General features: G+C 41.1%; 1 long non-coding RNA gene across 1 annotated transcript; it reads left to right on the top strand.

Annotated features, from left to right (window-relative positions):
- Positions 1–31,414: 31,414 nt before the first annotated feature.
- LOC123333079 lies at positions 31,415–70,925 on the top strand. The gene is made up of 2 exons (XR_006550251.1): positions 31,415–31,484; positions 70,675–70,925. It is a non-coding gene; the product is annotated as an uncharacterized LOC123333079 (long non-coding RNA).
- Positions 70,926–72,089: the final 1,164 nt, after the last annotated feature.

The following is a 72,089-nucleotide window of genomic DNA, read 5'->3' as shown; positions in this document are numbered from 1 at the left end:
TTATAAATAACAGCTAAAATGGAAAGGTACGTGAATGGATAAGGTTATCATCATTGGATTTCTTCTCTCAATAAATCTGAGAATCTCCTTTTGCCGGGTGAGAGGGCACCAGTAAAATATATATCAGCTATGAAATTGTTCCTAATAACCACCTTAGGTAAAGTGGCTGTTGCCATGCAGACTCAGACATTTCACCCTCGATCCTCTAGCCTCCTCTCTTCCTTATGTTTCTCCCTGGTTGTCCTGGCTATCATGTCCTTATTAGGTGTGAGTTTCCTCTATTTTTGTCCCCTTTCTAGTTTAGTATTATATCTATACTTATGTGTTCCTCTCAGTAAATCCTCCCTCCATACATTTTTTGTTTTGTAAAGAAGATTCCAATACCTGTGATGGAAGAGGTTATAAATGCAGGCACGTACGTGTGCACAATAAAATAAAGTCCTAGATCTAGGTGTCCCCTCATTAGCTTTCTGGACAGTGTTTCTGCAGAGAATTACATTTTATGTTGAATCTGAGAGCGAGTGCACTTGTGTTCCGAAGCTCATGTCACTGTAGATTTGTAGGACAAACCATTCAAAATTCTAGTTTTGTTTCAAAGGCACATTGCCTTCACGTGGGATTATTATCTTTTCTTTCGTGGCTGGTTAAAGTAAAATTCAGATTGTAGTTGAAGAAATATTATGATTGTGTTAGCTGATTAGTTATATATTTAGATGACTGAAATTAGAAATTATATGACAACAATCCTGATTCTCATTAATTGGGCAGACCTGTTCCCAGGATACATTTGAAGGGATGGCAGGTGACAACTCATTCTGTGTTACTCAGTCTTTATTACTCATGTTTTGATCTTTATTAACAAAAAGTTGGTTCCACATTTTCATGCTAAAATGATTGGCTTATTCACCACCCCACCCCCAAACCTCGAGCCTTTGCATTTTTGAGTTTTGTTCTTTCAAAAAAAAACCAAAAAACTTTCCATTTTAATTCCATGAGACTGATGAAATAGAATTGCTGGCAGCATGCAATGGAGGCTCTCCCCGCAGTGCTCTCCAAAGAAGCTATCTCTGTTGTTGGTGTTTAACTCGCTCTTCCTGAGCTCAGAAGTTCCTCTTCTCTCACAATGGAGGAAAAGCACCATGCTCATGGACTAGGTCAGAAAGAGGAGATCTAAACATTAGATTCTAGGAAAGCTCAGATGAGCGTTTGCAATGTGATTTTAAAGACAGCAACCCTCTTCTTTTAAGTTAGGTCTTAGAGGAAAATAGAATACACTGCACTGCATCCAGATATGGCTGGCAAAGGGCCCTGGAAGCAGGTGAATATAGGAAGCCTGGGGCTGTGAAACGGGATCTGGAATTGTGTTGGAGCTTATGCTGTTTCAGGTGAGGAGAGAGGCAGGCTGACCTGAGTGTGAGATGGAACGCAGGTTCTCATATATTACGTTCCAAACCTCTCCTCTTAGCGGGACCAGCCCTGTTTCCAGCAGTTATGGGGAAGTGGGAGAGTTACTTGGGCTGTGTGCTTTATTGACTGGAGACCAAATGGGGCCACAGATGTCATAATCTCCCTATTATCACTTTGTTGAGCACTTCTTGGCCTCCCTTCATTATTTTGCTCCCCATTAGCAGTTAGAAGTAGCTGCTTTATAGGAGCTGAATGTCGTTGAGGCCCTTTGGCAGTGCTTCTGCATGTGGGGAGCCAGTGGGAGGACGAGCAGGAACACAGCCCCTGTGTTTCCAAAGTCACGTGGATGCTCTCTTCACCTCTCCCTTCCATGCTCCAGGGACATTTCTTTCCCATAAGAGAAAAACAGCTATCTCAGTCCTTTTTTATTCCCCAGACCAGAGGGAAAGGCATTAACACTGGAGGGTGGAAGGCAGGTGAGGGCTGTATGTCCCGACAGGGGAGGTTATCACAGATCACGTATAGCCCTTCAGGGAACAAATGCCACCCAGGATGGCTCCCCGCCAGGTGCCTGTGCATTGCAGCTCCAGCTGACCCCGCCAAGTCGGGCAGGCCATCGATTTTATACTCTGAACATTCATACTCTGAGCCCAGCTTCAGAGGAGTCTCTTCTCTGAGACTTACCTAACCTGGGCTTAGAAAGTTACCTTTTTTTTTTTTTTAATCTTTCAATTGAATTTTATTTTATTTTATTTTATTTTACTTTACAATATTGTATTGGTTTTGCCATACATCAACATGCATCCGCCACGGGTGTACACAAGGAAGGCATACCTGGTACATAAGGCACAATATTCAAAATAGGTATTTCTGACAGATCGCTGTGGTACCTTTGATAATTGTGGTACATGATCCCTTCTACTCTTTTATGATGTTACAGATTTGGGTTCTTTGGGCATGAATGAGAGTGAATTTAGTTTTGTTTCCTATACTCATTGCTAATAATGTAGGTTGTATGTATTTATATGGAGGCACTAGTGGTAAAGAATCCACCTACAATGAAGGAGAAGTGGCTTCAATCCCTGGGTTGAGAAGATCCCCTGGAGGAGGGCATGGTAACACATTCCATTGTTCTTGCCGGGAGAATACCATGGACAGAGGAGCCTGGAGGGTTATACAGTCCACGGCCACAGAGAGTCAGACACGATTGAGTGACTAAGTGGTAGTAGCCGTAGCAAACAGACTCCATGGAATGCAGGGCCTAATACATTGCCTGGCTCACAGCCAAGGCTCAAAATAACTCACTGTTGAATAGCTAAGTGTATGAGCTTCACTATGCCATGTACTGCTGGACAAGCCTCAGTTTCTTTTGTGTTATGGGCCTGGATCATCATAGTAACTCTGTATGACTTCCCTGAATAGTTAAATGAGATTATGAATATAAACCTCCTAATTGTAATAGTTAGTTATTTAAAGTGTTGTTTGTTTTTTCCCTTTAATCCTTCTCTTCCTTCCTCCTGGCTATAAGCTGCTCAGGGAATAATGGGTGCAAGTGTTCCAAAGCATCTACACACATACACCCCGGTTTTATTGTTGTCTGGTGGGTCCTGGTGGACAAGTGTAGAAGCGCACTGGTTACACATAAGGCCCATTTGAAAGACTTCCTGTTATCCCACCAGGCAAATGAGCCTGGAAAGCTTCGTGAAGTCTGCCTAATGGTGCTTTTGTCGGAGTCCTGGGAGAAAGACAGGGAAAACTCAGCAGGCATGCACGATGTTCAGGAATTTCACCGGAGAGCCTTAGCTGCCTGTGCCACCTGTGCTGCTAGCGATATTGTCTTTTCAAATGATTGACCAGCCACCCTGAGCATGTGGAGAGAGATGCGGAGATGTGCCTTTTATCCTCTCTAGACATCATGCTCTGCTGGAGACAAGCCCACATACACATGCAGGACAAGCAAGTTTGAACAGTTTCATTTTCAAAAGCTCTTTGAAAAAGAGTATGCCTTTTGGTCTCTTTTCCACCAGCACGTTTATAGACTGTTGAGGGTGAGGAAGTATTTGTGTGTGTCTGTGTGGGTTTGTGGAGAATAAAGAGAGAAGGAAGGAGAAAGCTTCATTCCAGGGAGAAAGAAGGAGAAAATTCCAATCAGAGGCTGGAGATGGTAGGACAAGAAAGAAGAGGGATGGGAAAGCTAGCTGAGAGCCTGAGGTGCCTGGAGACTGAAAAATGAAAATGGCCCTACTTCTATAAAAGGAGGTTCTTTCCTGGTAGCTCAGATGGTAAAGAATCTGCCTGCAATGCAGGAGACCGGGGTTCAGTCCCTGGATTGGGAAGATCCCCTGGAGGAGGGCATGGCAACCCACTCCAGCATTCTTGCCTGGAGAATTCCATGGACAGAGGAGCCTGGCAGGCTACAGTTCACCGGGTTGCAAAGGGTCAGACAGGACAGAGCAACCAACACTTTCACTTTCTATAAAAGGAGCCAATAATAGGACTCAGAGAAGGAGAAAGTGATGGTAGACCCAGGAACAGCAGGAGAGGAGAGCAAAAGGCATGGTGACTGCACACAGCAGGGGCACATCGCAGCCTCCTGGGGGAGACGAGCGGGTGTCAGTAACAGAGAACGTCCTCTGCAGGGGGAGGGGGTGAGTGTGAGACAGACGGCAGATGCACACAGCGGGGAGCAGAGAGGCATCACAGAGCCGGGCAAGCAGAGAAATTAGGGATGGAAAAGACCTGTTAGGTCACTCCTGCTCACTACCGCTGCTGGTGCTTCTTGAGTTCCTTTGTCTAACAGCTATTTTCAAATGTCTTCCGGATTACTACACCTACTCCTTCCCCTCCAACGCTTTGCCAGAGGATAAGATTTTTTTCCCTAACACTGAGTTTCTGAATATACATAGAGAATACATAAAGAAGGATGGGGAGGAAGATGAAAGAGAGCGAGGCCCTGAATGCAGAAGCACACACCTGTTTGGTGCTCATTAGGCTGCCGCCTCTCCCACGGGGGCCGTCTACAAAGATAAGGATGCACAGAGTTCCAAATGTTATTTAGATAACTGTTTGGGTCTTGATTTGGGGGGGCAAGAGAAGGTGAGTTTTAAGGGATAAGTGGTAGAGAGCATGAAGTGGGATGGGGAGCCTGGGCCAAGAGGGAAGGACAGGAAGGGCAGGAGGAGAGGAAGCCTTCTTCCTTCTGGAGGTGAGAAAGTTGTGGGTGTACATGGGGAGGAGGAAGGGTGGCAAGGGGCAAGAGAGAATATAAAGATTTATTCTGTCATCTGCTTTGAGAATATAGAGACCACGAGCCATGGTCAGGAACATTTTACAGCTAGTACAGTGGTCCCCAGGCTTCCCTGGTGGCTCAGTCAGTAAAGAATCGCTTGCAATACAGGAGACCCAGGTTTGGTCCCTGGGTTGGGAAGATCCCCTGCAAGAAGCCATGGCAGCCCACTCCAGTATTCTAGCCCGGAGAATCCCAAGGACAGAGGAGTCTGTCTATTCAATGGGGCTATTCAATGGGGTCGCCAAGAGTTGGACATGACTGAAGCAACTGAGCGTGCAGGCACACCGTGATAGTAGGTGCTCAGTAAAGTCCTCAGGACCTATGCGATCTGGAGCCTGCCTGCCTTTTCTGTCTCTTCCAATTCTCCCTCCTGCTCCCTCAGCCTGCTTCAGGCACACTGTCTTTGGTTCCTTCCTGCTTCTGGCTTTGGCTCTCTGTCTGAACATGCGTCTCCTGGCTCTGGGCATTGCTGGCTGTGTCTCAGCATTTAGATTTTACTTATACATATTATATCTCTCCCAACTAGAGTGAAGCTTCTGGAGGATAAGGATTTTGTCTATCTTGCTTTCCATTTTATCCCACAGTGTGTGTGTGTGTGTGTGTTCAGTACAGTGTCTTGAGCATATAACAGTCCCTCAACAAATTTCTGGAGCTTTTGAATGAGTGATGACTGAATAACTTTTCAGACAGTGTAGAAATGAAACTGCCATGCAGTATTTGGGAGACTTTTTTTAAGCAACTTTTTTTGCCTGCACGGCAAGGCTTATGGGATCTTAGTTCCTGACCAGGGATCAAATCCAGGTCCTTAGCAGTGAAAGTGCAGAGTCCTGACCAGTGGTTGTTGTTCAGTCACTCAGTTGTGTACAACTCTTTGAGACCCTATGGACCACAGCACGCCAGATCTCCCTGTCCTTCACTGTCTCCTGGAGTTTGCTCAAAGTCATGTCCAATGAGTTGGTGATGCCATCCAACCATCTCATCCTCTGTCACCCCCTTCTCCTCCTGCCTTCAATCTTTCCCAGCATCAGGGTCTTTTCCAGTGAGTTGGCTCCTTGCACTAAGTGGTTAAAGTATTGGACTTTCAGCATCAATCCCTCCAATGAATATTCAAGGTTGATTTCCTTTAGGATTGACTGGTTTGATCTGGACTGCAAGGGAATTCCCTCTTCGGGAGATTTTTTGGTTCAGACTATTTCTGCTTAAATATAATATGACTAGAGTGAATCCAAGGGGTGTGGTAATGTCGCTTACCTTTTTCTTTTCCCCAACATCATCTCTCTCTAAAGTACATGTGTTGTTCCAGCACTGCTCTTTTAAAGGAATTGCTAAGCCCTTCCTATTCTAGAAGCATTCTGGGGGGGTTGGCATTTGCACTGTTTTTCACCCTACATAGTAGTGATGTGAACATAATTCATGGATTCATCCTACCCCTTTCCAATTAGTGAGATGGGAAATCCTTTCCTCCTCTGGGTGGATTTAGACATTTGACATGGCTGGTGCCTCTTTTTGAATAGACAATGGTAGGCGATCCATCACATTACTGAGGAGGGCATTGTCACAAGTCTTTATTTTTTCATTCTACTTTTATCATTGGGTTATTGAGTCTAATGTAGGTATAGGTGCAGATGATATGAATAGACTTCCTCATTTTACAGAGCAAGTGAGAAAGGGCCAGGCACAGTAGCTGTCATAGGTTTCACCACCACCATATCAGTGAGATTTTATTGTTATATGTACTCTTAAATGGCAACCCACTCGTGTTCTTGCCTGGAGAATCCCAGGGATGGGGGAACTTGGTGGGCTGCCGTCTATGGGGTCGCACAGAATCAGATATGACTGAAGCGACTTAGCAGCAGCAGTACTCTTAAAATGAGAGTAGGGGGATGCTCAGAGTTGGCAATGGTTCAAGCCAGTGAGCTTATACATGGCATAATGAGAATTCAACCCAGGTCTTTCTTCTGACTCAAAAAGCAAGGCCCAGAGACACAGGTTGTGAAGACATCAACATTCATGTAGTGCTGGAAGTCATGGGAGTGGAAGAATTGATCAGGTAAATTATGTAGCATGGGGGAGAGAAGGGGACCTGGGAAGAAATCCAGTACATGTTAGCATTTAACATTCCTCTGTCCAGGCAGAGGAAGGTGAGCCTGAGAAAAGGTAGCTAAGAAGAAGCAAGAGACAGCCTGGGGAGGGAAAAGAGCATGGTGTCAGAAGCCCAGGGAAGAGAGTTTCAAAAGGATAAGCATGATCCAGAAGGCCTAATACTGTGAGAAATAGGATCAAAGGCATCCTGGTGGACAATGTCCTAAGGGTTTGACAACATGAGAGTAAGGATATGTGTGATGACCTTGTAGGTAATTAGTTGAGTAGCCAGATTTCAGTGAGTTGACATGAGAACGTGAGGTGTGAAATGAAACAGAGTGAATGCAGTTTAATGTTTGGCTGAAGAGGAAAAGGGGGAGATCAACATAGGCTTGAGATCAACATAGGCTGTGTTTGTTTGTTTTTAAGATATGAGAGAATGACTTTAAGTTTGAATTGACATGGCTGGTGCCTCTTTTTGAATAGACTATGGCAGGGGATCCTTCACATTACTGAGGAGGGCATTGTCACAAGTCTTTATTTTTTCATTCTACTTTTATCATTGGGTTATTGAGTCTAATGTATTGAGTCTAATGACTTTAAGTTTGACTTTAAGTTAGGAAGCTTCCAGCAGATGAGAAGGTGAGGGTATGAGAAAGAGAAGATCATCAAGGGCTCAGACCCCTGAGTTCAAGAGGGAATGAGTTTGCATTCCTCCAAGTTAATAGGAATAGGGAGAGATTTAGAACCTAGGAAATAAAAATGCAAGCCTGATATTAAAAATCACCCATCTGTTTCCCAGAAAGTCAAATAATTCACATACAGATAAATCTCTCCTGTAGAGAGATAACCTCTCCATCTTATTTTTTTTTTCCTTTGTAGCATTTATAACTTTTATTTGCTTACCTTTGTTTGATTATTTTTGTTTCTGTTCTTTAGTGGAAATGCAGGATCCAGGGGCAGGGCCCCACGTCAGAATAATGGCCTGAATATTTAGGAAACTTTCCCCTTGAAACAATCCTATTTGAAAACTAGGGTGATAGTAAGACATACCTAACATTAAGAGGTTTTAAATTCATGTTGATAACTAAGAAAAAATAGGCAATATATTTTAAAAAAGTATGTGTGTGTGGACTTGAATTGCATTGAACAAGTAATAAACCTAAGGGCATATAAACAACAAAAAAGAATTCTCTCTTGAGCATGTGGAGCTCTTGAATCAAGCTCTTGACCCCTGCCTCTCAGCTTGAAAATTTTCAAATTGGAAACTGTTAATACTAATTTGAAATAGGTAGAAGGTCCCGGATGAGATTCTTGAAGTGGAAACTTTGCATGTTCTTCTCTCTCTCCTTTCTCTGTTTTCTCATCTCTCACTAGCTTACCCCCACTCAGAGGCTGAACTTGGCACTGCCTGGTAGAAGCCTGGAGCACGCACCTGCTCTTGACGTGGTTGTTGGTGTGATTCAGAGGGCTGACATCTGCCCCTCAGCTACCGGAGCATGTCCAGGAAGCCGGATCTTTCCCTTGAGAGAAACTTTTTGTTTTACTGATCACCAACTGATCCTTGAAACCAAATAAGATGAAATGTTGGGTTGTTTTTTTTTTTTTTCCCCCAGCCTCACAAAGAGATGGGTGCCTTGGGACCGTGTGAGGAGTGTAGTGAGGGAGAGGGCTGCTTGCATGTAGCAGAGCACCAGTTTCCAGTTTATAATCAGGGAACACTATCAGACAGTGGCATATTCACAGCCTTGAAGGGAGTCAAGGCTTGATTGAAATTCTGTTCTGCTACATGTAGGCTGGTGACCTTGGCCTGAACCCGAGCATTGGCTTCCTCTATGGAAAGTAGAGGTTTTTAGGCTTTCATAGCGCTGTGAGGATTAAATGGGATCACCCACGCACATTACCTAGAAGAGCTTCAACAAAGGTGAGGATTCTCCATAGGCTCATTGTATTTTGTACTCTAGATTACTCTGCTCCCCCAGTTCTGTTTTGAGTGAACAACACTATTAAATAGGTATTTTTTCAAGTACAGTTATCCCTCCATAACCACAGTTTCTTCATCCATTCATTCAACCAATTGCAGATCAAAAATATTCAGAAAAAAATTCCAGAATATTTCAAAAAGCAAAACTTGAATCTGCTACAGATTGACAACTATTTACACAGCCCTTTTATTGTATTTTCAATATTTGTATAGCATTTACCTGATTTATTGAATTTACCTTGTTGTTTTAGTTGTTTAGTCATGTCCAGTTCTTTTGCAACCTCATGGACTGTAGCCCACCAGGCTCCTCTGTCCATGGGATTTCCCAGGCAAGAATGCTAGGCTGGGTTGCCATTTCTTCCTCCAGGGGATCTTCCATGTACTAAGTATGATAAGAGATGATTTAAAGTATACAGGAGGTATACATATATCCCCCCCCTTTTATGGTTGATTCATGTTGAGGTTTGACAGAAAACAACAAAATTCTATAAAGCAATTATTCTTCAATTAAAAAATAAAATTTAAAAAAAGTTTATGGGTTGATGTGCATAGTTTTATACATGATACTATGCTGTTTTGTATAAGGGACTTGAGTACCTGTGAATTTTGGTATCTGTGGGGCATCCTGGAACCATTCCCCCATAGATACCAAGATATGACTGTAATGAGGAACTGAGGTGAGGAAAATCAAAGGAGAATTAGGAGGTGGGGGCAGAAGATGGATTCAGTTTGGAGCGTGTTAATTTTAAAATGCCTTTTTGACTTTCAAGAAAGGAGCTATCAATCAAAACTTCTGGAGAGATGTCAGTCTGGAAGTTATTAACATGCCAGTGGCAGTCTATATAATATACATACATATATGTATATTATATGTGCACTATATATTATATAGTGCATATAGTTGGCGGGAGTGAAAGAAACTCCTTGAACCCAAATGGTACCATCAGGCCAGCCAATCTGAGAATGAGGTGCTCTAGGAGGCTAAGATAAGTGGTGCAGGGAACCACAAATACCAAAGGAAGAAGAAATTTTAAATAGCAGTGTCGTCCCATGCCAGATGCAGCAGAGTAGTTCAGTAAGATGGTAGAAAGTGTCCCTTAAAGATGTTAAAATATGGAGCTCATGGGTGAACGTACTGGCAGCATTTCCAGTGAAGCAGTGAGGACAGAAGCCAAAGGGCTGTGGGTGAAATGGAAAGTGAGGAAGTGGAGACAGGGCATGTCAACTACTTTCCCAACAAAGAGGATCGCACCTGGAGGAGGAGGCAGGGTCATGGTGAATGTCATATGGCGGAAGGCAGAGGCCTGAATGTGTTCGTAATCAGAGAGGAAGGAGATTTGAAGATGCTTAAGACCTAAAAAAAGGAGAGGAATTTTTAAAGAAACTGAGGGAGTTGAGAGGGTGTTGGATAAGGAGCATAGGAGATGGCGTTGGTCTTACACATGGCGTAGGGGTACCTTGTGCTCTGGGATTGGAGGAAAGGGGATAAGGCAGGGTGTGAAGGCAGGGGGATTTGATATGGGAAAGGATGGTGATGATGAAGCTCACTGCTAAGAGTACTGCTGGATTTATTTATCCATCTGGAAGTGGTTGGGGGTTCTCAGGTAGCTCAGTGGTAAAGAATCCATCTGCCAAGTAGGAGACACACTTTGATCTCTGGGTTGGGAAGATCCCCTGGACAAGGCAATGGCACCCACTCCAGTATTCTTGCCTGGGAAATCCCATGGACAGAGGAGACTGGTGGGCTACAGTCCGTGGGGTCCCAAAGAGTCAGACACAACTTAGCAACTGAGCATGCACACAAGATGTGGTGACATTTTGGAATGATTATTGAAAAGTTTTAAGCTTTTTAGGGATTTTGAAATTAATAAGGAATTTGCTTAGCTCTAGACTACTTGCTCCCTGGTGGCTTCCCTGGTGGTTTAGACAGTAAAGCATCTGCCTGCAATGCAGGAGACCTGGGTTCGACCCCTGGGTCAGGAAGATCGCCTGGAGAAGGGAATGGCAACCCACTCCAGTACTCTTGCCTAGAAAATCCCATGGAGGGAGGAACCTGGTGGGCTACAGTCCATGGGGTCGCAAAGAGTCGGACGTGACTGAGAGACTTCATTTTCACTTTCAGACCATTCGTTCACATAGCATTTGTTCTCCAAGTATGTGAAAGGCATCCACATGCCTAGGTCCCATCCATGCTATGGCTCAGGCTTCTGAGCTATGGCCTATACATTCTTTACCTTTTTTTTTTTTTTTTTTTTTTTGTGGCCAACCTTAAGCACTTAGGAATGTCAAGAACAGCGACTTTGTGAGATCCTTCTAGAGATTGAGTCAGTGATGGAAATCACATAGTCCCATTCCTCATGGAGCTTTCAGTCTGGTGAGGGTAAAAACAAGCTGAATATAAATTACAAGTGACGGTTAGACCTGTGAAAGTAAAACACAGGGCGTGATGACAGGGGATCATAGGAGTCCCAGACAGGGCTGCACAGTCAGGAAGAGTTCCTCTACAAGGAAGAGACATTTAACTGGAGAACTGAAGGGGGGTATCTAGAAAGTCACTTGATGGAGGGGGAACTGCTTGGTGGAGATAAGGGTAAAGTGTTCCAGGCAGAGAGAGCAAGGTGAACAGTTGTGCAAAGGGAATGGAGAGCATGATGCTCTTTTTCAAAGAAGGACGATCATTTGAGTAAAAGACGTGAAGAGAAACAGGCAGACAACTGATGGAGAGAGAGAAACATGGCCAGGCCGCACAGAGCCCAGTTAGCCATATTAATATTTCTGGACCTTACAAAGAGCATCGTGAGACATTATCAAAGAGGTTTAAGCTGTGCGGTGGGATAGAAGAAGGGAAACGTGATCAGATTTTCTATTTAAATAAGCTACTTCTTATAGCTTTGTGGAGAACCGTGGAAGGGAACCAAGAGTGGAAGGAGAAGCAGGTGACGCTGTAATTGTCCCAGGGAGAGAGGATGGAAGTTTGGATGAGGGTGGTGACAAGGGCTGGGGAGAAAAGAGGACTGATTCAGATCCCTTTCTGGAGGTGGGATTAGCTGACTTAGACATGTAAGAGACAGAGTGCTTTCCCATGGTTCTTGTCCACTGCATTCAGGTGACTTAAGTCCCCGGTTCTCTGTTTTTCCACAGCATTCTCTGTCAATCTTTGGGAAAGTGCCCATTTTAACTAAGATTGATTTAAACAAGCCAAGTCCCGAGTCACATTATTCTGATTATTTGTGATCTCCAGTTATTTCATTGTTGTGTGGCTAGTCATTTAGTCACCCAAGCCTTAAAATCTTATCTGTAAAGGCAGAAATTCCTGGATGGAAATTTTGGAGTTCTATTGAGGGTGAATTAAGAGGACATGGTAAAGTTGCGTTTGAGGAGGTTAAATCCCAAAGTCGGTACTTAAGGTCACCTATGAAGCATATACAGCCAATCTTCTGGTTAAAAGAAAGTCACGGGACAGTAGAACAAATTAATTAGTGTTCAGTAACAATCATATAAATTCAGCACATGGGATCTCCTATCAGACATTGAGCCTCGACTCTTAAACAGTTGGTATCATTGAAAAAAAAAAAAAGTGAAGAGATGTATCAGTTAAATGTGGTGTATCAAACTTGATTAGACCATAATCTGAAAAAAAAAAAACTAGCTCTAAAAATTGTAGTAAGGACAGTTGAGGAAATATAATACAGATCATGTGGATTGTATTTAAGGAGTTATTGTTACTTTCATCAGGTGTGGGGTTTCCCTGGTAACTCAGCTGGTAAAGAATCTACCTTCAATGCAGAAGACCCTGATTCAATTCCTGGGTCGGGAAGATCTGCTGGAGAAGGGATAGGCTACCCACTCCATTATTCTTGGGCTTCCCTGGTGGTTCAGCTGGTAAAGAATCTACTTGCAATGTGGGAGACCTGGGTTTGATCCCTGGGTAGGGAAGATCCCCTGGAGAAGGGAAAGGCTATGCACTCCAGTATTCTGGCCTGGAGAATTCCATGGACTCTATAGTCCATGGGGTCACAAAGAGTCAGACAGGACTGAGCGACTTTCACTTTCATCAGGTGTGAGAGTTGGATCATGGTTCACGTCTTGTTTCAGGAGCTGTATTTCAAAGGGGTGAAGTGGTATGATGTCTGTAACTTTTAATGGTTATATAAAAATAAGGATGTAGAAATGGACAAGAGATTGAGAGATGAAGCTTCGAATATGGCAAAATAAGAACACTTGCTGTAGAAATTGGACAGATGTATTTTTATTGTCCTATTATTTCAACTTTTTATTTGAAGTTAAATTCTTTATTTTTAGTTGTACAGCATGCATGGCTTGTGGCATCTTAGTTCTCTGACCAGGTATTGAACCTGGGCCCATGGAAGTGGAAGCGCAGTCTTAACTACTAGACTGCCAGGGAATTCCTCCAACTTCTTTACATCCTTGGAAACTTCAGGTTGAAAAATAAGCACAAAAGGCAAAAATTGAGTATGAACAGCATTGCCAGATGAGTAAGTTGGTTTCTGTTTAGGGTTCGTATTGTATGAAAACACATGTATCTGAAAATACTGGATTCATCCTCGGCTAGGAAGGGGCTGACGCTTGACAAGGTCCTAAGGGACCTGAACATTAAGGCCCAGCACCCCTGGGCGTCCCACATGACCCGTGTAGGCTGACGTCCACCCACCACGGTGGCGGGCAGAAGTGCTTGTACGAGGCAAACTGCTAATTTCTCTCTTTGTATAATAATTTGTTTTGCCCAGCTGGTATAGTTGACCCTACTATGAATTCAATACTTACACAATGCAACTACAGTGTGATTTATTTTTGGAAACTGCTTAGCACTGTGTATACATAACGTGGCAATGGCAAACACTATTTTAATATTGTAACCCTTCATCATTCCAGATCAAAGAGCCCCTGTCTTTGTATTCTGTTTCCACTGACCTTCTACCCTCTGCCTTCAGCATCTACTTCACGTTCTAGCTCTTCTTTTCCTTAGAAACCATGAAGGAAGGTGAAATCTTAACCATGTGTTTGATTTCTAGGTCAGGTTGTTACAGGTTAATAGTTGTGAGTTTCCTGAGGAGGGTTGGATTGGGGGATAGGGGTTAGGGGAGCTGAAATTTTGAGAGGTTGTCTTTGAGAAAAATAATTCAAAATTACAAATACAAAAATGTATATGAAAGTGAATATCTATTTAGAATTAAAAAAAGGAAACTGCAACAAACTAAAGTTTTTTTAAAAAATCTAAGTTCATAGACATCATAAGCTCCATAAAGTTAATAACTTAAAAAACCCTAACTTCCTCACACATACCTATAATACTTTTCCCCCAACATTTTTTGCTTTTAATAAGACCACAACTTTACAAAATCATTTTCTATGGAAAAAATAAAAAGACAATCCTATTCTTCCTCTAGCACTCATTATTGAAAGGTATGAAAAGTTTCTTTCATCTTAAAAGTTTGTTATTGGTAATGTCAGATATGTTATTGAATTATTGTTGAATGCAGAAAAGCCTCTATGAAGTTTCTTGCAGAGATGGACTGTAAGACTTCAGGCCATTTCAAGTTTTTCATGTGCAGTGACCAATCACAAATTCTCTTCGAACTGACAGCATTCATTAACCAGTTTTTCATCAATGGTACAATGAGTGTTTTGTCAGCACTGAAATTTCATGTCACCTGGGTGAGTCAGTGTGTAAGCACTAGGAATAGTTCTGCAAGCCATTCCTATACTAGCACAGCTGGTAATAACTAAAATATACACAGGCAGGACACATAAATACATGCTACTAAACCAGAACTACATGTATCCTCAACTCCACTTCCCCTTCCTGCAAAAGTCACTAACCACTCTGATACCACCAAGCACAGGGAGAAGTGTGATGGGAAAGTTAGAAGGAAAGAGATAACAGTGATAAAACTATATGATTTTTGCAGATTTTATAAAAAATATATGAAGTTGTCAACACATTGCTATTAGAAAGGATCTGTGAACACGGTGACTGAGTGGTAAAGTTGGTTGTGACTTAGCAACTGAGCATGCATTCGCGCGCATGAACGTGAAGGCCCTGAAATTTCACTCATTAGCTTTCTGGTACGTCTTACTATGCTTAAGACAAGTTTTTCTCCATTTCACATAAACTTATACTATCAAGTAAAGTTTTCTGCTTACAATGGGCTCCTAATAGTTGTTAAAGATGATTTTAGAGAGAATGGTTTATGTAGTATTGGATGTGTCATTTAAAAACTTCAATAACATAGGTCATGAAGAAAATATTTTTCAAATATGATTATTCCAACTTCTCTCTATATAACGTATATCTCCAAGAATCCTTTGGTGCTGTAGTTTTCAAGCTTGGCTTCACACTAGATTCTCTTGAGATATTTTTAGAAAAATATCAATGGGAGTAACACGGACAATGGTACTTTTTAAAAAAAGCTCTCCAGGTGATTCTACTGTTCACCTAGAAATTGCTGTCTAGCTGATTCTAATGGTTGAAATCCCTTTTTTACATTTTTCTTTTATTTTTTGCTTAAATGTCAAAATATTATTCTAGTTCTCCCAGGATTCTTTTGAATGAAATATAAGGGTATGATATTTGGGAAATGAGTTAACCCATGCTTAGTAGTATAGGCATTATGTAAAATATATCTTTGCTAGAAAGGAACTCTTCTGGTAAAAATTCCTGTTTATATAGAATGCAGTACCACAGTGGTGTGCTGACAGGATGAGATATGAACCAGATGATGTGAACAGCTCCTAATTAAAAATAAAATTAATTTTCTACTGAGCATCCTCTGTTGTACTTGAAGGCAAATGCAATTTTTTTGCTATAATAAAAGGTGCCTTGAAGGGGTCAGCTGCAAGGATATTTCAAACAGAAAAGTGTCCGGCATAATAAATCCATTCCAGCTCATCAGACACCCACGCTTTCTCACCCTGGCTCAGGTCACCTATGGAGCCGGGCAGAGCAGCCAGCTGGCCGCAGCTCTCTCATCTCCTATCAGAGAGGATTGTGCATTACAAATGATTAATATCTGCTTGTTCACTCTGTCCACCTTGAATATATTGCTCTTATTTCTCCTAAGATGGCTAATTTGAATAATAAATAGAATAACATTTATGATGAAAGAAAATTAGAATTAAGAACATTTTTATAAGCGAGATATTTAATGCTTTCAAGTTATTTAACTGTGCATGAATACAAGCTTAATCTCCATCTTTTCTTAAAGTTGTTTTTTTAACAAATTGAGAAAGTTCTACATGCCCAACTTTCCTAGTTATTTCACTCCAACCTTCAATGTTAATCAGTAAAAGCCTTTTTATATGTATTTAAACCTATGCACTATATGTACACAGTCCTCTTTAAGCTTGGAAAGTAATCTTACCCTAATATAAAGAACTTACCCCAAAGGTGATACTGGCCCATGATAGCCTGATTTCATAGGCTTAGAGCTGAAGGGTTTGAAAGTGGTTTCCAGCCTCAGAAGGATTTATAACATGCTAGAAGGAAACAACGACATAAAGAATGTCAAACAGAAATAAATTCTATAGTAAAAAAAAAAAGTAAGTGTTTGAACCTGCTCTATGCCAGAACCAAAACATTTCTTCCTGTTTGATCTTTCAGAACTCATAGGGCAAGGAGGTCTTAAAGTTGTAATGAGAGCATCTCCCATCAGATCCATATTTCTTACAGCAGGAAATAGGGCTGCCAGGTACGTTCTTAGCTGATGAAGAGGGAAAGGCTTCTCCATCCGAGGGAAGAAAGAAAAGCCAGAGGTACAACTGGATGCATCAACAGCAAGCATTCTGATAAGAGAAAGTGGGAGTAAGCAAGGGAAAAGTTAAGTCAGTTGCAAGAAAGGATTTGGGAATAATAAGCTACCTTTAACTTCCTCTTTACTTAGAATGAGAGATGACCTGGGTGAGAGGCTCTCAAGACCTCTCCAAGTGACCCAGAGAAATCTTCCTAAAACATGAAACCTAATCACCTCTGCCTAACCTCTACTTAAAACCCTACAATGTCTTTCCCTAACTTTCCAAATGAAGCACACAGAATGCGAGATTATTTTTAAAAATATAAGCCCTCTGCCTTCGCCTTCAATTTTATTTTCCCCTTTCTTCCTCAACACATTTCCCCCTCTTTTTTCCTCAACACATTCAAATACATGTAGACACACAGAGACACACATACACAGCATTGTGGTTCTTCAGGCTTCTCTGTTTCCGCACATTCTGTTTGCTTTTTCTTGTTCACTTGACAAACTCCTCCTTCCCCATGAAAACCTTGCTTAGGAGTTGTCTCTCTATGAGGTTTCCTCTGAACTCAAATTAATGATAATAATCTCAGTAATAATTATATCAGTAAGTCCTCTTCTAAAATTTTATAAATTCCTCTGTAGGTGTACAATGCTGTTTTTCTACCTAGAGGATAAGCACCTTAGGGTGGGTACCATTTTGCTTCTCTAGTACATACTATGGACCAATACAAAGGCATTCAATAATTGTTCTGTTACACAGAAGGGGCTAAAGTGTATTATTTCCATTCCCCCTCACTCGTTCTGTTCTCTCATGCTGGGTGAGCCCTCAGGATCACACACCTCTTTATACAAGTTCATTAGCTTATTCATAATTCCACTTGGATACAAATATAAGCATAACAACCCATATTTAACTCTTAAGTTTCAACTGGGTATCTCTGTCATTGCTTTTATCATATTATTTCCCAAAAAGCATACCTAGAAAGATAATCATAAACTGTGGTGGGATAATTCTTCCACAAATTCTTTACCACTCTTCCCATTGAGAGGAAGAGTAATTTTTCTCCCCTTGAGTGTGGGCTGGCCATATTGGCATTTTGACCAATAGAATATAAAAGAAGTTATATTCTGGAGTCGCTGAAACTGGATCATGCTTTGAAGCTTCTTCTTCACCTCTTTAGAACACTCCAAGAATCTTGAGCTGTCATGTAAGGAATCTGAAGGGCCCACATACAGGTGTTCTGAGTGACAGACCCAGTGGTGCCCTACTCTTCCAAGGGGCTGACATGTGAATTAATCCGGGATCTTCTAGACCATTTTATCTGCCAACTCAGTGAATACTATGGAGTGACCTCTGTTGACACAACATAGAACAGAAGAAACACCAACTGAGCACTGCCTAATTTCTTGGCTTACAAGTTTATGCAACAACAATTACATAATTGCTATTTTAAGTCACTTAGTTTTGGCATGGTTTGTTACACAACAGTAGATAACTTGAACACAGCCACTTTCTCCCCACTTATGCTTAAGTGCTCACCACCCTTATTGGCTGAGTCACATATAGAAGGATTCTTGCTCTGCATTCTTAAATTATGGATAAATTTACTTCTATAGATCCCTTTTACCTAAGTTGAAGCTTATTTTCTATTCTTTTCTCAGATAATGAACTCTCCATCTGACTCATTCGTTCTTTTAAACTTTTGATTGACTGGTTTGTTTGTTTGTTTATTACAGCTGAATCTTGTGGCATGAATAATCTTAGTTTCTTGACCAGGGATGAAACCCTCACTCCCTGCAGTGGACGTGCAGAGCCTTAACCACTGAACTAACAGGGAAGTCCAATCTGACTTTTTCTTTAAAATTTCCAGACATTTCTAGCTTTATTATTCCCTTCACTTTCTTCTACCCCAACTAGACTCTCACCTCTCTTGTGTCATTATTATGGACATCAGTAATTCCCGAATCTCCTTGCTTTTCTCAAGATAGCTCCAAGTATAACCCAGCAACCAAACTGATAATAAGCATTTAAATGGACAATTTAAAAAATGTTGGAGACTCTACATCCCTGAAGGATTTTAAGATAGGATATGTAATATGTTACCTATTGGATGGGTGGTTTAAATAGTCCTCATCCCAGAATTAGAAAACCAGGATTAGACAACCTTTAGTGATTCCTTTAAACTAGAAGATTCTACAATAGATTCAGATGCATAGAGCCAGACAGAGTCCGGAAACATGTAAGCTATTGATTTCTTGATAGTATCATTTGATCACAAGTAAATAACTGCGTAAATCATGTTTTTGATATATATTTGAAGAATTTCATCTTTGAGGAACATGTTTTACTTTTTGAAAAGAGCTATAAATAGGAGTTTCTTCCAACTATAATCAATGTTTATCACTATATTGATTTTCTTTCTGGTATTTTGCAATCTATAAATGTTTCTGAACTTAATCTGTAATTTTCCATTTTTGGTGTATTGAATTGTTGCTCAAAAGTGTTTTTTATCCAACTTGTGTATAAAAGAAAGAGAGGAAGAGAAATTTGCATTTTTGCTTTGGTGACTAATTTGTGCACTTTAGCCATGAGTAGGATTCATTTCCCCACTTGATAGCAAGATGATGTCCTCTTAGAATTTGAGGAGGAGGTAAAATTCTGATTATCTCTTTTCTGAATTTCTTTTTCTCAAGCAGCACTGCCAGGAATAATAGTTCAATTACTCATTATGTTGACCTTTAAAATGGCCTAGTTACCCCAGGAAACAATTTTTGACCAAAGTGATCAAGATTTTCTGCATCCACCACTAAAAATAGTGGAAGTAAAGAGGTCTCTGCCTGTGATGTGTTGAACAGCCAAAAGACAGATATCAGTGGTCCATATCCTAAGGCAGGAGGAGTAGAACTAGGGCATGGATGGCAGCAGGGAGGCATGCTGTGGATGGGTCCCCCACCCCAATGTCGCTTGCCCGCTCTCACCAATATGGCTAGATTTGGTAGCTGTAACTGAGAGACCTAACATCTATAAAGAAATTGTACTTTGAAGTCTAATTCAAGTGTAGTTGGAATCAGGTTGGAACAGACTCACAGGGAGATTCCTCACTCCATCCATGCTATCAGAGGGAAAAGCAATGTCACGTAGAATCTAAGAGCCAGAAGTAGTCACCTAAGGGGAGCTGCCATACAACGCATGATGAACTACAGAGCTCAGAGCAGCACAAAAGTCCCCAGACTCATGAAAGGCAAAGGGAAACAAAGGCTGTGCCTTCAGATGGGAGGATGCCCACAGGTGAAGAAGCTGAGTTAGAAGAACTGCAAAGCCCATCAGCCTGAACAAACAGAAGTGAGGAGCCACACGCGGTGTCACTCCTGCCTCTCTACTCACATCACTGTGTGTTATCAGACAAGTTAATCCCTCAGTGTCTCCGTGTTCTCCTCTATGAAAAGTTAACACCTACGATTATTGTTATCAGGCTCCCCTGATAGCTTAGTGGGTAAAGAATCTGCCTGCAATGCTGAAGACCCTGGTTCCATCCCTGGGTTGGGAAGATTGGCTAGAGAAGGGATAGTCTACCCACTCCAGTATTCTTAGGCTTGCCTGGTGACTCAGCTGGTAAAGAATCCACCTGCAATGCAGGAGACCTGGATTAGATACCTGGGTAGGGAAGATCCCCTGGAGAAGGGAAAGGCTACCCGCTCCAGTATTCTGGCCTGGAGAATTCCATGGACTGAATAGTCCATGGGGTTGCAGAGTCTGATGTGACTGAGCGACTTTCACTTCAAGATTACTGTGCTATATTCAATGCATTCATTTTTGTAGTGCTTAGAACAGAGTACTCAAGAAGCGTTAATTTTTGTTAAATGTGTTATTATGGATTTCTAGCATCCTCTTTGCTGTTTATATTGTTTTGTGCATTCTGTACATGTTTTGTAAAGACAATTATTTATGGATAACATTGCTCTATTGGCCAAGATAACCCTTAAACTACATAATAGTAGTATTAGTCACTCGGTTGTGTCCAACTCTTTGCAACCGCATGGACTGTGGTCCAATAGATTCTCCAGGCAAGAATACTAGAGTGGGTTGCCATTTCCTTCTCCAGAGGATCTCCCCGACCCAGGAATTGAACCCAGGTCTTCTGCCTTACAGGCAGATTCTTTACTGTCTGAGCTATAGGGAAGTCCCTAGACAATAGAATTAAACTAGACAATAAAATTAATCAAATTCCCTTTTATTAACTGGGAGGGAAGCCACCTGTCATATTAGCTGTCTCTGCCTACCTTAATACCTGATAGCTGAAACTATAAAGGGGAAGCAGAACCAATAGAAAGCTGAAATAAACTTCCTAAAAGGTATCTTGGTCTTTCAACCTTCTACATAATACACTAAATATATAGTTCTGCTAACATTGGTAAGGAGCCTTTAAGACCAGAGACAAAATAATTTTTTCTAAGAATGCTTGAAAAATAGTGGCAGCTTGTTTTCCATGTAAACTGTCAACATCACCAGATCAGGGACAGTATCAATCATACTTATCCTGCACAAGGCCTAAGACGGAATAGATGGTTGTCTAATCAGTTTTGTTTTGCTCAGCCAATATTTATTGAAAGTCTATTATATGCCAGGCACAGCACTCAACATCGCAGAAGACAACCAAAGCCCATTCCCTCATAAAGCTTATATTGCAGTGGCAAAGAGAGATGATAAACAAAAAAGGAAATGACAGAGAGACAGAAAAATCGATTGTCTCTTGATGTTTAATGTAATGTCAGTTGATAATGATTGCTGTGAACAAAGATAGAGCAGAAAGTGATGGAGGCTGGTGACTAAGATTAGTGATCAGGGACAACCTCTCTGTTCATAAAAGACCTAGCTGAACAAGGGGGCTATGATTGGGAAAGAGCGTTCCTGATAGAGGGAATGGCCCTCAAGAGTAGTGAGTCCAGGGTGTCCTGAACAGAGAGGAGCAGAGGGAGGAGAAAGGATGGGATTGTCCAGGGCTAAGCCACATAGCAGGGCTGTGTGGGCCGTGAGAAGGCTTCACAGTTGACTCCTTGTTCTCTGGAGAGTCCCTGGAGGCTTCAAGCAGTGGAGGAAAGCATCTGACATATGATCAAAGGTTCACGCTGTGGTTTTGTGTGAAGCACCTGTTTCCCAGGGGATTAATGGGCGAATTGGTCACAGAGCAGAACCTTAAGAACACTGTTGAACACTTGACTGCACTACTACCCGTGTGGCCAGGCTCTTCTGTGAGTCAGAGAAGATACCTTGCCTGAGAAACCTGCCTACTCCCTTCCTAAGTGCTGTGGACCTTGGCATTTATCATCATCTTCCAGTTTTCATACACAGATTTAGGAGTCTTTCTTGATTTTTTTAGGATATTGTATCATAAAATATTATACTTTTGGCTTGTCTGTTAATAAACCCATTTGTATATCATTTGAATAAATTTACAGGTTGGATCACTGGGCTCTAACTATGCAGGAAAAGTTAAAATCTGTTTATGTTAAATGCTACAGCTGCATAAAAATTATTATCTAGTACTTACCAATCACCTCCTAAAAATCTGCCTTAAATTTCTTTACTCAGAAGCAGAAGAATAAACAGGAAAGAAGAGACTTGACTGTGGTTTAACCTTAAAGAAACAGATTTCTCTTCCCCTAACTCAGTGAGTCCTTTAGCTATTTGATAGGACTGTGACATATGTCTTGGGCCCTAAATTAAGTAGTGAATGAAACTAACATAGCAGGCTTTCCTGGATTATTCCTGCAGATCTGGGTCTATTTGTGAACAAGCTATAGCCTGGAACTAAATAAAACCTTTGACTATGGATCACAAAAAACTGTGGAAAATTCTTCAAGAGATGGGAATACCAGACCACCTCACCTGCCTCCTGAGAAATCTGTATGCAGATCAAGAAGCAAGAATTAGAACTGGACATGAAACAATGGACTGGTTCAAAATTGGGAAAGGAGTACGTCAAGGTTGTATATTGTCATCTTGCTTATTTAAATTATATGAAGAGTACATCATGTGAAATGCCAGACTGGATAAAGCACAAGCTGGAATCCAGATTGCAGGGAGAAATATCAATAACTTCAGATATTCAGATGACGCCACCCTTATGGCAGAAAGTGAAGAGGAACTGCAGAGCCTCTTGATGAAAATGAAAGAGGAGAGTGAAAAAGCTGGCTTAAAACTCAACATTCAGAAAACTAAGATCAAGGCATCTGGTCCCATCACTTCATGGCAAATAAATGGAGAAACAATGGAAACAGTGAGAGATTTTATTTACTTGGGCTCCAAAATCACTGCAGATGGTGACTACAGCCTTGAAATTAAAAGATGCTTGCTCCTTGGAAGAAAAGCTATAACCAACCTAGACAGCATATTAAAAAGAACAGACATTACTTTACCGACAAAGGTCCATCTAGTCAAAGTGATGGTTATTCCAGTAGGCATGTGTGGATGTGAGAGTTGGACCATAAAGAAAGCTGAGCACTAAGAATTGATGCATTTGAACTCTGGTGTTGGAGAAGACTCTTGAGAATCCCTTGGACTGCAAGGAGATCCAACCAGTCAATCCTAAAGGAGATCAGTCCTGAATATTCATTGGAAGGACTGATGCTGAGCTAAATTTCCAGTATTTTGACCACCTGATAGGAATAACTGACTCATTTGAAAAGACCCTGATGCTGGGAAAGATTGAAGGCAGGAGGAGAAGGGAGCAACAGAGGATGAGATGGTTGGATGGCATCACCGACTCAATGGACATGAATTTGAGCAAGCTCCAAGAGTTGGTGATGGACAGGGAAGCCTACTGTGCTGCAGTCCATGGGGTCGTAAAGAGTCAGACACAACTGAGCGACTGAACTGAACTAAACTGATAGCCTGGAACAAAAAGACATATCCAGATCACTAAATCATAGTTATTTTAAAATTTGAATGCACCTCAGTAGGAAGACATAGTTTGAATATTAACTTAGGTGGCTAACCTCAGTTTCTCCATCTTTAAAATGGGACTATTAATACTTACCACGTGTGAAGTCAAGTGGGCCTTAGAAAGCATCACTACGAAAAAAGCTAGTGGAGGTGATGGAATTCCAGTTGAGCTATTCCAAATCCTGAAAGATGATGCTGTGAAAGTGCTGCACTCAATATGCCAGCAAATTTGGAAAACTCAGCAGTGGCCTCAGGACTGGAAAAGGTCAGTCTTCATTCCAATCCCAAAGAAAGGTAATGCCAAAGAATGCTCAAACTACTGCACAATTGCACTCATCTCACACGCTAGTAAAGTAATGCTCAAAATTCTCCAAGCCAGGCTTCAGCAATATGTGAACCATGAACTTCCTGATGTTCAAGCTGGTTTTAGAAAAGGCAGAGGAACCAGAGATCAAATTGCCAAAATCTGCTGGATCATTGAAAAAGCAAGAGAGTTCCAGAAAAACGTCTATTTCTGCTTTATTGACTATGCCAAAGCCTTTGACTGTGTGGATCACAATAAATTGTGGAAAATTCTGAAAGAGATGGGAATACCAGACCACCTGATCTGCCTCTTGAGAAATTTGTATGCAGGTCAGGAAGCAACAGTTAGAACTGGACATGGAACAACAGACTGGTTCCAAATAGGAAAAGGAGTTCGTCAAGGCTGTATCTTGTCACCCTGTTTATTTAACTTATATGCAGAGTACATCATGAGAAATGCTGGACTGGAAGAAACACAAACTGGAATCAAGATTGCTGGGAGAAATATCAATAACCTCAATATGCAGATGACATCACCCTTATGGCAGAAAGTGAAGAGGAACTCAAAAGCCTCTTGATGGAAGTGAAAGTGGAGAGTGAAAAAGTTGGCTTAAAGCTCAACATTCAGAAAACGAAGATCATGGCATCCAGTCTCACCACTTCATGGGAAACAGATGGGGAAACAGTGGAAACAATGTCAGACTTTATTTTTCTGGACTCCAAAATCACTGCAGGTGGTGATCGCAGCCATGAAATTAAAAGACGCTTACTCCTTGGAAGGAAAGTTATGACCAACCTAGATAGCATATTCAAAAGCAGAGACATTACTTTGCCAACTAAGGTCCATCTAGTCAAGGCTATGGTTTTTCCTGTGGTCATGTATGGATGTTAGAGTTGGACTGTGAAGAAGGCTGAGTGCCGAAGAATTGATGCTTTTGAACTGTGGTGTTGGAGAAGACTCTTGAGAGTCCCTTGGACTGCAAGGAGATCCACCCAGTCCATTCTGAAGGAGATCAGCCCTGGGATTTCTTTGGAAGGAATGATGCTAAAGCTGAAACTCCAGTACTTTGGCCACCTCATGCGAAGAGTTGACTCATTGGAAAAGACTCTGATGCTGGGAGGGATTGGGGGCAGGAGGAGAAGGGGACGACAGAGTATGAGATGGCTGGATGGCATCACTGACTCGATTGACATGAGTCTGAGTGAACTCTGGAAGTTGGTGATGGACAGGGAGGCCTGGCGTGCTGCAATTCATGGGGTCGCAAAGAGTCGGACAAGACTGAATGACTGATCTGATCTGTTGTCTACATATTCCAATATGTGCTGAAGGTTGTGTCTTTGCACTAGGCATGTGGCTAGATTAGGGGAATATCAAGTAAAATAATTTTGATTCCTATTTTTAAGAAGTTTATGACCTTTTTCACAAGTTTAGTTCATCAAGGTATTACTCTGGGTGGGAGAGGATCTAGGGGCAAGAAGAAGAAAGCCTTGGGTATGAAGTGACATTTGAGGTAATTGTTCAAAGGAGGGATAAGAGAGTTTAGAAATAAGGGAGAGAAAACTGAGCCAGAAACAAAGGGAAGCACAAAAAATTCTAGAATAGGGCAGCGCAAGATTGCGTGTGTTTGGGTTGAGTGGGTGGACTAGAATTAGTTTTGTATGTGAATGCCTAAAATCCTAAAGTAGAGACCTAAACAAGATGAAGGTTCATTAATTTCTCATATAAAAGTTAAAAGCAGGACCCAGGGATGCTATGGCACTTCATCATGTCAGGGACACAAGCTTCTTCCATTTTGTTCCACGAGGTGTGGCCTCATTCTCAAAATTATACCTTACGGTTACGAGGGCTATTCCAGCTCCAGCCATGAAACCAACGTTCCCAAGGACAGGAAGGAGTGAAGGAAGGAGGTCACGTTCCCAACCCCTTGCTTGTTACATATATCAGTGATACTCTGGGACCACATGGAAGTATGATCAAGAAATATGGTCTTTATTCTGGGCCCAGATAACAATGGTGATGGGTTTGACTAAAGCAGGAAAGAATGATCCCGGGGTACACTGCAGATCTCTGACTCTGTGTGTGTGTGTGCCTTTATACTTGTGCCCATGCATATGTGTGAAGCTATGCACATTCCTAAATGGCAAGTGGGGAGATGAAGATTAAAGGTGATGATACGTAAGAGATTACTTTGCAAATGGATAAAGGGCTGTACAAAATTAAGGAATTACTTTAGGACAAATACATACGTTAGTAGTTATTTAGCCACTGTTACAAAAAAAGAGCCTGAGTTTATGACACACTGGCAGATATAAACAAACTAAATAGAATTGGTTACTTCCTTATTTATATTCCCATGACACTTTAACTTATATTACATAAGTTATTTTTCTTAATAATAGTTTCTGTCTCTAAACTCTCTAGGCCATAAATAACATTGATAAACTTTATACAGTTATAACAGTTATAAAGTTTATTTTCAGAAACTCTCTGGACTATAAATAACATCTTTGGTTTGGGGAAATGTATTCCCTCCATCTGATGCTTCTTTCCATGTGGGTGGAAACCCATTCATGTAATACTTTTAGACTTTGCATCCTGGAATATGGTTAAGCATGGGGGATAAACAACTTAACCAAGAAAATTTGGGTAAAGAAATGGTCACATATAGCTATACCCCTTCCCCTCTCTCTCTGTGAAGTCCTGTCCCGAAAGGCCATACATTCTGTCCTGTTCCTCTAAACAAAAGTTTTAAAGTTTGGGGAGATAATTCCATTAGGAGTATTGACATCTGGTGCACAGGCAGGGAATATTGAGGGAGAAATCAAGAGGATTAAGTCTGTGAAGATGGAGTGGCTAGGACAGATGGATTTCAGCTTTGGGGAGGAGGATGGACTCCTAACAGTCTTGGCTAGTAGGTTCCAGCAGCTTGTGGTGCTTTGTGCCTGGCCGAGGGACTGATCTATTCATTCTTTCTTCCTGCAAATATTAACTAGTATCTACTAGCTTCCAAATACACTGTTCTCAGCACTGGAAATTTGGCATTAACCGAAGCAGTCCCAAAGCCTGGCATTCAAAGAGCTTTCACTGCAGCTGGGGAGATAGCCACCAGCAAATATGTTTTTTTATAATTACAAAGTGACATGTCAAACACCAATCAGTGCTTCGGAGTAAAATAAAAGCAGGGAAGAAGGTTGGGTAGGTGAGTGGCTCTGAGATGACTGAGCACCTTCAAGTTTAAATAGCGTGGCCAGAAAAGACATCCTGAAGTGAGAGGGTGAGCGATGTGGAACTTGGGGCAATAGCAGGTGTGGGTCATTGGTGTATGGCTCTTCCCAGTTTGGAGACTTCTGGAGTCAGTGGTGCAAGGAGTATCTGGCAGAGAGTGCTGGGGGTGAAGGAGTCCCACATCCTGACAGTGACATCTGTTTCTTCCAGGGAGAGACACACAGCCCTGGTTAGCAATGAAGTGTAGTGTCTAAGAGGGTAAACCCCTTGGGCATGTTGTGGAGGGTTAGAGGCACTATGTCCTCCTCCATACTTCTGTCCACTTGAAGGGGTGTTGCTAGAGTAACATCCCTGGCCCTATTTCAGCCCCTCACTCACCTGGGGGAAAGGGGCCACTTGCCTGGTTTGATAGGATTTGGGAATAAGGAGTTGGACTGGATGTGCAGATGGTGCAAGTCCAAAATCACTGTAGATGGTGACTACAGCCATGAAATTAAAAGACACTTGCTCCTTGGGAAAAAAAGCTATGACAAATGTAGAAGCATATTAAAAAACAGAGATACTAGTTTGCCAACAAAGGTCCGTATAGTCAAAGCTATGGTTTTTCCAGTAGTCACGTATGGAAGTGAGAATTGGACCGTAAAGAAAGCTGAGCACTGAAGAATTGATGCTTTTGAACTGTGGTGTTGGAGAAAACACTTGAGAGTCCCTTGGATGGCAAGGAAGTCAAATCAGTCAATCCTAAAGGGAATCAGTCCTGAAAATTCATTGGCAAGACTGATGCTGAAGCTGAAGAAGCTCCAATACTTTGGCCACCTGATGTGAAGAACTGACTCTTTAGAAAAGAGCCTGATACTGGGAAAGATTGAGGGCAGGAGAAGGGGACGACAGAGGACAAGATGGCTGAATGGCATCAACAACTCAATGGATATGAGTTTGAGCAAGCTTCGGGAGTTGGTGAAGGACAGGGAGGCCTAGTGTGCTGTTATCTGTGGGGTCGCAGATTCAGACACAACTAAGCGACTGAACAACAATTGGATGTGCAGAACTGTATCCTTTCCTCTCCACTTTCTCTTATCTAACTCTGGTTTGTGAGTTTGTACTCTGGATTGCTCATGGCCAGGTGGGGAGCTTTGCAATTCACAGGAGAGGGCTGTGGTCATTTGGAGCCCCCTATGCCTGGTTAATAAACCTCCTTAAACCTGGTGTTTGGCATTAAGAAACCCTCTTGTCTGCATATTAGACACAGACTCTTTTAGCAGCTTTATCAGGAAAAAAAACATAATTTGATCTTAATGTATTACTCTTTGATCTTATTTCTCAATTGGATCAGAATTGGGTGAGGAAGAAGGCTGCTATGTATTGGTCATGCTCAAACCCTAAGATTGTGAATGTGTAGAATCTGTTATCCATGCAATAAATAGTGGATGATAAGTTGATGGTTGAGTGTGTGCTCTTATAATTCACCCTGAGATCTTTTGGAACTGCAACCTCTAGCAAAAAGGGTAACGTAATTTATATAAGAGTGGGAAAAGTGCTAATGAATAGATAACATTAAGAAAAAGAGACCAGAAAGAGATGATTGTTCAGAACTAGGTTTTTCTATTTTAAAGGGTGAAACTTTCTATTCAGCAATACCCTCTCCTTGTGGCATTTAAGTTTGAAAGAGTAGCTCCTTCAGTTGAAGTTGCTGTGGGTAAGTTTTTAACATACCTGCCCAGATTACCGCAGTGGAAAAATCGTATCCTTGGTCTTTGACTGTTCCTAAAGTCCCCGCTGCTGCTGCTGCTAAGTCCCTTCAGTCGTGTCCGACTCTGTGTGACCCCATAGACGGCAGCCCATCAGGCTCCCCTATTCCTGGGATTCTCCAGGCAAGAACACTGGAGTGAGTTGCCATTTCCTTCTCCAATGCATGAAAATGAAAAGTGAAAGTGAAGTTGCGCAGTCGTGTCCGACTCTTAGCGACCCCATGGACTGCAGCCCACCAGGCTCCTCCGTCCATGGGATTTTCCAGGCAAGAGTACTGGAGTGGGGTGCTATTGCCTTCTCCGTCGTAAAGTCCCTAAACAACTACAATAATTATGGGTACTGTTCCTTTCTGACACCGTCTCCAAGAACTTGGTCTGTCCTGAAACTGAAGATAAGGTTTTGCTTTTCCCTTGGGAGGAATAAAGGAGCTGGGTGTTATAAAAAAAAAAACAAAAACAATAGTTGATGTTATGACAAAGAAAGGGCATTTTCCAAGCTACATAAGGATGGAACCATTTGAGAACCTGCAGAATTTTGAGAGAATGCTGAATGGTCTGAGTTTCTAAAGACGGGTGCTTAACACCAGTAACTACACTTTCTGGGCTTTGAGTCATTTTGTGATCATGTTTTAAATTTTTTTTTTCCTTGCAACATAGTTACTGATGAGCCTAAGGGCTCAGACAATGAAAATCAAAGCAGGAATCGTGAGAAAAACAGTTTGCTTTTCTTTTGTATTTTGCTGAGCATTAAAATTACATTTTTGTTTTTAAGTAGAAATTGCAGCGTAAAAGATACCATAATCCATATTTTGGTTCATTTGAGTGGCTGAATTCGGGTATAATGGGATTTGCTTATATTCTACTGTCTGATAAATGCGACACCATAAACCTGCCTGGAGCTTTCTTGTGTAAACAAAAGACCAGAGAAATTAGCATTTGGATGAACTGTATTTATAAAACGCTATTAGCTTTTAAGAAAGATTTAGATTCTTTTTCTCTAGTTTGTAAAAATCCTCTACTTCTGTCCTTTTTCTGCTCTGTTATCTACTGAATTCAATGTTATAAACACAAAAGTGTTCAATAAATATAACTCAACGATGACAGGCCTGGATATGAAAACAAAACAGCACTCAAAATTGCTAAAGGAAGTTGGTTATTGTTAGAGCTTTTAAAGGCCATGATAGTACAATTTGGTGGAATTCCCAGCTTCCCTTAAATAATGACAAAAGGTGGCCAGCGCTGTCTCTGTGAGGCCCAGGGGTATCTAGAATAAAGACAAATCAGGAGGAAGTGTCCAGAAGACTTAGCCAAGAGCTTTGTCCTAATGGGATGGAGGGTGGCATAATTCTGAAAATTCTCCTTAAGGAATCATATCCATTGATAAGTTTTCTGGCTCTGCTCAGAAAGGGTGCCGCAGAGCTGTATTAACTTGCTGTGTGAAATAACACTTTACCTTGTTACATCTGGAACATTATAACTGACTTGGTGAGCTTGACTGATATCCCTTCTCTGAGAGTTCATCTTGAATGCTTTATGAATGACAGCCAAGCTCTGAGACCCATCACAACCTTTCTTATATAGAGTCGGTCATCCATAAAACTACCATCCCTTTAAAAAATGACCAATTTTGAACAGATTTGTGAGACAGGGTACCTCTGCTTCTAAATTGTGAAGTCATATTAATGTAAATAGGGTTAGAGTTGGGAGAGAAATCATCCTGAAATATTACTATTTCAATTCTTTTTGAAGACTGAAACTAGTAATAATTAAACCTAATGCACTCCTTAGGGATTCTTTATTTTCATAGAAATTTGGCTTGAACTAAGGAAAAACCCAGGTATAGTGTTTCAATGTTGTGCTGAGGGATTGCTTGACTGTTCCTTCAAAAGACGTGAGGTTGGTTTATTGACAGTTTATGGTTGGATTTTCATAGTAAGCATAAAATAGTTCAAGCAGCAAATGATTTGTGAGTGCCTGTGAAGGGTAGGTATAGGGAGGTATATACTGTTTTCTCTAGTGATCTGCAAATCTACTGGCACTACAGAATGACTTCTCTGTGTGAGATGACCATATATATCTTTTATTTTTAATATTCCTTAGATTCTGGCCTTCTTCAATGATTTACTTCCAACCAGGGTGTTTCTTGCCAAGTCCTCTGTCCTTACACACTTTGTAGACTGAGGGTGAGAGTAAAATGAGTACGTGCCTCAGTTACAAACTGCTTATCAGTGTTTTTTAAAAAAATCACTTTTGAGATTCTCCCCAGTTTACCCAGAGACCTCTTAACACTGGAGGATTAAGCAGGAGTCTATGGCAGGCTTTAGCTTCTCCCATTGCTGTTCATAATAAAGCCCCTTTGTTCTTCAAACTTCATCATATTCATGCAGATTTATGCTAATGATTACTTCCTATGCAAATATTTCAATTTAGTATTTATAACAGAGAAAGTACTGACCAGCAGGCCTGAAACTGAAGCTTAGATCAGCTCTTAATTATGAGACCTCCTATATTCTGCTTAATCTCTCTGGGACATAGTTTCACCTGTGTAGCATGGAGATCTTAACTATCTTACAAAGCTGTGGTAAGAATTCAGTAGATGGAAAGCTTTACAGAGTTTGAAGCACCTTACAGGTATTGGGCAAGTGGTAGATACTACAGTTTGTTCATCCAATCCATTCTCCTCTTCTTAGCAATGGACTTCTATCTGAATCCAGCCAAGCTCTTGCCAGAGGAATGAAAGAAGGAGAGGTATGTATCACTTTTGCTTTATTTACCTAGCAGGATATAGCTGGCCCTGGATTTCAACTTTGTCCTCTTTCTAATGGGCTGGAAGGGTCACTAGCAGAGTGACCTTGGAGCACAAGTATTTGTTACACCAGGTCCCTGAATCAGTGGAAGGGACAGCGCTGTCAGCTGCTCTAGAATACCTGTCCTGGACCAGGTCCTGGGCCTGTCCATGGTGCTGGACCATGAAAGAGAAGTAAATTCTATTTTGTTTGGGCACTTGTACTTTGGGATCTGTATGTAAGAGCAGTTTAGCCTATTGGGACTAAGCAGGCACAAACACACAGAATAAATACTGGCCTTATTTTTTAGTCCTTGTAGATAGAGATCCACAGAGTAATAGGGCTGGAACGATCTACAGAAGTCACATGGGAAAAAAAAAAAAAACACTTAGGGAACAATTTTTATATAGTCACAGGACAGATTAGTTACAGAACTGGAATAAAATCCAGTGTTCATAACTTTGTTTCTTTGTAAAGTGAATAATAATTAGAATATGTAAGGGCTTCCCAAATGGCTCCATGGTAAAGAATCTGCCTCCAGTGCAGAAGTCACAGGAGCATTGGGTTTGATCCGTGGATTGGGAAGATCCTCTGGAGGAGAAAATGGCAACTCATTCCAGTGTTCTTGCCTGGAGAATCCCATGGACAGAGGAACCTGGTGGACTGCAGTCCATGCATGGGATTGCAGAGAGTCAGACACGACTGAGTGACTGAGCACTGGCAATATTAAAAATATGCAATCTAATACCTGAAAGGTGGTAGAGACAGAATGTATGAATAGATTCAGAAAGTACCCATATAAACTTTTTATAACCCCTCTACAAATGGAAGGGTAGAGAAGTGACATTTTACCCAACCTTTCACTTTGAGGTCAGGATGCAAAACCAGGTTGTCATGGAACACAAGCTCAGGGGCCTTGTTGTTAATGGTTCCAGAGTATGACGGGTCCATGTGGCAGACAAAGGGTTGCAGCCTTTTTTGGTCCCATGTGAGAATCGCATCAGAGGAAAAATGACCACTCTAGCAGTGGTGCTGGGTATGTTTTAGACACAGCTGCTGGAAGCTTTTGTACTCCAAAAGATTGATCTAAAATGGCCTCTCAAAACATAACCCAATGAGAAAAAGAGACAAGTTTATGTTTCTAGCATTTGAACCAAAACACGTTCACTCTGCTTTAAAAGGTCTTATGGGACTAAAAAAGCCCAGGGAAATAGAAGTTGCTGTTCTCATTAAAAGAGAGAGGTATTTTTATTCATTGTTTTTATTCACATCAGTTAATTCAACATGCCTTGAAGGGGCCTCTTCCAGGCTGGCAATATTAAAGTAGCAGCTTACTCACTAATTATAAACAAACATTAGTCAAGTTGACTTACAAAAGTTGGTGCATGGATAAAAAGCGAAAGAATTACCTTCTACCTGACGGATGGAATGAGTCCCCAAAGTCTCTTTGGGTCTTATAACAACATGCCATGCAAGAGACTTAGAATGAAATCCAAACTCTTTGATTATGACTTGTAAATGATCTGACCCATACCCACCTCTCACTTTTATCTCCGAACCCTCCTCCTGGAGTTCACTACTGAGAAGCTTCCCCCCCCTCTTTTTTTTTTCTGTCCTATGACCATAACCGCTTTCTGGTGCTGCAAGGTTCTAGGCATGCAGTTACTATGCCTGGATGATTCTCCTGTTCTTGCATCTCAAGGCAAACATCACCTCCTTTGAGACATCTTTGTGACCACCCTACAAAGGGAGGTTCATGCCACTCCATTTTTCCTTCAGTTTAGTTTATTTCCTTCACTTATAGAAATTACTATTTATTTTTGTGTCTGTTGATTTATGGCTGGGCATTAATCTCCCCTACTGGACAATGGCTGAATCAGAGAATGATCTGTTCCATAAAAGGGGCAAAGTTCAATCCAGGGAGGTCAGAAAACTCCAGGTTGAGACCAAGTTAAAGCTCGAGTAGGAATAAACTGAAACCAAAGGACTCTGGATGGAAAGTGGGAAACCTGATAGAGTTTCCTTGGAATGGCAGACAGGCTGGGGGATGCCCAAACGGAAATCTATCTGTTAATAGCATGGGAAGAGGTACAAGACGACCAGGGAAGTCAGTGACCCCAGAAGAAGCCAATGAAGCAGAAACTAAGGCAGGGAAAGAGGCAGAGTTTTAGATGGACTGATTCCTGGGCCAGTGACTTCACTTCCATCTGAAGGCGGTGCTGTTTTTCCTTTGGTCAGACAGCTGGAGGGTGATTCTTTCTTCTGTCTGGTGTCACCTCTGACCAGTTCTTAACTCTGTACACATACCTGATGCTGAAGCTGAAGTACTAATACTTTGGCCACCTGATGTGAAGAGCTGATTCATTGGAAAGGACCCTGATGCTGGGAAGGATTGAGGGCAAGAGGAGAAGCAGGCGGCAGATGAGATAGTTGGATGGCATCACTGACTCAATGAACTTTAATTTGATCAGACTCAGGGAGATAGTGAAAGACAGAGAATCCCAGAGTGCTGCAGTTCATGAGGTTGCAAAGAGTTGGACATGACTTAGCAACTAAACAACAATAACTCAGCAATGTGATATTTTCTAACACCTAAGGGAGCTGACATCTATGATAGAAGGTATGCACTTTGGTCTCAAAGCAGCTTGTAAATCCCGAGCTGTCCTTCTCCCTTTCCTCGATTCTGACAGTCATGTGTCCCATTCATACATCAAAACCCTCTTCAAGTTTGCCTTCTTTTAAATTCACCTTCCGCTTATTAGAGAGGAGCCCAGGAATCCTCCTGGTGTGTGGACTGCCCCAAGTACAGATGAATCTCTTTAGACTCTGCCTTTCTGTTGTTATAGTAACAGCAGATGTGCCTTCTGGAACACTGTTGTGAGGATCATAAGAGAGATTTACTTGGTCCCAATTCTATTTCAGACTAAAAAAATATATATCCTATACCCACAATGGTACTTTTTATCATGCATTATTGAAAGCAGGAGAAGTTAACAGAGTAATAGAACCAACTCTTTGTAAGAAGTAGGACATGTAACATGGTGAATCTGGTATCTAGTATGTTCTGCTTTAGTGAAGAAAATATAATGCTAATACTTTACCTTACTGTGATCATCAGCATAAATTGTGCAATAAAATATATGAGTATAATGGAAACTTCAAAAACGTCAAATAGTTGATATATGATATAAAATGTATTTTACCTAGCTTCGATTTTTATATTGGTAAAATGAATGAAACAATGCATTTAAATGCAGAAACCCGTATTATCATAAACATATTTGCTAAAAACAGGAAGCATAAATTGTGGTTAAATTTAGTAATGTCTGAGGGTATGCTTGAATGTTTCTTAGTGATTAAATGTGAACAATTGCTTCTTTAAGGTAAAGGTCTGTGTATATGTGATTAATCCAATTGAAATGAAAGTGCAGACAGCTCATGCCATGCCTGGTTATCAGAATGATTGATTTTAGTCTGTGCTTCCAGGTGAAAAAAATATCTGTTAATAATCCTAGCAGCCCAGCCCCTGATGTCACTGATAGCTCAATGATTTCTGCACATTCTGCATTATGGAGCTCATTTGCAGGTAGAAGGTCTACACAATGATCCACTGGATCACAAAATTATAGCATGAAAAAATTGACATCCAGATTTATGCAAGAATTATGACTGCAAAGTGCATTTCATCAGTGAGAAGTATAAAATTGCTGCTGTTGTTGCTGTCATGGGCATGTTATTTTCTTTGGTTTGTGTGTAGGCAAGGCTGTCAAGCTTTTATCACACAAACTGGTGTTTTTGTGTACTGTAGCTCTCTGCCTGCTGGTGACAGCCAGTCTCTGAACTCGGGTTGTTATTAAGTCTTCAGCTTTAAGATAGTACTTTACCAACTTGGCTGAATTACACTTGATCATAAACGCCTTAATGTTTTACTGGGTGTAAAAAGTTGTATTTTACAAAAGTACTGTGCTGTAAGTATTGGTGGGTTGCTGGTAGAGGCTGTTGCTGTTTGTCACTGCAGAGGAAATGTTGTCATCCTTAAAAATCTCAGTTCTGGGTCCTCTTGAAATGAAGCACTGGGGTTAGCCAGAGACTTCTCATGTAAAGGTCAGATGTCTTCTCTATCCTGTAACCCCTGATTTCTTAGACTTACTATATCATCCAATTGTCAAACACTCCAGCCCTGTGCCTTTCTGCTAAGAAACTTGTTTTCTCTCTACCAAGCTATTTGTTTCTGGATGCATGTTGGTCTAAAATGTCTCTGGGGATTTATCTGGCACCAACTCTCTTTCAGATTAAATTTTTTTCACGTACTCACAATTGGTTTTGGTGCTTTGCTATAAAGAAACCAGGAGAAACTGACAGAGCAATAGAGCCAAATCTTGGAAGGAAAGCAATGAAGATGTCTTTTATATGATGAAATATTATACATAGCATGTTCTACTTTTATGGAGGGAAACATAATGCTAATACATTATCTGGTTTTGATTATTAGGGCATATTGCAAGGTAAAAATATACGGATAGCAGGGAAGCATCAAATGCTGCAAATAACACATCTAAACCAGTGAGTTAAAGTTGTTCAGTTGTGTTTGACTCTTTGCGACACCATGGACTATACAGTCCATAGAATTTTCCAGGCCAGAATACTGAAGTGTGTAGCCTTGCTCTTCTCTAGGGGATCTTTCCAACCCAGGCAATGAACCCAGGTCTCCCACATTGCAGGAAGATTCTTTACCAGCTAAGCCTCAAGGGAAACCCAAGAATACAGGAATGGGTAGCCTATCCCTTCTCCAGTAGATCTTCCCAACACAGGAATTGAACTGGGGTCTCCTGCATTGCAGGTGAATTCCTTACCAACTGAGTTATCAGGGAAGCCCCTTCTAAACCAGAGTGGATTCATTTATTTGGCTTCAGTTGTTATACTTTTGAAACTGTGCCCTAAGTATTGGTGGGTTGCTGGTAGAGGCTGTTGCTGTTTGTCACTGCAGAGGAAATGTTGTCATCCTTAAAAATCTGTGTGAATCAATGTATGCAGAAGCCTTTCTTAGAAGATTTTATATAATCGTGTCTGGTACAATACCTGTCCCTCAACAGGTGATCTGTGATAGGAGTCATTATTATTATTATTATTATTAATGTTAGAAAAGTCCTCTTGATGAAAGTGAAAGAGGAGAGTGATAAAGTTAGCTTAAAGCTCAACATTCAGAAAACGAAGATCATGGCATCTGGTCCCATCACTTCATGGGAAATAGATGGGGAAACAGTGGAAACAGTGTCAGACTTTATTTTCTGGGGCTCCAAAATCACTGCAGATGGTGACTGCAGCCATGAAATTAAAAGACGCTTACTCCTTGGAAGGAAAGTTATGACCCACCTAGATAGCATGTTCAAAAGCAGAGACATTACTTTGCCAACAAAGGTCCGTCTAGTCAAGACTATGGTTTTTCCAGTGGTCAGGTATGGATGTGAGAGTTGGACTGTGAAGAAAGCTGAGCGCCAAAGAACTGATGCTTTTGAACTGTGGTGTTGGAGAAGACTCTTGAGAGTCCCTTAGACTCCAAGGAGACCCAACCAGACCATTCTAAAGGAGATCAGTCCTGGGTGTTCATTGGAAAGACTGATGCTAAAACTGAAACTCCAATACTTTGGCCACCTCATGAGAAGAGTTGACTCATTGGAAAAGACTCTGATACTGGGAGGGATTGGGGGCAGGAGGAGAAAGGGATGACAGAGGATGAGATGGCTAGATGGCATCACCGACTCTATGGACATGAGTTTGGGTGAACTCTGGGAGTTGGTGATGGACAGGGAGGCCTGGTGTGCTGCGATTCATGGGGTCGCAAAGAGCTAGACACGACTGAGTGAGTGAACTGAACTGAATGTTATAAGAAAAAAAGGATATAATCACATGTATGCTTATGTGTTGAAGGCCAAAGTAAGACTGCTAGAATAAAAGAGTTCTTGAAGAAATACACACCTAAAGAATCTGTATCACTTCCACTTCCTAGAGCTTGCCTGGCTGTGTGTGTGCTCAGGCACTCAAGTCATATCTGACTCTTTGCAACCCCATGGACTGTAGCCCACAAGGCTCCTCTGTCCGTGGAATTCTCCAGGCAAGAATGCTGGAGCATGTTGCCATTTCCACCTCCAGGGCATCTTCCTGACCCACGGATGGAACCCATGTCTCCTGTATCTCTTGCATTGGCAGGCAGATTTTTTACCACTGCATCACCTGGGAACCTCTTGCCTGGCTATATTCTTATTTTATTTTTATTGGAGTGTAGTTGCTTTGCAATATTGTTTAGCGTCTACTGTACAGCAAAGTAAATCAGCTATGAAAGGGAAAAGTGAAAGTGTTAATCATTCAGTCATGTCCAACTCTGCAACCAAATGGACTGTAGCCTGCCAGGCTACAGGAGTCTCTGTAGGATTCTGTCTGTAGGATTCTCCAGGGAAGAATACTGGAGTCAGTAGCCCTTCCCTTCTTCATGCAATTTTTCCAACCCAGGAATGAAACCTTCCCAACCCAGGTCTCCTGCATTGCAGGCAGCTTCTTAACCATCTGAGCCATCAGGGAATCAGCTATATGTGTACATATATCCCCTCTTTTTTAGATTTCTTTCCCCTTTAGGTCACCACAGAGCACTGAGTAGAGTTCTCTCTGCCATGCAGTAGGTTATCATTAGTTACCTATATACATAGTGTCAGTAGTCTATGTATGGCAATCCCAGTCTCCAAATTCACCCCAACCCCACTTTCCACCTTGGTATCTGTATGTTTATTCTTGACATCTGTGTCTCTATTTCTGATTGTAAATACTTTTAAAGAGACCATATTAATCCTGACCTTAATCCCTGGGGCTGTGCTATCCAACGCAGTAGCCACTAGCCACATGTGCTTATTTAAAGTTCAGTAAAATAAAAAAATTCAGTTCTTCAGTCACACTAGCCACACTCCATGTTCCCAACTGCCATGTGTGGCTGGTGATTACCATATTAGACAGTGCAGAGAACGTCTGTATTACTGCCAAGAGCTGTATTAGACAGTGCTGCCCTTTGCCTTGAGTGCAAAGAACCCAAGATCTGTGAGGTCTCCACAATACAGAACAAAACTGTGCAGTCAAGTGAACACCAGACCTGTTTGTGGAAACCAATTAGCAAGGAGTTGAAGAAGAACAAATTGTACCATGTAGATGCATTGTAAAGGCCTTGGCTTCTCTTGAATGAAATATGCAGGTAAACAGGAAAAACATCAGTCACCATTCAGCATCACCTCTCAGCATCCCCTTGGGATTTTATGGGTCCCAACGAGACAAATGGAAGGGAAACCAAACCCAAACCCCCAAATGAGATTACCCAAGAGAAAAGTATTTCATTATAAAATGTATGTGAAACCATATGAGTCATCTTAAAAGTGGCCCTTTGCTAGCACAGTGTGGTTTAGTTGTTTCTTTAATGTACCTGAGTTTAATTATGGTTAGAAGGTGAACAAACTCGATCTTGGTTACTCATTCTTATGTAAGTTTCCAGTGATCCATCACATCATCATGAATTGTGCTACATTTATTAATGATTCTCACTTAATTAATCCCAAGAGAGGCAGGAGCTAACGTCTGTCTTAGTCTCAGCAATTACTAGAAATGAAACCGATGGCATTGCCTTCAGAATAAGTGACTCGAATTAAATATGTGTAATATTACTTTGACATTCTGTCACAGAAACAATGTAAAAATATGTGACATTTAAAGGTTTATAGGTTTTTCTCTATAGAAGTTTCTTAACTTTCTCCATATACTTTCAAATAATTTAAGTCACTTCAGTTAGGGAAAATTGTAGCACCCTGCCTTAAAAGATTCTACCATGTGTGACCTCCTAGGGAATATGAATGTGGTAAATTTTGCTGAATTTCACTGAATTGAAAACTGAAATTGTCACTTATTGGAGAGTGCAGTGACTTGTGTGGTATTGTTAGCATATTAAATCTTGGGTGAAAGTTAGAAATATTATTGATTGTTTTTAAATTAGAGAAGTGTCTGTGTGTTCAATATCAATTTCAGTTCATTTTTTAGAAATCAAGAAATACATTAGAATTGTAGTGCTGGCAGGGACCTCAACTGACAATTTGTCTTTCTTCTTAGACTCTAAGCCAGGCTGGATAAAAGTGATCCTTGCACACTTGCTGGGCATAGGGAAGGAGGGCGATGGAGAGGACATTGGACTGTGGACCCCTGTGACTTATACTCTAGCTCCAGCTTTGCCACAATTTTTCTCCAAATTCTGCAACTTCCCAGGTCTCAGCTTTTTTAACGATAAAATAAGGGAAATGAACAAAATAATCTTTTTTTTAATTTTATTTTATTTTTAAGCTTTACATAATTGTATTAGTTTTGCCAAATATCAAAATGAATCCGCCACAGGTATACATGTGTTCCCGATCCTGAACCCTCCTCCCTCCTCCCTCCCCATTCCATCCCTCTGGGTCGTCCCAGTGCACCAGCCCCAAGCATCCAGTATCGTGCATCGAACCTGGACTGGCAACTCGTTTCATACATGATATTTTATATGTTTCAATGCCAGTCTCCCAAATCTTCCCACCCTCTCCCTCTCTCACAGAGTCCATAAGACTGTTCTATACATCAGTGTCTCTTTTGCTGTCTCGTACACAGGGTTATTGTTACCATCTTTCTAAATTCCATATATATGCGTTAGTATACTGTATTGGTGTTTTTCTTTCTGGCTTACTTCACTCTGGATAATAGGCTCCAGTTTCATCCACCTCATTAGAACTGATTCAAATGTATTCTTTTTAATGGCTGAGTAATACTCCATTGTGTATATGTACCACAGCTTTCTTGTCCATTCATCTGCTGATGGACATCTAGGTTGCTTCCATGTCCTGGCTATTCTAAACAGTGCTGTGATGAACATTGGGGTACACGTGTCTCTTTCTCTTCTGGTTTCCTCAGTGTGTATGCCCAGCAGTGGGATTGCTGGGTCATAAGGCAGTTCTATTTCCAGTTTTTTAAGGAATCTCCACACTGTTCTCCATAGTGGCTGTACCAGTTTGCATTCCCACCAACAGTGTAAGAGGGTTCCCTTTTCTCCACACCCTCTCCAGCATTTATTACTTGTAGACTTTTGGATCGCAGCCATTCTGACTGGTGTGAAATGGTACCTCATAGTGGTTTTGATTTGCATTTCTCTGATAATGAGTGATGTTGAGCATCTTTTCATGTGTTTGTTAGCCATCTGTATGTCTTCTTTGGAGAAATGTCTATTTAGTTCTTTGGCCCATTTTTTGATTGGGTCATTTATTTTTCTGGAGTTGAGCTGTAGGAGTTGCTTGTATATTCTCGAGATTAGTTGTTTGTCAGTTGCTTCATTTGCTATTATCTTCTCCCATTCTGAAGGCTGTCTTTTCACCTTGCTAATAGTTTCCTTTGATGTGCAGAAGCTCTTAAGGTTAATTAGGTCCCATTTGTTTATTTTTGCTTTTATTTCCAATATTCTGGGAGGTGGGTCATAGAGGATCCTGCTGTGATGTATGTCAGAGAGTGTTTTGCCTATGTTCTCCTCTAGGAGTTTTATAGTTTCTGGTCTTACGCTGAGATCTTTAATCCATTTTGAGTTTATTTTTGTGTATGGTGTTAGAAAGTGTTCTAGTTTCATTCTTGTACAAGTGGTTGACCAGATTTCCCAGCACCACTTGTTAAAGAGATTGTCTTTAATCCATTGTATATTCTTGCCTCCTTTGTCAAAGATAAGGTGTCCATATGTGCGTGGATTTATCTCTGGGCTTTCTATTTTGTTCCATTGATCTATATTTCTGTCTTTGTGCCAGTACCATACTGTCTTGATAACTGTGGCTTTGAACAAAATAATTTCTATAGCATTTTCTGCTAGTTTCTGTTGTTACATAACAAATTACCACAAAGTTAGTGACCTAAAATAATGCCCAGTTAGGACAAAGGACCTGAAGAGATATTTTTTCCAAAGAAGACATCCGAATGAACAACAGGCATATGAAAAGATGCTCGACATCACCAATCATCAGGGAAATATGCAAATCAAAATTACAATGAGGTATCACCTCACACCTGTTAGGATGACTTTTATCTAAAGAAAAGAGAGATGCTGGCGAAGATGCAGAGAAAGGGAACTCTGGTGCACTGTTGGTGGGAATATAAATTGCTGCAAAAGAGTATGGCAATTTCATACTGGAAAACAGCATGGAGATTCCTCAAAAAACTAGAAACTGAACTGCAATGTGATCCAGCAGTCCCACTCCTGGGTATATATCTGAAAGAATTGAAATCAGCGTCTTGAAGAGGTAGCAGCACTTCCCCATCCCTCCATACACACAATGGCAGAGGGATGGAGCCAGCCTGCCTTCACTCCCTAGTAGCAGCCTTTGTTCAGACCATTTATAGGGAGGCATTTTGAATGAGCTGACCTTTCTGCAGTCTAGTCCCTTTGTGCTGATTTCAAACGACTTAAATGGTTATAGTAGTGCTTTTTCTTGTGATTCTTGGGGGTACAAATAAATGAAATAAAATCTGAAAGTACAGATAATCCAACAGACAAAAATGAAAACCATCAAAACCCCGCCATCTGGATATCCACTGTGAATGTTGGGTCACATAATTTTCTAGATATTTTTCTGTGATATGTGCATCAAGTCTTTTTTAAAGGCTATTATACAACATTTCTGGAAGATCATGGCATCCGGTCCCACCACTTCATGGGAAATAGATGGGGAAACAGTGGAAACAGTGTCAGACTTTATTTTTGGGGGGCTCCAAAATCACTACAGATGTTGACTGCAGCCATGAAATTAAAAGACGCTTACTCTTTGGTAGGAAAGTTATGACCAACCTAGATAGCTTATTCAAAAGCAGAGACATTACTTTGCCAACAAAGGTTCATCTAGTCAAGACTATGGTTTTTCCTGTGGTCATGTATGGATGTGAGAGTTGGACTGTGAAGAAGGCTGAGTGTCAAAGAATTGATGCTTTTGAACTGTGGTGTTGGAGAAGACTCTTGAGAGTCCCTTGGACTGCAAGGAGATCCACCCAGTCCATTCTGAAGGAGATCAGCCCTGGGATTTCTTTGGGAGGAATGATGCTAAAGCTGAAACTCCAGTACTTTGGCCACCTCATGTGAAGAGTTGACTCATTGGGAAAGACTCTGATGCTGGGAGGGACTGGGGGCAAGAGGAGGAGGGGACGACAGAGGATGAGATGGCTGGATGGCATCACTGACTCGATGGACGTGAGTCTCAGAGAACTCTGGGAGTTGGTGATGGACAGGGAGGCCTGGCGTGCTGCGATTCATGGGGTCCCAAAGAGTCGGACACGACTGAGCGACTGATCTGATCTGATACAACATTTACCAATATATAGTGAAAATTGTTATGTCATTAAAGATATTTCTGTGGTATTTTAAGTTCTGTGTTCTGTGTGTGTGCATGCTCAGTTGTGTCCCACTCTTTGTGACCCCATGGACTGTAGCCCTCTAGGCTCCTCTGTCCACAGGATTTCCCAGGCAAGAATACTGGAGTGGGTTGCCATTTCCTCCTCTAGTGGATCTTCCCAATCCAGGGATCAAACTCACATCTCTTGCATCTCCTGCATTGGCAGGAGAATTCTTTACCACTGCCCACACGGGAAGTTCTCCTAATATTGTCTTCCATCTTATGGGTAGGATAGTGTTTATTCAATCATTTCTGATAAACATCTGTGTTGCTCCATTTCTCACTTTTATAAATAATGCTTCAATGGTTGTATATATATGGCTAGATCTTTGGGTGTCGTATTAATTACCTAGGATGTGTTGCTAGAAGTGAGGTTTTCTTGGATAAATCACACACACATATTGAAATCTTTTGAAATGTGTTGGTAATGCCTTCTAATTGTAAAATGCATATTAACTAATATGGCATCCTGTAAAGAGCACTGTGTTTGTGGTAGTAAGTTGGGCTGGTGCTTTATTTCACTGATTGCTCACTCTATAATTTTGATCAAATCAGTATTTCTAACATTCAGTGTCCTTACCTGTAAAATAAAAATAGTCTAACTCACTGTATCTACCTCAGATAGAAGGATTTATATGCACAAGTGCAGTGGCCTTCAGGAAATAGTCCATCATATCCACTGAATTGCATCTCTTCTGAGAACTTTTGATTGTGCTAAAATCTCCCAGGAGTGTCCTGTGGATCTAATGACAGTCCTTTGAGTATACCACTCGCTGTAGTCCTGATCTGAAGGTATGCTTCCATATTTGTATGTCTGTTGCTTTTCTTGCACATTGAAGTCTGTGAAGTAGGAACTCTGCTCTCTGTGGTTACTGTATTTATTTATGTTTTTGTTACCTTGCTTTTTCAAGCTGGCTATTCACTCATTCCCCTGCCGATCTATTATGTTCTCTATGAGGTTGTCTTTATTGGTATTCATAGGTGGCATTTAGCACTCATATGGCACTTTTCATCTTGAAAGCACTTTACAGACATTAGCTAATTAATTTTCACATCACAGTGCGATAGGTGGGGAACTAATCTAAGCATTTGAGCTATGACGATGAAAGGTGTGTTCAAGTACAACAAATTATTATTGTATTATTCTTTGGAAGAAGATGAGATGGTTGTGTAATTCACCCCAAACTTCAGAAAGTATGTATGTTATGATTGAAATTCAAGCTGGATCTGATAGGTAGTTGTATCATGGGCCTTCTTACTAATGCTGATCTGGCTTGCTCCCAAAAGCAGTGTCACGGGAATGAAACCCACCAGCTGGTTTCCCTTTCTGCTCTGTGGGTGGAGCAGCATTATTGGCATTTGAGTCACTTTCTTTCCTTTTTTCCCTTCTGAATGATGGCGCTTACTGAAATGAACCTGATTGGAAGTTAGAAAATATTTCAGAGAAGCCTCCAAGTTTATGAGAGAGGATGGGCGGCAGTGGGAGGCAATACCCCATGTAGAGCAATTGTGGTTGGATCATTGTTTGCTTTTGAAATCTTAAGTTTATCTCATTGGTAAAATGATGATACCGCACTTGCTTGGGCAGATGGGGAAGTAGTAAGGGTGAAAACCTCTTGGCTTGGCTCTCCTGAGCTGTACCAGCAGGGATCCTAGAATAGAGAAAGAAGGCAGGAAAAGGAGGACCCAGGAGCAGAGGCTCTGGCCTTTGCTCTTTAGCCCCAGGGCTTCCCTGGGACCAAGATTTCCGGATTGCCCTCTGATCTTGGGGTGCCAATCTGAGTTCCCAACATTGATTTCAGAGAAGAAGGAATACTCATAAACCTGGTTGTTGTGAAGAAAGGGAGCTTTGTCGGAGCCTCCAGAATGCTCCTTCCTGAAAAGTTCATGGATGGAACTTACGCAGTGATAGTCTTTCTCTCTTCAATGTTATATTTGAAGATAGTGTGCGGATCACATTCTTGTAACAGAACATCTAACTCAATTCCCTGTGTCCTGAAATGTGGTCAAGACTTGCAACAATAGTAATATAGGTAAAATCTTTAGGCTTTGGAAGTTGACGATGTGCCTACTGGTGGAGGAGGAAGACAGAAAGAACAAGTCCTGATGTTTAATTCATTTGCCAATAGTTCTTCTCTAATAGTCACATTTCCCTGGTCTCAATAGTTTCTCATGCCAGTGAGTATCAGTCTGAACACCTAAGCAGATGGCCTAAATAAGAGGGGAGATTTGACATTTAGCTGTTAATTTATTTTACGATGTGGGCTGCCATGTATTATACATGAGGTAAATAAAAGTGATGGACTAATTATGGAAACGTGTGCTGCCTTCCGATTACTCTTGGATTACATGTTTAATATTTTGAAGAATTCCAATTATAGGGAGATTTGCCACTGCAGCAAACTTTTATTTGTGGAATTCCAAATTTTTCTCCACTGAGGCTCAGCTGATTTTGTTCTGCTAAGTAAATGAACATCCTAGACTTTCCAACACAATTGGAATTTTTTTTTTTCTGGTTGAATCATATTTTAGACTTATATTTTTGACAACCTATTTCACAGTTGGTTGGCCTCCCCCTCCAAATCTGGGATTCTCGTCCACTTTCAAATAGTAGATCCACATTTGTTATCATAAAAGGGCAATCTTGTCAGTTTAAAAGGATCATTTCTGGTTAATTCAAGATCTGTAACTTGTTTTGGTCTATTAACTTTCTCATATTTCCTCAAGAACAGTTTGATTGGGAAAGGAATGGATCAACACAGCAAAATGGTTTGACATTATCCAAATGTCTGGTTAAAAATTATATATTTTTTAAAAAGCATAAAAAACTAAGTTCTTTCAAGCTTAGGTTAGCAGTAATAGAAGCACTAGAATGTTTGAAAATCAGAGGATTATTTTACTTTGTCTAAGACTTAATAAAACTCAATTTTGTTTTGTTTTGGACTTGTATTCTAATTTATGCTAATGACCCAGAGCCATCCTTCTCAATTTCCTAAAAATCTGAAATTTAATAAAAATGGAAATTTTTGTTTGTTTGCTTTTCAGTTTAAGCTAATTATTGCCTCTAATGTAGACCTTACCAATTTTATTTTGATCTTTTGCCAAAAGTAGTCATCACACAATAAAGCACGGTAGCTTTATGACAAAGGAGAGTATCATACATTTTATGGTTTGAGCATTATATCCATAAACGGTTATATTAGTCTTACATGCTTATATCTAATCTCATTGCAAACAATCATTTGAAACAGTTTATACAAATATTAATATATAAACTAAAATAGAAAAGTTATAAAATTATTTATAAACCAGTAATAGGAACAGACTTGGGAGTCAAAACTTGGGGAAGAGTTTGAACATAAATAGAAGGAACACAGTTGCTAAAGATAACCACAAGTTGGCTTTGTGTCTCTTGATATCCCAATGAAAAGAGAAAAAGGATTAATCTCATAAGACAAATGATCCTCTAGGAACAAACAAACCTGTTCCTCAGGGAAAACAAAGCTTTTTTTCCCCTTATAATCAAATTAATGTCAGTGTCTTATTATATATAATATTAATATCTTAGCATACAGTTTTGGGCTTCCCTGCTGGCTAAGACATTAAAGAATCTGCCTGCAATGCAGGAGATCTGGGTTTGATTCCTGGGTTGGGAAGATCTCCTGGATATTGGAATGGCTACCCATTCCAGTATTCTGGCCTAGAGAACCCCATGAACAGAGGAGCCTAGCAGGCTACAGTCCATGGGGTCACAAAGAGTCAAAGTGACTCACTTTCATACATTTTTGGAATAACTCTCAATATAAGTTTTGTTACTTTCGTGTCATTTTTGTTCCATAACAAAACTCAAGCATGTTTTAAATGTTCAAAACAATAAACATTTGTTGTTTCTCTCTGTTCTATGCGTTGTCTGAGTGGTACTTTTGGTCTGGGCTGGTTTCACTGCAGTAGGATGGTCAAGGATGGTCTGAGCTGGGACTTCATGGCTGGCTGGCTCCCATCTCTACATGATTCCTCATCTGCAAGGCAATCAGGCTCGTACCTGTGGTGGCATTTCTGTTCCCATTAGTAAGAGAGAGTACACTCCAATGTGCAAGCCCTCTTCAAGTCTTTGTTGATATCTTATTGGCCAAAACAGGTCATGTGGCTGACCCAGGTTCAGGAAATGAGGAAAGAGACCACCCCACTTAAGGGTGAAAGCTTTGCAAAGGGACAAGAATGCAGAGAAGGGAGGAACTATTATAGCTCTTTTGCATACCACCTACCACAGTGGGAAAGCCCATCTTTCTGTGTACCACTCCCCATTAATCATTAAGGCTTAGCCCAAGCCCAGAGTGGAGAAGAAGGACATTGTATCAGCTATCAATTTGTTGCCTCTTGGCTCTAAATGCACCCTTCAATATATATGCTCTGTGATAGCCAATGGAATTCCTTTCAGCGTTCCTCCTTATAGTGAGCACGGTGGTCAGCTTTCTCAGTAGAGGGCACTGGAGGAACATTACAAAAGAAAGAGACTTCCTGCAGTTTCTGATGGACTGAGATCAGCATTGTGGGTGTGAAGCACCCTGTAGAGCCTGCCCCAGCCAGAGGCCCTCAGCCCCTCTGTGACTTTACAGCCTTGGCCTGGTGATAACATTTCCACAATCCTTTCCACATGGAAACCAAACCCTGAGCAACCTGCAAACAACTGCCTATCAGCCAGAGCCACACCCTGATCTGTGATCCCACTGGCTTCTTCTTCACCACCCTGGGCAGCCTGGATGCTCTGATGGCCTCTGCCCCAGACCTGCCGGCACCCAGCCTCTCACTGCACACCTGTGTTACTGGTGGCTGATCATCTGTTCCCCTGCCTGCTCGCCATAGGTTCACCGAGTGTTTGCCCAGAAACTCCAGGCCAGCTCTGGCCTGGCTAAGGCAGTTCATTTCTCTGCTATCCAGGGACCAGACCACCCCTTCTCCCATGAAGTCTGCACCCCTTCCATGTCCTTCTTTAGATGTTCTCCTTCAGTCCGAGGGTACCAGATGGAGTTTCCTTTTTCTTATAGTTTCTTTTTAATTAAAAATAATAATTCTTATATTAAACTTCTCTTGTTTACCTACTGTGTGGCTTCTCTCTCTTGGTTGAACCCAGGCATGGTATAGAGGACATGGAAAAGCTGAAGAATGCCCTCCCTGATCCTATGAGCAAGTAGACAAGCAGGGAGATAGGAAGGGAAATAAAGGAGGAGAGGTTTGGGGGAGAAGGGAATGCAGGCAAAGGGAGCTAGTCATTTTTCTTCTCTTTTCCCCTGAGAGTGGAAGCTAAGAAAGCATGTTTTGGGCATTAGAACTACTGAGTCAATGGATAGTAAGTAGAAATCTCTTACATTATTGGTGAGAGTATATTGAGGCATAAATTCTGACAAATGTCTGACAGTTTGTTGTTTAGTGAAACTCAAAATATGAATATTCTATGACCCAGAGATTTCAATTCTAGGAATTTACCCAAGAAAAATGGAAACATATGTCTACAAAAAGATTTGTACAAGGATGTTCAGAACAGCTTTTTCATAACAGGCCTAAACTGAAAAAAGCTTGAGTTTCCATCAACAGGACAATTGATAAAGTGTGGCCTAGTCACACCTTGAAATACTATTTAGTAATTAAAAATATGGACTGTTATTGCATGCAATAACATGATGAATCTCCCAGACATCTGTCCATCCATCCACCTATTCATCTTACTCAGTCACTTCAGCTGTGTCTGACTCTTTGCAACCCCATGGACCATAGCCCGCCCAGCTCCTCCATCTCCCGTCAAGAATACTGGAGTGAGTTGCTATGCCCTCCTCCCAGAGATTTTCCTGACCCAGGGATCAATCCCACATCTCCTGCATTGCGGGTGGTTTCTTTACCACCGAGACATCTGTGTATTTCCTGCTAGATACTTCAGCATTCTTAGTGTTAACGAGTTCTGGTTGCTCAGTTATGTGAAATAAATCTTATGAAAAAGAGCACAAAGTATTCATCCAAATGAAGTTCTCAAAAAGGAAAATCTAATCTATGGCAGATAAAAATCAGAACATTGGTTGCCTCTGGGGAGGTAGGGAGGTGAGGGGAAGACAGTTGCGTGGGAGGGGACCTGAGGGAATTGTCTGGGGTTTTGATACTTTTCTGATATCTTGATAAAAGTTTGAGTAGCACAGAGATAAGTATATGTTTGCCCTTGTCAACATCTACAAATGTACCCTTCAGTTTTGTTTAATTCATTATATGCACATTTTACATCAAAAGAAAAAATGTAAACAAATATAACTAGTTAATGATAAAAAGGCTGATGGATAGGTACATGATAAAGAGAAAGTATATTCAAATGCCAATAGAAACTAGATGGTTTCTAGTTTACAGTAAATACCTATGTATTTACTGTAAAATTCTCCCCACTGTGACTGTATTTGAGGTTTTCATAAGAGCAAGTCTTTTTTTTTTAATTTTTATATGTATTTTTTGACTGTGCTAATCTTTGTTTTTCATAAGAGGAAATCTTTTTTTTTTTTTAATTGTATTTATTTATTTTTGGCTGTGCTGGGTCTTTGTTGCTGTGGGTGAGCTTTCTGTAGTTGTGGTGAATGGGGGCGACTCTCTAGTAGTGGTGTGTGGGTTTCTCATTGCACTGACTTCTCTTGTTGCAGGGCATAGGCTCCAGAATGTGTGCTCAGCAGTTGCAGCACAAGGGCTTAGTTGCTATATGGCATGTCGGGTGTTCCTGAATCAGGGGCCAAACCTGCATCTCCTGCATTGGCAGGTGGATTCTTTACCACTGATCCACCAGGGAAGCCCAAGAGAAAATCTTTAAAAGTACCCAGTAAGTTTGGGGAGCTACAGAGCTTTCAGTCTAAGAGGACATATCCCCTGACTACCAGGAGAAGACTGTAGTTCATTAGGTGAAGCTACATACACAGCTTTGTCCACATGGCATGGTTTGAAGGCACTGGGATAACAGCAGAAAGTGTGTAGATACATGTGTCCCAAGGCAGAGCTCCTCATGCTTTGACTATGATATTCTTACACAGAAATTTTCTCGTGTCCCAGAATGGAGACTTGGAGGTGCTAAAGACACCTGTGAATGGCATTTTTGGGTCAGGGTGAGGAGGCCATTGTAGGTGGCAATAAAATTAGGAGCAAAAGGCCAAGTCTTGGTCAAAAGGCCCACACAATGGATGTGCAATAGCTAAGGATCAGCCAAACCTCATAGGTCACCTGTCCATTCATTCATTCATTTTGGGATCATCTACCATGTACTGTACAGTGTTCTAGTACTGGAGGTACAGCAATCAACACAATCAGTTGAGTCTTTATGGTTAAAAAAGCTTATATCCCAGTGGGGGAAACATAGACAACAAATAAATAAGCAAGTATAAGGTATATGTCAGATGGTGATAGATGTTATGGACAAATAAAGTAAGGGAATTATATGGGAAATATCAGAATAGGGGCATTATTAATAGTATTTTATAAAGGGTAGTCTGAAAAGGACTTAAACGTAAGATAATATTTAAGTACGATCTATGACAAACCTAGACAGCATATTAAGAAGCAAAGACATCACTGTGCCGACTAAGGTCTATATCACTTTGCTGGTCAATATAGTCAAAGCTGGGCATCTGGTATGGCTTTGACTCATGATGGCGCAACATTAAAGAATCCGCCTGCAAGTCAGGAGCCTCAGGAGATGCAGGTTCAATCCTGGATTGTGACGATCCCCTAGAGGAAGGCCTGGCAACTCATCCTAGTGTTCTTGCCTGCAGAATCCCATGGACAGAGGATCATGGTGGGTTACAGTACATAGGGTCGCAAAGAGTTGGACATGACTGAGGCGCCTTTAGCATGCATGCATAGTCAAAGCTATGGTTTTTCCTGTAGTCATGTATAGATGTGAGAATTGAACCATAAAGAAGGCTGACAGGACTTAGTGACTGTATGACAACAACAATTAAACTAATCCAGATGCATTTTAAGAGGGTTTGTTTTTTTTTTCCCCTTGAATTTTCTTCTCTCATGGATAAGACTACAATATAGATGCCTGTCTTGAAGACTGTTCTGGTGATTTTCCTGGTAATATGAGAATCATGGCAAAGTTGTCAAACTGCAAGAGAGGCAGGTGACAAGAGATGGAGTTCTTAAAGCAATAAAGAGAAAAGTTAAAAAAAAAATTCAGTTCAGTTCAGTCACTCAGTCATGTCTGACTCTTTGCAATCCCATGAACCACAGCATGCCAGGCCTCCCTGTCCATTACCAACTCCTGGAGTCCACCCAAACCCATGTTCATTAAGTCGGTGATGCCATCCAACCATCTCATCCTCTGTCGTCCCCTTCTCCTGCCCTCAATCTTTCCCAGCATCAGGGTCTTTTCAAATGAGTCAACTCTTCACATCAGGTGGTCAAAGTATTGGAGTTTCAGCTTCAACATCAGTCCTTCCAATGAACACCCAGGACTGATCTCCTTTATGATGGACTGGTTGGATCTCCTTGCAGTCCAAGGGACTCTCATGAGTCCTCTCCAACACCACAGTTCAAAAGTATCAATTCTTTGGCACTCAGCTTTCTTTATAGTTCAACTCTCACATCCATACATGGCCACTGGAAAAACCATAGCCTTGACTAGACGGACCTTTGTTGGCAAAGTAATGTCTCTGCTTTTTAATATGCTATCTAGGCTGGAGCAGCCGTGAAGAGATACCCCATGTCCAAGGTAAGAGAAACCCCAGTAAGATGGTAAGCACTGAGAGAGGACATCAGAGGGCAGACAGACTGAAACCACAATCACAGACAACTAGCTAATCTGATCACGTGGGACCACAGCCTTGTCTAACTCAATGAAACTAAGCCATGCCATGTGGGGCCACCCAAGACAGATGGGTCATGGTGGAGAGGTCTGACAGAATGTGGTCCACTGGAGAAGGGAATGGCAAACCATCTTCAGTATTCTTGCCTTGAGAACCCCATGAACAGTATGAAAAGACAAAAAGATAGGATACTGAAAGAAGAACTCCCTAGGTTGGTAGGTGCCCAATATGCTACTGGAGATCAGTGGAGAAATAACTCTAGAAAGAATGAAGGGATGGAGACAAAGCAAAAACAACACCCAGTTGTGGATGGGACTGGTGATAGAACCAAAGTTCAATGTTATAAAGAGCAATATTGCATAGGAACCTGGAATGTTAGGTTCATGAATCAAGGCAAATTGGAAGTGGTCAAACAGGAGATGGCAAGAGTGAACATCAACATTCTAGGAATCAACGAACTAAGATGGACTGGGATGGGTGAATTTATATACCATTATTTATATACCATTATATCTACTTCTGTGGGCAGAAACCCAAATTACAGGATGATCTCTGTTTGTGTCCAAGGCAAACCATTCAATATCACCACGGTAATCCAAGTCTATGCCCTTACCAGTAACGCTGAAGAAGCTGAAGTTGAACGATTCTATGAAGACCTACAAGACCTTCTAGAACTAACATGCAAAAAGATGTCCTTTTCATTATAGGGGACTGGAATACAAAAGTAGGAAGTCAAGAAACACCTGGAGTAACAGGCAAATTTGGCCTTGGAGTACAGAATGAAGCAGGGTAAAGACTAATAGAGTTCTGCCAAGAGAACGCACTGGTCATAGCAAACACCTTCTTCCAACAACACAAGAGAAGACTATATACATGGACATCACCAGATGGTCAACACCGAAATCAGATTGATTGTATTCTTTGTAGCCAAAAATGGAGATGCTCTATACAGTGAACAAAAACAAGACTGGGAGCTGACTGTGGTTCTGATCATGAACTCCTTATTGCCAAATTCAGACTTAAATTGAAGAAAGGGGGGAAAACCACTAGGCCATTCAGGTATGACCTAAATTAAATCCCTTATGACTATACAGTGGCAGTAAGAAATAGATTTAAGGGACTAGAACTTATAGACAGAGTATCTGATGAACTATGGGCGGAGGTTCGTGACATTGTACAGGAGACAGGAATCAAGACCATCCCCAAGAAAAAGAAATGCAAAAAAGAAAAATGGCTGTCTGAGAAGGCCTTACAAATAGCTGTGAAAAGAAGAGAACTGAAAAACAAAGGAGAAAAGGAAAGATATAAGCATCTGAATGCAGAGTTCCAAAAAATAGCAAGGAGAGATAAGAAAGCCTTCCTCAGTGATCAGTGCTAAGAAATAGAGGAAAACAATAGAATGGGAAAGACTAGAGATCTCTTCAAGAAAATCAGAGATACCAAAGGAACATTTCATGCAAAGAAGGGCTCAATAAAGGACAGGAATGGTATGGCCCTAACAGAAGCAGAAGATATTAAGCAGAGGTGGCAAGAATACACAGAAAAACTGTACAAAAAAGATCTTCATGACCCAGATAATCATGATGGTGTGATCACTCACAGTCACCTAGAGCCATACATCCTGGAATGTGAAATCAAGTGGGCCTTAGGAAGCATCACTATGAACAAAGCTAGTGGAAGTGATGGAATTCCAGTTGAGCTATTTCATATCCTCAAAAATGATGCTGTGAAAGTGCTGCGCTCAATATGCCAGCAGATTTGGAAAACTCAGGAGTGGCCACAGGACTGGAAAAGGTCAGTTTTCATTACAATCCCAAAGAAAGGCAATGCCAAAGAATGCTCAAACTACCACACAACTGCACTCATCTCACAGGCTAGTAAAGTAATGCTCAAAATTCTCCAAGCCAGGCTTCAGCAATATGTGAGCTGTGAATTTCCAGATGTTCAAGCGGGTTTTAGAAAAGGCAGAGGAACCAGAGATCAAATTGCCAACATCCGCTGGATCATCGAAAAAGCAAGAGAGTTCCAGAAAAACGTCTATTTCTGCTTTATTGACTATGCCAAAGCCTTTGATTGTGTGGATCACAATAAACTGTGGAAAATTCTGAAAGAGATGGGAATACCAGACCACCTGACTTGCCTCTTGAGAAACCTGAATGCAGGTCAGGAAGCAACAGTTAGAACCGGACATAGAGCAACAGACTGGTTCCAAATAGGAAAAGGAGTACATCAAGGCTGTATATTGTCACCCTGCTTATTTAATTCATACGCAGAGTACAGCATGAGTAATGTTGGGCTGGAGGAAGCACAAGCTGGAATCAAGATTGCTGGGAGAAACATCAATAACCTCAGATATGCAGATGACACCGCCCTTATGGCAGAAAGTGAAGAGGAACTAAAAAGCCTCTTGATGAAAGTGAAAGAGGAGAGTGAAAAAGTTGGCTTAAAGCTCAATATTCAGAAAATGAAGATCATGGCATCCGGTCCCATCACTTCATGGCAAAAAAAATAAAGAGTGATTAATTAAAACTCTTGCTTAATTAAGCATTATTTTTTTAAACTTTTTGTTTTACATTTTGAGTATAGCCTATTAACAATGTTGTAACAGTTTCAGATGGACCACAAAGGGACTTAGCCGTACATATACATGTATCCATACTCCCCTAAACTCCCCTCCCATCCAGGCTGCCACATAACCTTGAGCAGAGTTCCATGTGCTGTACAGTAGGTCCTTCCTGGTTATCCCTTTTAAATGTAGCAGTGTGTATCTCCATTCCAAACTCCCTATTAAGCAAGGTCATCATATTATTCAAAATGAATAAAGCTTCTGTTTATAGCAGCCTCTTAACAATCACAGTGTCAGAACAAGCCCTGTTACTGTCAGATCAGCAAGCTAAGGAGCAGGGAGATTGTGAAATGTGCTGGTTACTGGTTAGATAATAGGAGTGAAGCCTCTTAAACTAGATACTCTGTCAATTGTTTCATCCAATATCCTGTCAGTGATCCAAAATTGATAACCCGTGTTAAGTTCTTTGCGAACTCAGACCATTCGTTTTAAAGATATTCAACAATTCTGATGTGTGTATGAAGAGCCTGAAAAATTATCAGTATTTACAAAATATTTATATCTAATTACTGCTTCCCCCCCCCCCCCCACACACTTCTTGACCCACAAAAGTAGTTAAGGGGATCTGTCCTGTCTGCAGGGTGGTGGGGGGAGGTGGGTAGAGAACTGGAATACAGGATCCAAACCTTTGACAAAAATGAACTGGCCATATGAAAACTATGAGAAAAGAGAAGAGAGGCTGGTGGTGAACTCCAGCCAACTTGTGCAGGCCCGTTGGTGCATCACCCCTCATTTTTCCAGAATGCTCCATTTCTATGTAAAAATCCAGTTTTGTGTATTGACCGCTAATTTAAAATTTCAAAAAACTGAGTAGACAAAACACGGTACAAGCAAGATCTTAAAATGAACAAGCGTGTCTGTGGGATGGATCTAGCTGGAAGTGTCCTCTTGGCAGCTCTGGCGTAGAGGTTTGGGGTTATTTTGCAATCTCTGCTCATGTATGATATGCATTAAAGGTACTCATGTGAGCCTAGCATTGTACTAAATACTATAGGGATGAGGAGAAGGGAAGCTTACAGTAATCTAGGACATGTTTTTTGTCTTCTGGTAATTCCTTAGTTGGAAAGACCAATGTATGTGTAGCTATGTACAGATAATTATGTCAGAAATAACTGGGAAGGCATGTAATCAGTATTAGATTCCAACAGTGACTGTTGGAATTCAGAGAGTGAATTCCAGAGGTAAAAACAATTTGAAGTATGAGTTGATTAGTGATGTATTACCTATCAGTTCCAAATACATCCTTTTTGCCTGATCTGTGACAATGGAACTGGGCCCTTTAATTTCTCCTTTGCTAGTGGGCATGAGGTTAAGCTCTGTCATTGCAGAAGTAAAGAGTTTTGCTTTCTGGTTCTGATGTGCCAACTTGGAAGCCTCCTCTACCACTCCCGGCACCTGGGCTCTCCAATTCTCAGCTCCTCTGTGCACAGGAGTCAATAATATCCATTGACCGACAGCTGACAGGCATCCACCTCAGGCATTTTCAGTGGGTCGCTTCCAGTGAGACATTTTCAAGGGAACAGCTTTTACCCTAGACAGTGGGCTTCTGGAAAGCTTCATGAGGAGGATTTCCTGCAAGTTCCACCCATGTCATACTGTCTCCTCATTCGGTGGACCATGGGCATGGCCTCACTGAGGTGTAGACCTCAACCCTAGGGGAAGCCTCTCTCTTGGTTGCCCTGTCTCAGCCTTAGAAATAGTGGCTCTTTCTTATAATAGCTGTTTTGATACTCTTTAGCATTCTCTTTCAGGCTTCCCGGGTTGCTCAAGGGCAAAGAATCTGCCTGCCAATTCAGGAGAAGTGAGTTCGATCCTTGGGTCAGGAAGATCCTCTGGAGGAGGAAATGACAACCCACTCCAGTATTCTTGCCTGGGAAATCTCATGGACAGAAAAGCCTGGTGGGCTACAGTCCCTGGGGTCGCAAAAGAGTTGGACATGACTCAGTGACTGAAAAACAATAACAAAACCAATACAATATTGTAAAGTTAAAAAAAAAAGATAAAAAAAAAGTTCTGTCTACTTTTTACTAGCCAATCCCTTGCTATTGTTAATGCATTTTATATTAAAGCTTTCCTATTAAAATTACTGTGTAATTTCAGTCTCCTAATTAAACCAAGAATGACATAGGGTATGTTTTCCCCATCTCAAACTCATAATGATGTTTCCTGGGGCTATTTCTAGGCTACAGATATTACCTTTTTGCACTTTCTCTACTCCAGCATTTGGTATTAGCAGGGGCTGTCTGTCATGGTTCTCATCTTCCTTGTGATTGGTTTATGGAACACGTACTGACTCAAAGCTCACCAGAGTCCTTCTTTTGGTTCTTTAAAACTTGAGCTGGCATGATGGGAATAGCCTATATTGAGACTGTAATAATGGTTACATATTGTTTAGTTGCTAAGTCATATACAACTCTTTTGTAACCCGGTGAACTGTAGCCCACCAGATTTCTCTGTCTATGCGATTTTCCCAGCAAGAATACTGGAATGGGTTGCCATTTTCTCCTCCAGGGGATCTTTTCAGATCAGGGATCGAACCCATGTCTCCTGCATTGGCAGGTGGATTCTTAACCACTGAGCCACCCAAGAAAGGCTGTGGGTACATATAGATGTATACATTTGCCCAGATTGATTCCAAGGGACACTTAAATGGGCACATTTATTGTATTTAAATATATCTCAAAATAGATAATTAAGAAAACCAAAAACTTGTTCCCTGGGACTGAGGCTGAGAACATACAATCAGAGCTGCTTGAAGCCTCAGTTCCAGCCCTGTGGGGGAGGCCCATGAGAGAAAGAAGCTGATATACACGGAGGAAAAGATGAAAGACAGGGAGAGACAAAGTTTGCAGGTTCTGGTCTCTTGTTCCTGAAGTTATCAAAAGTGAATCTGCCCCCTTTCTTTTCTGCTGTCTGCTCTTAAGAGCTAATACATTCTCCATTTTGCATAAAGTAGTTCAGTTTGATCTTCTTCTACTCATAACCAAAATATCTAATACAGAGAAAGAAAAGGTCATTGTAGCCTGAATTAATCACTGTGGGCAGACTTTATCTCAAAGATGAGAGTGAGCTTGGTCTTGTATACAGAAAAGAGGTAGAAAACACCATAAGTGATAATGTAAAGAAAGCATGGTGGAAAATAAGGATATAATGTTGCATCTGTGGAGATAAGCTTCACAAAGTATAGCAGCTCAGAGCAGGATCTTTGAAATCAGATGGCTTTAGACTTAAATATTAGCTTTGTTGCTCACAAGCAGTGTCCTGGGATAGATACCCAAGGTCTCTGAGCTTCAGATAATTTTTGAAAGATTTAAATGAGATTAAATATTTTAAATATCACAGTGAATGGCATAGTAATAGAAATGATTAAAAAAATAGCAGCAGTAGTTAGTTATTCATGCTCATGATTATAGGAAAATAATTCTTTAAAACACAATTATTTAATTCCAAATTAATAGATGGTGAAATTGACACCATTCTTTAGAAAAATCTAAAAAAAAGAAAAAAGAAAAATTAACCAAATTTCAATCAGTTAGAAAAGAATTGGCTGGTTCATAAGAGTTAGTAATGGCTCACCAATAGCAGGTCATGCCAAATTAACTGTAACTTTTGTTAGTTTTGGGAGATGGGGGAGTAGAGGTCTATCCTTTTTGAAAGGCACTGAATAAAGTGATCGGATAGCCTGACTTGGATACTTTCAGTCAGGGGACCTCTCTCTACTTAGAGCACCCTAAGTTTCTCATTAGCTATTTCCAGTATTTAAAAAGCCTTTCTTTTTATTGACCTGGAATTTCTATATTTGTATCTTAGTTCTGTTGTTTGGAAGTGCACAGAAAGAAGACTGTTTTCCTTTCTTCCAGTACTTGAAGATTCCTTTTATTTATTTTTTCAGATATTTTCCCTTCTGTTACATTAATCCTCAGTTTCTCACATTGCTCTTCATTTATAATAAATTCTAAGCATTTCCAGCCATCCTTCTCTTTGGTGTTTTGTTATGTCGTCCCCCACCCCTGATGCTGGGAAAGATTGAAGGCAGGAGAAGACGAGGACAACAAAGGATGAGATGGTTGGATGGCATCACCAACTCGATGAACATGAATCTGAGCAGACTCTGGGAGTTGGTGATTGACAGGGAGGCCAGGCACGCTGCAGTCCATAGGGTCGCAAAGTTGGACATGACTGAGTGACTGGACTTAACTGAACTATGTCCCTTATGAAGTGTGCAAACTCTTAGAATTAGTTGTGATATTTCTGGTATTTTCAGACTTATGAAACTACAGAAATACTGTTATATAGGATGCACTAATATTTTTATCTTTTGAGTTTAATATTATTAACATTTTTAGAGGAACTATGTCACTTTGTGGATTCATTTTGAACTTGAGAAGAACAAAATTCAACTGTTCCATTTAAAATATACCTTTATAAATCTAAATCTAGAGCTGTGCTATAACTATTGATTTTTTATCTAAAATGTAGGGTTTTACCATTATCCTTCTTGTTAGTTTCAGCATAGTAACTCAACCTGTCAAAATCTTGATCCTGTCATCTGTCATGTTAGTTATCCTTCCTGGCTTCATTTCATCCCCAAATTGGATTTGCATGATCCTACATCATAAGCCACTGACAGAAGTATTGTATAGGACAGCACCAAGTGAGGAGCCCTGAAGCATGTCCTAAAGACTTCCTTCTACATTGACATAGTTTTTCTAATTGGTACTCTTTCAGTAGAGTGTTTCAACCAGCTTGGAATATTCTTATTTGCACTCTGGTCATCTTCTCTCATGGATATCAAGAAAAAATTCTTGGAGTTGTGATAAGAATATAAACTCTAGATTGTGGTTGTATTAGAGCTCTTCAGAGAAACATAACCAGTGTGTGTGTGTGTCTGTGTGAGTGTGTGTGTGTAATTTATATGTTTATATGTAAATATACATATATGTATATGTATGTATATGAACCCACTCCAATATTCATGCCTGGAAAATCCCATGGACCAAGGAGCCTGGTGGGCTACAGTCCATGGGATTGCAAAGAGTCGGACACGACTGAGCAACTTCATTTCATTTCATTTCATACATATATGTATAATATATATGTATATTTTTATATATGTAAATATGCTGGAGAAGACTCTTGAGAGACCAGTCCATCATAAAAGAAATCAACCCTGAATTTTCACTGGAAGGACTGATGCTGAAGCTGAAGCTCTATTTGGCCACCTGATGCAAAGAGCTGACTCGCTGAAAAAGACCCTGATATTCAGAAAGACTGAGGGCAGGAAGAGAAGGAGATGACAGAGGATAAGATGTTTGGATGGCATCATTGACTCAATGGACATGAGTTTGAGGAAACTCAGGGAAATAGTGAAAGGCAGGGAAGACTGGAGTGCTGCAGTCCATTGGGTTGCAAAGAATTGGACACAACTGAGAGACTAAATAACAACAAAAACATATATGTATATTTATATATCTGTATCTACATAGATATGTTCTTCAAATGATTGAATGAAATCTTCTCACATTATGAAACTTCGCTGGTGGCTCAAACAGTAAAGAATCTGCCTGCAATGTGGAAGACCTGGGTTCGATCCCTGGGTCAGGAAGATCCCCTGGAGAAGGGAATGGCTACTCCAGTATTCTTGCCTGGAGAATCCCATGGGCAGAGGAGCCTGGCAGACTACAGTCCATGAAGTCACAATGAGTTGGACACAACTGAGTGACTAAGATTTTCACACATTATAGAGGACATCTGCTTTACTCAGAGTCCACTGATTTAGATGTTAATCTCATCCGAAAACATGTTCAAAGAACTCTAGAATATTGTTTGACCAAATATCGGGCACTGTGGCCTAACCAAGTTGACACATACCATTAAACATCACTCATGGAGGAAGCTTAGATATATCTGGCCTGCCATGAGGGCTGCCAGGAAGAATTGGTCAGTCCATGCCTTTCACAGCGGCACTGGGTTGAGCAAGTGAATGGGCACTGAACTGTAGCCAGTGTGCTACTTACTGAGTCATGAGCCCTGAACCAGGACTGCATCTACTAGCAGGAAGAGTACCTTGTACTAATATATTCACAGGCACAGTCTGTTCACCAAGCCTTGTGCCCTTGGGCACCTTTTTCTAATTTGCACAAAGCCTGTTAGTAGGCAAGCTATGGTCTTACACTCGGCTTCTCATTCTGACTTAGCTTCTTAGTGGCTATATGCCATGGGCTAAGTCAAATTTTTTTTCTATGAAACCGATTTTATTCATCTGTAAAATGGCATGTGTACCTGGTCGTAAGACTTAAATGAACTACCATGTATGAAATGCCTGGACCACTTGGCACACAGTAGGAGGTGCATAAGCAATGATAGCCTGGATGGTGATGCTGTACATCTCCCAGTCTACCACCTGGTATTCTCTCCAGGTGATCCCTCCACATAACCTCTCGGTATGTGATTCCTCTCAAATATTCCTTCTTTAGTTGGCCTAACTGTGGGTTCTATTTAGAGCCATTGGCTGATCTGGATGACCACAAGGGCTGCTTTCCAAACATTTGAAAAAAAAAAAAAAAAAAAAAGGAGACTCAGGCATTGAAATTCCTTGCCTGGCTGAGGCAAAGACTGTCAGAGTCAAGGGACAGTGAGACAGGCCCATAAGTTCCCATTGCCTGGAGCACACAGCTGGCAAGTCTAATTTTAAGTCTTGCTGAAGTCCCTTTTGACACTCAATAAATGCAGAATGTCCTATTTTATCAAAACAATGACTTCTAGCGAGACTCTAAACAGATGACAGCCATGCAGCCTTCCCAAATGGAGCAGAACACATGGTCGCAAATAATGTTTGTAAATAAATTAATAAGTCATACAGAGAAATGCAGGATTGAGAATGGATAAATAACAAGACATTTTTCTCTTAATTAAAAGGACTTGACTCACTTAAAATACCCTAGCACCTTTTGGCTTTGTAGAGAGAGAAACACTTGGAATCATGTGTTAAATCTCTTCTGATAATTCCATGACAACTTCAAATCTCAAATATATAATGTTTTTAGCTTGACACCCTTCTCCAAAAAAGGGACAGTGCCTTGAATAAATCAACTGTAAATGAATAGAAAAAATATTTTTCAAAAACATTTAATGGCTTCATTTTTATAGAAGTCAGTTTGAAAACATCTGAGAATATAAGTCCTCTGTAGAGGACATTCCTACTCCTTAGGACTATGTTACAGGTTAATTACAAAAATTTCCTAACAAAGCATGTTGGTGTCTTTACTATCTTTCTTTCTGTCCCTTCTCTTCCTCTTCTCTACAGAAAAGCAAACTGCACAGTGAGAGTAGTGTTTGTGCAAACCCAGCAGTTGTGCTGTTTTTCAGTCATTAAGCTGTGTCCGACTCTTTGCAACCCCATGGACTGTAGCTCATCAGGCTCCTCTGTCCTTGGGGATTTCCAGGCAAGAACACTGGAGTGGGTTGTCATTTCCTTCTCCAGGAGATCTTCCCGATCCATGGATCGAACCCATGTCTCATGTGTCTCCTGCATTGGCAGGCGGATTCTTTACCACTGAGCCACCAGAGAAGCCTGGCAGACAGAGTAAAAAAGCTAGGAACAATGTTTTCTTTTTAGTAGTTCTCCCTACCATTGGCTTTCTCTTCCTCTCCTTAAAGTCTGATCTTCCTATGTACATGTGTGCAAGAAAGAGAAAGAGAGGGGAGGAAGGGAGATAGAGAAAGAAAGAAAGAAAGTAAAAGAGACCAGTAGTAGATGAGACAGCTGGAACAAAGACAGGAGGGAGGGAGACAAATCTTGATGGTCCCCTGGGCTCTTTCACTGGTGTCCATCGAGTGAGATTGATTCTGTGATAACTCATCAAAGTTACAGAGAACTTTGTGCTCTGGATGAGATTTGAGTTTCTATTGCCTTAATCTACTCACAGCTCCCAAGACCCTCCATTGACTCAATCCCCTTTAAGCCATAGATAATAGAATCACAGCCTAAAGAAAGAAAGAAAAAAAAAAAAAAAAGCCTTTGAAGTTGTGTAGTTCATTTTGTAAAGAAAAGGACTAAGACCCAGTGAAGGGTGACTCAGCCAAGGTCACTTGGCCAGCTGTGGCTGCATTGCACTGGAAATTGCCTTTCCTGAAATCAGTTCAGGGCTTTTGTCACTGCCATATACAGTGTCCCTGCAGTCGGGTCAGCATTCGCATCATCTCTAGTTTGATGTCACTTTGAGCTTTCTTGGAAATACAGTCAGATAAATCCGAGTTGGTTTGTGCATAAATTTACTTTTCTTATACTTTTTCAGAAGGCTGAGGAAACATGCAGTTGTATTAATTTTAAATACTTTGACTTAGCCTAAAAGTTTCTCCACCATCATCATGCTCTCTAGTCTTCCCCAGCCTCATGTTTCAGGGCCCCACATTTACCTTTTATCCCTTGTACACATCTAGTCTCACTTTCACATCCTTGCACAAACCACAACTTCTGCCAGAAATATCCTAGCAACAGTGGCATTTAGTGGAAGCATACAGTGCCTTACCAGCAATAGTCAGTTGGCAGATTCCTAGGATCCTTCACCTCCTGACTTTGAACATTGGCAGACTAAGTAAACATGCAGGGATATTAGGAAACCATGACAGTGCCATCCATTGCTTCCGTGGCTGAAGGAAATATTTCATTTGTTGTCCAGGGAGTATTATGGTGTATCAGTCAAGGCTCAGACAGGAAAACAGAAACTGCTCTAGGTGTTTCAAACAGGAAAGGCTTTAAAATTGGGAATGGATACTAGAAGAACTGGAGGTTGAGAGGTCAGGAAAAAGGCTCTGCTGGTTCTCAGGTTCCTACCAAAGATTCCTGCAAGATGCACAGAATGTTCACCACAGTCTGAAACACTAACTTAGGTGATCTTCAGAGACCACTGCAAAACCTTTCACCCACCACCTAAAGCCCATGAATTCCCATCCCTGCTCTGCTGGAAGAGCACTAATATCATTCTAGTTCTCCTCTGTCTTCTACAGATCATGGGGGTTCTTTTTATAGACGCAAACCAGCCTGGAAACCTGGAAACCAGAGGATTCTGGAAAACGTAGTTTCCAGACTTTCATCCTGTAAGATACAGGGGATAATGTACAGGAGAGAATAGTATCCAATTCCCAACGACCTAGCACTGAGGGCATCCATGTTTCTTCACATTGCAGTGGGAAAAGGGAGAGGCAAGTCCTATTAAGCTTCTATTTCCATTCTAGGTAGACAGTGACTTTTATCATCAAACAGAGTTTAAACTTCCCCCTCTCATCACCATCACCTAGAAAAGAACACAGACCGCATGGAGAATAAAGCTACCCAAGACATCTCAAATAAAACACAACTGTGCTAAAAGTTGCAGTCATTCCCCGGTTAATGATCCAGATGAGAGGTCAAGAAATTTTTCCCAGAAATGACCAGATAGTAAATATTTCAGGTTTTGTGGTCTCTCTCAATCACTCAGCTCTACCCTGGTAGTGCCAGGGCAGTCACAGACAAATGAGGAAGAATGAATGTAGCGGTGTTCTAAAAACACTTCATTTACAAAAATGGGTGGCAAGCCAGATTTGTCCAGCAGACCATAGTTGTTTGATCTCTGATGTAGACCATTAATAAGTAAAAAAAATACCCCCCAAAACAAACAAAAAATAATCCCCGAAACAAGCAGAAAAAACCAATCAACAACAACAAAAAAAAACAACAAAAAAACCTTTCAGCCACCTTACAGAACTATCTGGGAGGATGGCAATGTAGGAGACAGTGAAGAGAATATAGACTAGGCAAGCATTATTTGCTTGACCAGGCATCAAACCTGTGTCTACTGCATTGCAGGCAGATTCTTTACCATCTGAGCCACCAGGGAAGCCCTTCTGATTAAGAGGCAGGGGTAGAGATGGGCACTGTTCCTGAACTGTGGTGAGGAGAAGCAGTGACTGAGAACAGTATCCTTTGTGGTTGCTTATATATATGAGTTGGGGCTTCCCAGCTGGCTCAGTGATAAAGAACAGTGATAAAGAATCCGTCTGCCAATGCAGGAGATGAAGGAAGTGCAGGTTCGATCCCTGGGCCAGGAGGATCCCTTGGAGAAGGAAATGGCAACCTGCTCCAGTATTCTTGCCTGGAAAATACCACGGACAGAGCAGCCTGGCAGGCTACAGTCTGTGGAGTCGCAAAGAGTTCAACATGACTAAGCAACTGAGCATGCAGGCATACATATGAGTATGTATAGTTCCTGGGGGATTTAATTTTCCACCTGAACCTAGGCATTCTCCACAACACACTTTTTTTTGTGCACCATTATCAATAGTCTTTCCATTGCAAGTGATGAAACCCAATCCACATTGGCTAAAGCCAAAAGATGGATGTCCTGGCTCTTGTACCTAAAATTATCAGGGCTCTTACTGACTTGCTGCAAAGTTGACTCTAGGTATGTGTCTAGTGTTGATACAAGTCAGTCTCTCGCCACCACTAAGCACTACTTCTCTCTGCTTTTCTTCGTCTCACTTGAATCGACTTTCCGTCTGCGTTGGTGATCCATGATCTGCTAGCCCCACAAGCCCTGTGGGAGGATGGTGCCACTTTCCCCACAGTTCCAGTAAAGTTCTCCCTGACTCTAGTTGCTCTGACCTGAGTCTCAGGTGCATTCTAGAACCAAATTATTCTGGCAAAAGGAAAGGAAAATACTATCTAAGCCTAGGTTATGTGCCCTGTTGCAGGTGGGATCGGGCCCATCTCAAATGCACAGACTGAGAATGAGGAGGAAGCATAGCTCTTTTGGGAGGGGAGAAGGAAGTGGCAACCCACTCCAGTGTTCTTGCCTGGAGAATCCCAGGGATGGGGGAACCCGGTGGGCTGCCATCTATGGGGTCTCACAGAGTCGGACATGACTGACACAACTTAGTAGTAGTAGTATCATTGCTTTACAATGTTGTGTTAGTTTCTGCTGTACTGCCAAATGAATCAGCTATATTATACATATATCCCCTCCCTCTATGTCCTCCCTCCAGCCCCACTCCTATCCCACCCCTCTAAGTCACCACAGTGCACAAAGCTGAGTTCCCTGTGCTATACAGCAGGTTTCCACTAGCTTATCTGTTTTACACATGTCAGTGCACAGACATCAATCTCAGTCTCCCAGTCATGCCACCCTTGCTCCACCCCATGTCCATTTGTCTGTTCTCTTCATCTGTGTCTCTATTCCTATCCTACAAATAGGTTCATCCATGCCAGTTTTGAGAAAATAATAATTTAGAAAGACACATGCACCCCCCAGTATTCATTGAAGGACTGTTGACAATAACCAGGACATGGAAGAAAACTAAATGTCCATCAACAGATGAATGGATAAAGAGTGGTGCATATATACAAGGGCCTCCCTGATAGCTCCGATAGTTGGTAAAGAATCTGCCTGCAATGCTGGAGACCCTGGTTCAATTCCTGGGTCAGAAAGATCCCCTGGAAAAGGAATAGGCTATCCACTCCAGTATTCTTGGGCTTCCCTTGTGGCTCAGCTGGCAAAGAACCCACCTGCAATGTGGGAGACCTGAGTTCGATCCCTGGATTGGGAAGACCCCCTGGAGGAGGGAAAGGCTACCCATTCCAGCATTCTGGCCTGGAGAATTCTATGGATTGTATAGTCCATGGAGTCACAAAGAATTGGACATGACTGAGTGACTTACACATTCATATATATATATATATATATATATATATATATATATATATAGGGGAATATTACTCAGCCCTAAAAAGGAATGGAATTGGGTCATAGTTCTGAAAGGAAAATCAAAATGTCATCTGAATGCTGTGCAAATAAAGGCCCTGAGTCTATAGTTGGACTTGCTTTCATAGAGGTCTAGGTTACCCATGCCCAATTAATGCCCTGAACTAGGCAGACAGCCTCTGATGCACATTGTTCAGCTTCTAATGTCCCTCTAAGAGAAAGTGCCGCCTCAGCTGCAGGCACAAAGCTGGTACAAGGCAGATCAGTAAATAAGGGTGAATGAGCGAATGGAACTTATTTAATTAGAGTAAGTATGACAGACATTTTTGGAGGATACATTGCTGAAGAATCTTAAACAAGATGGAGACACCATTTTCTTCTCTAAACCAGAATCCTTTGATCATTTGTTCTGATTTTTTCTTAGTTCTCATGAAAGCAGTTAATGAGAGCTAGGGAGGGAGGGAGGGAGAAAGGTCACAGTGTCCTTTCTAGGAGGCCGTGGCACTTGACTTTACCTTTCCTTTAGCTTATCCGCTGAGATGGATAAAGACTGAAGCTTTCAAAAGAAAGAGCCAATAGATTTCATTTTATTGGGTTAAAGAGATGTGCGTTTCCTCAGGCCTAAGATCGACCCTACCCTACCAGCCGAGGATATGTGTTTAACCGTGGCCACCAGTACCGCGGTGTAAGCAAGCACTGACCTTTTAGATTAGTGCCTAAGCCTTCATTAAGAAGAGCATCCAAAATGACAGCCATGCCTCTGAGGAAGCCCAGCATTCCACACCAGTAGCCCGAGCAGGGAAATTGACTTGGCGTGGGATTCTCCTCTCCCGGGCCCCCATACTGGGAGCCAGGGGCACAAGACAGCACGTTGGCAGATTCCAGTCACTTAGGAGCTTTCCTTTATGATGCTGCTTTGTAAGAATGCGTCTAGTTAAATTCACGGGGTCATTGACTGTGGCTTTCAAAACACAAGCTTTTATGAAGGAATGCAGACCTGGAATCCAAGGTTCAGAGCCCAGACCTTCAAACAGATTAATCGCCATGGGGAGCATCATAAAAGTTTTCCAACTCTGGCTTCTTCCTGTGCCCTAGCAACCGTGGGGCCCCTATTCAGCAGACCCAGGTGTCCACTATGGTCTGTTGGACAGAGCACTGGGCAGGGAGCCAAGAACTGGGGCAGGCTCATTTCAGCTTCCCAACTGGTTCCGTATATGCCCCCTTGAGCAGGTTTCCTGCTTATTATGTTAGAAAGAGAACAATAATGCCCCAAGACACAGAGTTCCAGGATGAGGGTAGAGGTGGGACAGGTGGATATGTGTGTGTGTATGTGTGAGTGTGTGTTGTGGCAGGGAGTGTCTGGAGAGCAAGTAAATCATTTGCAATGGAAATAGTGTCCTGCTGTATCTAGTGGATAAAACAAGTGACTATTTGCTGCTCTTGATAAGCTGAAGGGAGAGGGAGACGAAAGAGATAAATATGACTGAGGAACAAATGAAGACTTGACAGTCTGTCCTGTGAACCTAATGTAACCTTCCTGAAGAATTTTCTGACGCCTTGTATTGAAATGTAAAACTGTACTTTTCTAAATATGAGTTTAAAATAAAATTTTCTTCCAGATAGGGTACATATGGGAGATGCCAAATAAATGTTTATCACATCAGTCAAATAATTTTAAATATTAGCTAGAATGCAGCCATAATTAGCAAGTAGACTTCTGTCTGTACCAGACAAGGCAAGCTGTGGAGATGATACCATTTCCTGAGTGCCTACTGCATGCCAAACACAGAGCCTCACACTTTTGGGTGGCTTATCTCATTTCCTCTTTTCAATAGAAGCATAAGGTAGGGTGTTTACCATCATCCCCATTCTGCAGACGGGAAAGCTAATGGATGTACAGGAGTTAAGTACATATCATGAGGTTGTGGAGGGGGGATTTGAACCTAAGCAGTACAGTTGATTCTGGAGTTGGCATTACCCCAACCACTGCTCTGCCAGTGATGGCCCCATCTTCCTGCTACTGTTGTAAAGACTAGGAAGACCTGGGACAGAAGGTACCATCCAGAAAGCAGTGGGAGGGTTGCTGGATTTGGCAAATAAAAATGCAAAGGGTGCACTTCAATCTGAATTTCAGATAAATAATGATTAATATTTTGCTGTATGTCTCAAGCAATATTTGGGACTTACTTATACTAAAAAATCATTTCTTATTTGTCTGAAATTCCAATTGAACTGGGTGTTGTATATTTTATCTTACAGCCCTCTCCTCAGGAGACATGGGTATGGTGGAAGGGAGGATCCATTCCATACAGCCTGGCTTGTCTGGGTTGCCAAAGGAAAGGACCTGCCTGAAGAGTTCCTCTTTATAATTTACCAGTGGTTCTCAACCTTCCACCCAAGACTAGTTGTTTCTCCAAACCAGCTGAAATCTCTAGTGCCTCAGTTGCTTGTAATAAATGTAGATGACTGAGCATGGGAGAGAAGTGGGTACCATAAGAAAAAACCATCCTTATATACATGTGTTTGTAGCAGAAGCTCCGGGAAATTTTTGCTCTTAAAGTAATAAGGACTGTAGGTATGTACCCTCCAGTGTCCTGTGGCTCAGAGATGTATTTTCTTCGGCTCAATGATTATTGTTGAGGCTCTACCCTTTGTCCACTAAAGTGTCCATGTGTCCTGTTTTTTCTTAGCTACTGGCCTGCCCCACTCATGTATGATATCTGTCTGCACCTCTCCCCAGCCATTTGAGTTGATAACTACTTTTAGGAAGGCACCTCCCCAAGAGATAGCCAGAATTCAATTTCCGTTCTAAAACTGCATTAGAATCCTTGACATAATTTAGACAAATGTATGCAGGTTTTAATACTGTTTATGCAAATTCCCAATAATCTACCTATTTTATACTCATAGCAATGGCCATTGGTAAAATCCTAGTGAAGTCCACAGGTATAGATTGTGTGTAATTGAGAACTGGATGAAGTCAGGGTTCTCTGAGCCTTAAAAGGGCAAATGGTGTAAATGTTAATAGGGATGAACATGAAGGGGAAAACTGCAGGGATTGCGATGAAACATCTTTGGTTTGGAAGCAGTGAAGCACTTAATCTTTGATTTATAAACAAACCAGAACCAGATGTAGGAATATTCGTTTCTGTGAATATGATGTATCCTGCTGATGAGAATCTCTTTCTCCAAAGAAATAAAGTGAAAATCTGCCAACCATTTAAATGAAGAGAAATGTGTCTGGTACTTTTGCCTGCCTTGTTGTAAGCCAGACTGTGAATTCAGAAGACTTGGGCCTTACTCATGGCTCCATGCTCTGAACAGTATCATTGCACCATCTACCAACTGAGATCCACTCAGCTGTCGAAAAAACTGTTTAGGGCTTTAAGAAATGATGTTAGCATCATGTTTACCAGCTCATTAGGCAACTCACTTTAGTTTTTGCTTTTGACCTTTGGTATCAACATCTTTTATTGTCAGTGGATTCAATAAAGGAATCATCATGGGAGTGATTTGAAAACCATGCAAGGTGAAAAGGTGTTGATGTAACCATTAAGTGTTTCTTAAACTTTGTCTTTGGTCAAAACTTCAGTTTTTGTTTTACAAATAAAAGTAGTGTTTGAAGAGACTGGCTCCTACAAATGAAAAGTAGCATTTGACCTGGGGAGAGAAATGTACCTCGGATTACTTCCCTGTTTCTAGCCTTGAGAAAGATCAGCGATGAGGGGCCATAGGAGGTAGTGGAGTATAACTGCCAAAGCCTGTTATGTATTTAAACCTGGCTGGTGACTATTTATCTTCATGTTCCTTTTATCCTCACCCAAACCATTAGGTAATCAAGTTTAGACTATTCAGATATGCATTTTCAATATTTATCTTCAGGTCATTTAAACCAAGGTGCATTTCCGTGATTAAAAGTGGCACAATGAGGAGAGTTATGAAAAAAATGGCTATAAAAGAAGAAAATTGGAGAGATAAGCTAAATAAACGAACCCAATTAGAAAACAGGCTTCACAAAGAGATGAAAATACATGTAATTTTGTGGAAGAAATAGATAATGTTAGTTAAAGCTTTATAAAGTGCTTGGGGGGAATTGAGAGTGAGCCATTTAAATGTGAGGCAGAGATGAACTAGAAATCAGTAGACTTGATAGAGTGGGGGAATAAATTATTTGAGATTCAAGGTTTTTAATAGGGTTTCAATAGTGTTTTGAGACAGAATGTCAAAAGAACAACATGGTTGAATCACAGAGATCAGGATGGGAGGTAATGAATAAACTTGAGAAGCCAGGATGAACGAAAGAAAGAGAATGAATTCTAAAAGGATGAAATGGGCTTGAGTGGTAATGAATAACATATTGAGACTAAAATATGAATATTCAACAGTAATATGAGACCATCAGATTAAATAGTTAAGAAATGATATGAATATAATAGGAAATAGAAAAGACAGAGCAGATGGAAAATAAGGCATTTTCTATTTTCTCTTTTAGGATTAAGAGTTCTGATTGCAAATGGAGGGAAATAAATGTCAAGATAAATAAAATTAATGTGCTTTGGCAAATAAAGGAAGCTGGAAATACCAAAGAGAGATGAAATGTTGCTCCCTCCCCCAAACACACAGACTAAAGTCAACCATGTTTGGCAATTCTTGCTTCTTCCAGGAAGCAGTCCCTGAAAATTCTCACAAAACATCTCATTCATTATTGTATTTGAATAATAAAGTGGCACATTTTGTAGTGTTTTTCTAATTTGCAATTTTCTTTGTGTTTTGATCAAATTCTTTCTCATTGTTATTGAATATGTAGGTTTCATGTCTCCACCATTTTTCAAGGGTAAAGAACAGAGCTGTGATTTCATTTGTCCTTTTCCCCACTTCATAGCATCTGCTCACAATGTTTTTTGACTGCTTTACCATTACACAAAAATTAGGTATGTGAGGAAAGTCATATTTTTGGAGAAAGAGACTAAAATTTAGAATGAGAGTTAAATTCAGAAATAAATCATCTGAATGGAAAGATAGAAAAATATTAAACAGATGAGAGTTGATTCAAGCACATATCTGACTGCAGGGAGGTCATGAAGGCCATGATGGAACAAATATGTTTCAAGTTGAAAATGGAAACTTAACTCAAGCATTATTTCACCTGACAAGGAATATCCACATACTTACACAAATGAACGGTTTTTTTTTTTTCCTTTTCTGTGGGCAGGAAAAATCAATTACATTTTTTTTTTCTAAAAATGATGTCTGCTTGTTCTGCTGGTGATGATGGAGGGATTTGTACCTCACTGAGATGAATGTTCTCAAGTCTCTGTGTCTGACCTTGAATTCGACCAGGGTTTCCTCTAAGTGTTTTTCAAAGACATTGAAAATTTCCTTCTACAAAGTAAAGTGAACTTAACAATCAAAGTCATTGAGAAGACCATGCTGGTCATCCTCAGCCTCAATTGGGCAGTCTACTGGTATGCTTTTTCTTTTTACATGAAAGATTAGCTGGTCTTCAATTGGAGTCACAGCTAAAAGGCACAAAATTGATGGTGACTTTTAAATTTAAAGGCAAACACACAAGAGAGATAATGCACTATTTTGAGGCATGGTCAGGTAATTCATAGTGAATCTGTCTAGAAACCATACTAGCAAGTACTGTTTCATTAGGTCTCCTGGCTTAACTCACTAATAGACCTGTTGGCAGGACACAGAGATCTCTATTCCTTATCATCAAATGACCACTTGAATTAGGTCCCTCATATTAGGTCTCAAGAAAGCCATCTTTCTGCTCTCAAGTGATTTCCTTCTGACTGTGTGATTAAGGGTACCCATTTGCAGTTTTCCAGTGCAAAACAAATTGAGAAATTTTTCTTTGAAACAGAAGGCTGCATTACAGGGCATTAAGCATTCTTTATG

Source organism: Bubalus bubalis, chromosome 4 (genome assembly GCF_019923935.1).
Source record: "Bubalus bubalis isolate 160015118507 breed Murrah chromosome 4, NDDB_SH_1, whole genome shotgun sequence".
NCBI lineage: Eukaryota > Metazoa > Chordata > Mammalia > Artiodactyla > Bovidae > Bubalus > Bubalus bubalis.
Note: the sequence above shows the minus strand (reverse complement) of the source record. Positions and strands in the feature narration are given on the sequence as shown.